Genomic DNA, 72089 nt, shown 5'->3' with positions numbered 1-72089 from the left:
AGGAATTGGCTCATGAGAATATGGAGGCTGAGAAGTCCCACAATCTACTATTTGCAAGCTGGAGACCCAGTAAAGGTGGTGGTGTAAATTTAGTCTGAGTCTAAAGGCCTGAGAACCAGAACTGACAGTGTAAGTTCTAGCTCAACCCCAAAGGCCTGAGAATTGGAGGTGCCGCTGGTGTATGTACCAATGTGAGGGCACAAGAAGACCTATGTCCCAGTCCAAGCGGTCAGGCAGAGACAGAGGATTCTTCCTTCCTGCATCTTTTTGTTCTATTCAGGCCCCCAACAGACTGGATGATGCTCACCCACACTGGGGAGGGCAATTTGTTTTCCTCAGTCTACTGATTCAAATCTCTTCTGGGAACACCTTCACAGACACACCCAGACATAATGTGTAAGCAGATAGCTGGGGTTCCTATGGCCCAGTCAAGAGGACACACTGGATCATGGATATATGCAGAGAATTTCCCAATAAAAAAAAAGGCTTGGAGAAAGAAAACCAGGAACTTCTGGGCTATGGGGAGAAGTGAGTAGAACACAGGGAAAAAATGTGAAGGATAAAGATACTGTAGTAATAAAATTACAGAGAACTATGTTCTCTGTGACTAGAACACAGGGAAAAAATATAGACGATAAAGATACTGTAGTAATAAAACTGAGCATCAAATCCATTCTTAACCAATTTTCAATTAAAAATCTTAGTGTTGCAAATGTTTTCAGCTCCCAATTCTTTCATTTGTATTTGTTCTCATTCATTCACTCACAAATGACCCCTGATAATCTATACCAAAAATACAGCTATGTGTACAAGGAGGGGTTGTAGCAAAAGGACAGAAATAGGGAAAGGAAAATAGTCTGGACAGAAAAATAGGAAGTAACTACTGTAAATTATAATATCAAGCAGATAGGAGTATCTATCTGTATCAGCACAGAGACCATGACATCAGCAATTTGATTATTCTGATTTTTTTAAACGCTGTCATTTCTTACTACATTTACTTCTATTACACACCCATGCCAACAAACTTAGGATGCAGAGACAGAGATCTCTGGGGGCAACCAATGTCATTTTAGAGAGGAAACCTTTGACCCACAGGCTTTGAACTGCACTAATAAGCTACTGGCATCACTAACAAGTCAGTGATATCTGGGGTACAGTGCATCACAGTAGAACAGAAAGTACCCAACTATTTCACTCATTGCACTCCCGGTTTTAGCAATGAGTCAATGTTTAACTGTACACGTTAGTTATAAGAAAGACACTGTTCTTAGCACAGAAAGGGATACCTGGCAAGATCCAGGTCTTCTAAGATCACAGAGTTAATGAGCCAAAGGTATACATGGTAATACATTTCAAAGGGTGATGAATGTATGAATAATGTCTCATGGAAGGAAAAAAGGAGGCATTCATTAGCCTTAACAAGAGAAATGGGAAAAGGTTTCATGGCAGGGTCAACAAGGACTTCCAAGAAAAATTTTCACTGAGTTTCTTAGTTTGTATAATTTTTTCAATCACAAAGGTAATAAATGTTCATTATAGAAAAATCAAAAAAACACAGATAAGCAAAAAAATCACAAACTACCATTTGTGTATTTCCCATTTATTTCTTCATTTATAAAAATGAGACCATATTGTACATAGTTTTCAGTAAACTGGTTTTTAAGCAACAATATATTATGACCATCTTTCCATGTTATTTAATATACTTCCACAACTATTTTTTTTTTATTTTTGCAGTTTTTGGCTGGGGCCAGGTTTGAACCCACCACCTCAGATATATGGGGCCAGCACACTACTCCTTTGAGCCACAGGCACCACTCTCCACAACTGACTTTATATTTATTTAAGTAGGTTCACATCAAAAGAATATACAGTAAAAGAATGTCTCTCTCTCATCTAATCCCCTATTACTTTATAGCTTTGACTAGAAGCAGCCACCATTACCAGTTTTTGTGATTCTTTGAGTTTCCCCCTACCCTTCCACAAATATTCTGAGTATATGAGTATATGTACACGTATTTCTCTTTTTAAATAAGTGGTAGCTGTGCACACACAGTTTTGTACCTTGCTTTTCTCTCTCCAGTGCACTTGGCACTCTCTTATTCCTCTTAGTGGCTGCAGACTGTCCCACTGTACAGATATACATTATTTATTCAGTCCCCTATGACATTCAGAATGTTTCCAATCTTTTACTATTACAGTATTGCTAGGTATGTCCTTAAAATGCAAATAAGCATATATATGTGAATATATCTGTAGGGAAATTTTCTGCAAGTGGAATTTTGAGATAAAACATAGATAATAAAATTTTATAGATATCACCCCAGTGCCTTCATTCAGATGGCCCTAATCTCCACTCCTGCTAACTACAAAAAGAATATCTATTTCCATAGCTGTGGCTACCTAGCCAGATAATGTTTCCCATTCCTTCCCCCAACACATAAACACCTTGGAGATATGTGAGACAACTTGTCTAATTCTGGTCAATGGAATATGGGAATGTGAACAGAAATAATGTGTGTCACATCCAAGCCATGGCAACTGAGAAGAAAGTACATTCTCCACCCTATCTCTGCAATTCCATCAGCTGAAAACAGAAGCATTCAAGGCCTTAGGAAATGGGAGAGCATATAACGGAAGGGACCTAAGTTCCTGAATCACCATACTGCCTACTAACTAGAAACATGCATAATGGAGAGAAAACAAAAATAAATTTCTATAGTATTAAGCCACTTTATAACATCTTGCTTTACTCTAATACAAACAGATATCCTCTTTTATATAAAATACCAGATCCATGGTTCTGAGGACACATTTAAGACAGGTTGCTCAAGTATTTCAATGTTAACTATGATACTGGCTATTAAGAAAACATCCTTCTTTTCCTGGATTACCAAGAGCTGTTTTTTACCAAGAATGGGTATAGATTTATCACAAACCTTTGCAATTATCTGTGGAAATGATACGAGGATTTTTTTTCCTTTCATTTATTAAAGTGATATATTACATTAATATTTCCTAATGTTGAAATAGCATTGCATTTCTAAGATAAATCATATTTACTTATATATTTTTTCACATGGTATTGAATGCAAAGGAATAACAAGAACAAAATAATACAGTAGAGAATTATTTAAATATGGTTTATAAATTTTAAATTTCAATTGAGAAAGTAAAAAATACAACAGACCCTCCAAAGAACAAATTTGTTATCTGAAGAGAAGATGAAAGTATCACACTATCCAAGGCAAAAATAAAAGGAAATAGAATTCCTAAATGGAAATATAAGAGAACAAGAGGGCAGATCTGGGAGATCTAATTGAAAATAAAAGGAGTTCCAAAGGGAAAACAAGGACCATATTAGAAAAAGCCATAAGCAAAACACAGTACAGGAAAATGTCCCTCAGAAGGAAACTATCCCAGATATATACTAGCAAGATTTCTGCTTTAAGACTAAAGAAAAGAGCCAGGCCTGGTAGTGTGCACCTGTAGTCCCAGCTACTTGGTAGGCCAAGGAATGAAGATCACTGGAGCCCAGGAGTTCAAGGTTGCAGTGATCTATGATCACAGCACTCCTGGGCAACAGTGAGACCCGGTCTCTAAAAATTAGAAAAGAAAGATAAAAGAGAAAGAAAAGGGAGGGAAAAAGGGAAGGGGAAAAGAGAAGATAAAAGGGAGAAAGAAAAAAGTAGAAAAAAATTAAGGAAAGAGAGAACAGAAAGAAAAAACAAAGAGAATACAGAAAAGGGATAAACTTTCATAAAGAAGACAAGGTTACTTACAAACAAATGAGCATGAGGCTGTCACTGGGCATGGTTAAGAACATGGTTTCTGAAGTGAGACTACCTGGGTTCAAATTTTGGTGTGAACCTGGGCAATTTACTTAACTTCTTTGTGCTTCTGTAAAATAGGAACAATGTTACTTCTACTTAGCTTCTAAGGTTGGCTAGAAGCAACATCTGAAATAATATATGCAAAAGCTGGCACATAGTTAAGAGTCAATAGAGTTCTGCTGTTAAATTCAAAACCTGTATCAGTGAGTCAAAACTCCACAGACTGGGGCGGCGCCTGTGGCTCAGTGAGCAGGGCGCCGGCCCCACATACTGAGGGTGGTGGGTTCAAACCCAGCCCTGGCCAAACTGCAACAAAAAAATAGCCGGGCGTTGTGGCAGGTTCCTGTAGTCCCAGCTACTCAGGAGGCTGAGGCAAGAGAATCGCCTAAGCCCAGGAGTTGGAGGTTGCTGTGAGCTGTGTGACACCACGGCACTCTACGGAGGGCAATAAATTGAAACTCTGTCTCTACAAAAAAAAAAAAAAAAAAAAACTCTACAGACTGGAGAGAGCAAAAGACCCTCCCCTGAGCACAGAGCACAGAGCATAGTGCATAGGACTAACAGCAGCACATCCTAACGTCTCCTAATGGCAGCTCAGCCCCAAGCTCGTGAGAAGTGAACTGACAGGCAGAACAAATCTCATCGACTATTTCAATTAACGTGAAGATGGCAAGGAAAATAGTTTTTTGGCCTGGAGCTCAAGATTACTGGAGATGAAAACGTTGCAGGCTCTATCAGAGTAACTGTCAGTGGGGCCACTCCTACAATGAATAGATCTTACAACCCTTCAAAAAGGGAAATGGTATAGGACTTATGTCTGATTTGGGTGTCATAAAAGGTGATTTCACTCATACAGCAAATGTTATTTGAATACATCTACCATGTGTCATGAACTAGACTGGGGATCTAACTATATGTAAGACAAGCCAAGTCCCCTGACTCAAAGAGTTTATAAACATGGAGCATCTTAATTTATCTGACCCCAAAATGCCCAAAGGATGCAAGAAACGGATCATACAGACTAACACCATTAACAAAAGGCCTCTCTCTCTCTCTCTCTCTTTTAGCCCAATTATTCAAAAAATGAAATAGTCAATTTCAAATATTGTTAGTGATAAAAAGTAATGATTTAATTTAGTCCCACTTTTATAGTTTGTAAATGTAAACGCTTGCACAACAACTTGGTGGAACTCCTAGGTAATTATTTCAATTCTTATTTCTGCCAAGGCATTGTCAGTGACTACCTTTTGGAGAATATATTATATTTTTCACCTTACTCTGATTTACTCTTTCTCTAGCAAATATCTATCCAAGACATTTGACCTCTGAAAGTTTAACAAACACTTACTAATCACTTAGCAACAACCAGAAATATTTTCAAAGTTCTTCTCTACCTAACAGCTAAAAATTCCCTAGTCCACCTGTCTATCTTCAGATGGAAACTTATTTCTTCAATTCAAAGGAAGATACAGAATTAAATGGCATTTAATGAATGTAGTAGGTTGAATAGTGGCTCCTGAGAAGATAGCTCCATACCTAACCCCCAAAACCTGTGAATGTTACCTTGTTTGGAGAAGAGATCTTTGTAGACATAATGAAATTAAGGATCTTGAGATGAGGTCATCCTGGATTATCTAGGTGGACTCTAAATTCAATGACTAGTAAATTCTCTTAAAGTCAGTCCTTGTAAGAGAAAAGCAGAGAGAGATTTGAGACAGAAAAGACACACAAAAAAGGAGGCTATATGACCCCAGAGGCAAAAAATGGAATGAGGCATGCTGACAGCCACCAGCACCTAGACAAGCAAACGACAGATCACTCCCCTAGACCCCCCAGAGGGAATGTGGCCCTATCAAACATCTTGACTGTGAACTTCTGGCCTCCAGAACTGTGAGAGAATAAAGTTGTGTTATTGTAATCCATCCAGCTTGTAGTGATTTGTTATGGCAACATCAAGAACTAAGGATCTGGGGAGGAACCCTGGGCTCCAGTCCCACTCCTATCATTGCTCTTTAGCAAGTCTGTTAACCTTTCAGAGCCTCCAAGCCTCCACTACTATCACCCAGGGTTCTTTTAATAATCACTGAGATCATGTACATGAAAATACTCAGAATATGGCACAATCCTATGAAATTTGAATTATTATTCTTATACTTTATCTGGAATTTCAAATGAGGTTTAGAGCCTCAGAGTTCCTTATTCAAGGGTTGTGAAGCTACAATCCTTTACACAAATTAATACTTGCCTAATTCAGTGATGCTACTATTATACTCAATTCTTTTTTTTTTTTAGGAGGCAGAATCTCACTCTGTTACCCCAGTCTAGAGAACCTTGGCATCAGCCTGGCTCACAGCAACCTCAAATTCCTGGGTTCAAGTAATCCTATTGCCTCAGTTTTCTGAGTAGCTGGCACTACAGGTGCTCCCCACAATGCACGCTAATTTTTTCTGTTTTCAGTAGAGACAGGGTCTCATTCTCACTCTTGCTCAGGCCAGCCTAGAACTCCTGAGCTCAAGTAATCCTCCCATTTTGGCCTCCCACAGTGCTAGGATTACAGGCATGAGCCACCATACCTGCCCTATGTCAATTCTTAATATGACTTTTATTTATAGAATTAAGCTATCACTAATATACATAGTATATCTTCAGTACTAGGATTTAAGGAAGGTATCATTACCATTAACCTTATCATCTACTTAACTTCTCTCCAGATTACCTAGCCTGTACTATTGTTACATTAATTGAGTAAAGAGACCATCTAATTGGTTTATTGCCCCCAAATATTAACATATTACCAAATCAGTTTTAACCAATTTGCTTTCCACACTATCTGTGAACTTGCTTAACATATAATTCTAACTCACAATTATTTCAAACTGAAATTTTCTCAGGACTGAACTATTAGTAACTTCTTCCTCCTATTTCTGGTTTTTCCCAACAGGTAGATTCTGATTTACTGCCAAACCCAGTTCTTATTTTCTGAAATAAAGTAATCTTTAAGAAGTATAACCATAAACTAAGGATATTGGTTCTGTAAGTTATGTACAATAATTTCATAACCCTACAATCTCACTTCATCCATGTACAAGTTTATAATTTCTAGGGAATTATTCCATTACTATTCCATAAGAAATGTCACCAAACATATTCCACCTTATGAAAAGGCTGGCCTCCTGCAAGCTTCAAATTTCTTTCCTTTAGGGCAAGGAATTTTGGCATTAAAAATTAAAAAAAAAAAATGGCAAGTCGATAATGCAGCCTTATACCAGAATTTGTTTTCTTGGGGCTTTAACCATTCTTTTCTAAACTGGACTTGAATGGCATTCAAATCTTTCTTAGATCTAACAGAATATCATAAAAATGTTATTCACTGAGCTTTTGTCTCTTCAGAAGTCTTTAAGAAGAATCCTTACCAAACAGAAGTTGAAATAGTAAAAATTTAAATGGATTTTGAAATTTATAAATGTAATAATCACTTGCAAAGATTATCATCAACGACATACATTGTTAAGATGAAACGTCCTCCGAGAATGCATGAGGTTCTCATCCTAAGCCACTCAATTATGGGTCTTCAATAATTGAATATGTTATTTTAATATACTTAACTTCACTGCCTTTCTATAGCCACCAACAAATCACTTCCAAGATGTAAGCTAAACATTTGGTTCTCAGGATCACCACTAAAAATTTCAAATCAAAATTCATACTTAGGAAATCCACAACCAATATTCTACATGAAAATAGATGAATACTACTCTATGGCATGCACACTTTACATAGGATTTCTCCTCCTCCGAATGGGATTAGAAAGGTATCTACTATATCAACTCAGACTAATAAGAAGTTTAGAAGTAATGGTCTCCTAATTTTCATGATCTCTAACTGGCCTACATAAAAGTAAATTATAAACCTCTCCTATTAACTAGTAGCTTCAACATTTTTCAAATAATCAATTCCGCATTAGAATACCAAGCTGCTTATCCTGGGAAATGTGTTGTCTCCTGACAAAGCAAGCCTGAACTAAAGACCCTCCTTAACTATTCCAACTCAAGAGCCTCAGAATTATTCTTAAGAAACTTAAACATCCTAAGTATTCCACTCCCATCACCCACCTCAGCAACCGTATAGGCGCTGGCCCCTCGCCACTAGAGGGGGTGTTTCTTCTATTGGTTTCTCCTTCCCCTTATTTGGCTGACCAGAATTTCTGGTTGAACTAGAAATAAGCCTTATGAACAACATCCTGACCTTTATTAATATTGTGTGGATTTTTCCTTTTTTTTTTTCCAGACCTTAGGTTATCATTGAAATATAAATGTCAACCCCATTAGTTTACTGGAAAATAATCAGAAAATCCAACAAAGCTTGGGTATTCCTTTTTTAAAAGAATGTTTTTTTTTCTGATTCACATTATTTCATTTTAATCACAATAATAATAGAGAAAATATCATACAATAGTAGCAAACTTTAAAGAACAATCTCCATTTGTTTAAGTCACTTGCTGAAGATTTCAGGTAGCAAATAGTGAAGCCTTAGTAAGACTCCAGACCATTCATTTCTGGCTGGCCCAAGTGCTGACCTGCTCTTCCTTTCTACCAAACTAGTCTAGAACAAACAGCTGCATGATTACTTATTGAACTCATTATTATTCCTGGCAAATACTAAACTCCCCATCTACACAGAACAATCTCCACTGGCCACAAAGTAAAGTTACAAAGTGAGGAAGGAGTGGATGAGGGAGATAAGGAAGAAAGGAGGCTGAAGGGAGAAGGAAGAGAGGAAAATAAATCTACCAAACAATCTTGAGATCAAGCATAAGACACAAAATATGCAAGAGCAGGAACCAAGATCAAAGCAAGAAATCAGAATCAGGAAAAGAAGGAACGAAAGACAAACAGGAGCAGTCACACCACCAGACAGACAGTCAAACAACCCAAAAGATTCCAGAACAGATGGCGAGTGCCGTTTGGCTCCTTGCTGCTCTCTGTGATGAACCTTGGTCTAAGGTAGGGCCCCTTAAAAAAGACTGAGATGAGACTTGGTAAGTCAGAATCTACATCCACTTAATCAAGCCAAAAGACAGTGGGAGGAGCCCCACTCCTGAAGATTTCAGGTAGCATATAGTGAAGCTATTAGTGTGATTAAAATGAAATAATGTGAATCTGGTGAAAAGAAACTTATCAGAATAAAATCAATTCCACCTGACATGCATCTGACTGGAACAGAGTTGAGTATACCACTCAGGATGTTTTTGGCTGCAAGTGACAAAATCCCACATCCTGCTGGCTTACACAATAAGGAACTGTACTATCTCACAGAACTGGAAGTTCGGAGGTATGGCAGACCAAGTACAACACAATCAGCAGTTCACTAAGGTCATCAACGGCTCAGGTTTCTTCCATCTCTCTGTTCTGCCATCTCTAGATCCATTCCCAAGATGGCTAGAACAGCGCTAGCCATCATACTCAAACATAACATCACAGGGAGAGGAGGCATCGTCTCTTTTCTCTGTTTTTAGGATTAGGAAATCCTTCCCCAGAAGTACTCCAGCACTCCTCCAGACTTTCCTTCACATTGCATTGGGCAGAACAGGTTACAGATCATTCCAAACCCTTCACTGGCAAAGGAAATAGGATTAACCATGACTGCTTAGCCTAATCATCTGGGGTGGAATGAATGCTGGGGAGTCAATCACCATGACCATACCATGGGCAATTTATAATGAGTATTATTATGACATTGTTTTCACTCCATAACAAATCTATAATTTAATTATGCTGCTTCCATGATCTTAACTATGAGGCATGTGCTTTGCCTGAGATCCAGATAATTATTCTCTGCTTGTATCCCATATTTAACATCATAAAGTTGTTTATAAGATAAAAAAAAATTGTATTATAACTTTCTTGGTCAATCTACTATTTAAAAAAACAACATAATGCAAGATTTTAGAGTAAGAATGATAATTAGGTTTATCCCCACTGCAACAGATATAGCTACCTAGAACCTCATTTTGAGAAAGAATGAAAGCTGGTTCTGAGCCAATGGAAAATAGTACCATGACGATTAATCAGTTGACCATGGACTTGGGTTTAGGCACACACATAGCACATATTTGTCAACCCTGTTTTGGAGAAAATCTTTTTTTTTTTTTTGACCATCCTAAATTGTTTAATAGGTCTGAATTTACAAACTTTATTTATATTAGCAGTAACAGTGGGGCAGAAGAATATTTTGCCTTCTCCAAGCTGCACAGCAAGAACTACAAATGGTATGATGGAACTTATGGCCCTTTCCAAGGCCACAGCTCTAGAGCCGTGCAGATGTCAGCCCACACATCTCCTATGCCTGTGAACTGACTTGGTGATCCACTGTAGTGTCAAGATTTCTTCTGATAGCTTCATGGAATGATCAATGAGGATAAACTTCAAAAAACGTATATATAGGGCGGTGCCTGTGGCTCACTGATAGGGTGCTGGCCCCAAATACAGGAGGTGGTGGGTTCAAACCCGACGCCGGCCAAAAAACTGCAAAAAATGTGTATATGGAATCTTCACCAACCCAGTAAGAATTCAGGACTCTGAAAGCCCCACAGCGGCATCCAGCTCACTCCCTGGCAACAGAATGAAGGCTTCTAGCAAACCTTTAGCTGGTTAACACTGTGATGAACGGTCCTGCCATATGTTGCACCCTTAGGAACCGGGCATTTGCAGCCACCATGGTGCACACAAATCCTATATATGATGTAAACTTGCTTAGCTTTATATCCTGGTCTATACGTTTTATCCACCTGGGTGGAGCTGCGATTCCTGTAGAGTGTAGTAGAATTGTCGGCAGTGAACCCTCAGAGGAAAGTGCATTACATCAGACTGCTTCTTCCTCCATAGCTCCTGGATGTACCCATTTGGCCAGACAGAAAGGAAAAAGCCTTTCTCCTGGAGAAAAACTTTTTAAATAATTTCCCCTCAATGATTATGAATTTCTCTGTTGCAATGTCTCTTTATTTCATTTTAATGTAGAACCAATCTAATCTCTCCCCTTCTTCAGTTTCCAAGTAGTTTGCATACATAAAACATAATATATATCAAGCACGAAACAAAAAAAAATTTCTATATAATCAGAGGGTACCATGGGAATTTTGGAACTGGGCCTCTTTAGTAATTCCATAGAAAGGCTTGGCAGAATGGCTTCATTTACAAACTGTCCCACTTAAAACAAGCAGGGGGGGGGCCCTTGGGGACCCAGGCTGGATGCAAGCCGAGGCAGCACTGAGACAGAAGGAAAAGAGAATGGCTATCTATTTGCAATCAAAGGTAGACTAGCCCACAATTGCAAAAGAAACCAAAACCTAACCCTAAACAAAAGCGATGTACCACGAACTGGAGAATGAGTTAATAAATGATGGCAAATTACAAACAGTATGCAGAGTGTATGTGTATAAAATACATTCTAAAGGACTAAGAAGGACAAAGTGGTTATTCCCGGGTAAATTAATTTACGGCTTTTTTTTTCCCTTCTATTACTTATCTAAATTTTTCTGAGTGTCCTGTACTGCACATGCACTGCCTTTATAATAGGGGGTAAAATAATAAAGAAAACATGTTTATCTTATCAACTATATGTTTTGTTTGTTCCAAGTAACCTTATCACTCTTATCCAAGTATATTCCTATTTTGGGGCAGCTGGGTTGCTTCAACTTTTTTTTTGTAGAGACAGAGTCTCATTTTATCGCCCTCAGTAGAGTGCAGTGGCGTCACACAGCTCACAGCAACCTCCAGCTCTTGGACTTAGGTGATTCTCTTGCCTCAGCCTCCTGAGTAGCTGGGACTACAGGCACCCACCACAATGCCTGGCTATTTTTTGTTGCAGTTTGGCCGGGGCCAGGTTTGAACCCACCACCCTTGGTATATGGGGACAGTACCCTACCCACTGAGCCACAGGCACTGCCCTGGTTGCTTCAACTTTTTTATATCACAAGCAACAATGTGCTCTTGTAGCTGAAAATAAAAACTTGAAATTTAAAGGGAAAAAAAAAAAAAAAACAGAAAAATCCCCCCAAAATGGGCCAGAAGTGTTTAATCATCCCATAATACACTAAAATTACTACTGAAAACTAATAACTTAGGATATTTATTTCTGACCAAATCATTATTTTAACCAAATTGACCAGCTGAGCAGTTTGCTTTCAACTAAATTATAAACAGGCAGGCCCCAGGTTATGAATGAGAAAGGTGCTACAGATTTGTTCCTAAGTTGAATTTGTACGTAAGATGGAACAGGTTCATTTCCTATTATCTGTAAGAGTTGTACTCAGGGACTTACTGTAATAGTCTCCATTCATGTGAGTTGTACGTAAGTCGGATGTTTGTAACTCGGGGACTGCCTATAATAACTTTTAAGTCAAACTGGTACACTGGACAAGGAGTGTACTACCAACATCAAGGAAAATCTGAAGGCAGAGATAAGAAATAGGATCAAAAGGTAAGGTTCAATAACAAAAAACTGGCAAGATGAACTGGACAATTTAGAAGGGAAAGATGGCCTAGGGCAATGGTTCAAAATGGAAGGAAGTCTTTTATTAAGAAGCTGTAAAACTAGCCCAAGTAGTTTAGAGAGTGCTAAGTAAGAGTATCAAGGAAAATCATTTTCATCTGCCTGCTTGGACACTCTCTTCTGGTAGAACGAAGCTAGGGTTTTTCCTAGATTTCATAGATGAAAAAACATCATCTGCTTGGGGTTTACATTAAGGAGGCATGTTTGCAAAATCATTCATCCACAATCACTTTCCCAGTAAATGAGGTTCTGGAACTAGCCACTGCGTGACAGGAAATCTAGCAGTACTTTTTTGGTATATTATGGTTCCCATTCCAAATTACAGAAGGTAATATCTCACACTGTCAGACAAGCAGAGGTGCCAGATGATATGAATTTGCATGGAGGAAAGCAACCCAAATTAGACTCCCTCAAGAGAGAAGGACCCAGGTAGTGTACCTTATGTTTTTACAATAGCTGGTGAGCATGACTAGAGAGAGCCAGAAGACATTTCTATTTGAACAGTCTTCTAGGGAACCTGATTCCAGTTAGGATTCCTTTTTAACCAGTTACTGCTCAATGAAAAATCTTGGAGAGCCTTGTGAGCAGCCTGTACTCATTCAGCTAGTCACTGGCTGCCAGGCTGTGGTATTTGCCGAGGAAAGGAAGGAGGCAGCATGAAGAAAGACATCTCTACCACTGAAGAAGGTGTCTCACAGGAAGGAAAGCAGAGAAGTGTATTCATATTCAGTCGCAGCAGAGTTGGTGTGAAAAAAAAAGGAGATGAATCAGTGTTGTTTTGAGTAAGAAGTAAAACAGTGCAGGGGTAGACTTCACAAATGGTGTTGAGGCAACTGAGTAGCCATTTGGAAAAAAATTAAGTTGGACCCATTCTTCACACAATAGACCAAGAAAACTGGATCAAAATTTTAAATGTAAAATAAAATCCATACAAGTAGTAAAGGTCAGTAGGAGAGAATTCTTTCATTACCTTGGAGTGGAGGTTTTTCTAACTTGACTAAACCCAGAAGTCATAAAATACTGACAGATTCAACCACATTTTTTAAAAAATCTACATAGCAAAAACATCATAAGCAAAGTTGAAAGACAAATGACAAACTAGGGGGAAATATGTTGCGACTCATATTAGAAAGGGCAAATCTCCATATCGTAAACAGTAACTACAAAGTGATTTTTAAACCACCCCTGCTTCCCAAAATAAGCAAAGAATGTAAAAGACACTTCACAAAAAAGGAAATATAAATGACTCTTAAAACATGTGAAAAGATGTTCAAACTTACTCATAAGAGAAACAGAAATTAAAATTATACTAAGATAACATTTTTCACCTACCAGATTTTTGTTGACAAGAATACAGATAATCAGACACTTGCCTATGTATTTCTGGTGGACTATAAATTGTACAACCCCTATAAAAGGCAATTTGGCAGTACCTATCAAGCTATTTAGATATACACCCTTTGGTTCAGCAATTCTACTTCTAGGAATTTATCCTACAAATCCTATACTTGCACCAGTGTGAAATAATCTATATAACAAAAGTATTTATTGCAGCATTGCCTGTAACAGCAAAAGATGGAAAATTTCCCAAATGTCCATCAATATGGGGCTGGTTAAATAAACAGTGATGTGGAAGAGATCTCCCAGATACATTAGTTAAGTAAAAAAGGCACAGCAACGTACATAAGCTTCCATGTGCATAAAAAAGGAAAAGGAAACAGAATTTATATGTGTATTGGCTTGGAAATGCATTTTAAAACTCTGGAATAATGGTCATTTAGTAGGTAACAGGAGTGGAAGGGAAACTTCTCATTTCCAAATGTTTTGTTGTTTGAATCATGTGAATATATTATCCTCTCAAAAATTAAATCTTAAAATGTGTAAAAATGTAAAGTAGACATAATTTGAGGTCCTAGTTAATATTCCCCACGTGGGCCTCTTATTCCATGGGTGACTGGTAGTAAACAAGTGACTGTGCACTTGGAAGACTTGAATAGTAGCATCTACAAGTGGAAAGCAAAGTGAGGGTTACAGTTAGAGGCCTGATGACTAGAGGTGAGGAACTCACCAATTAATAGGTTACATATGTTCAGGCAGTAACACTGATGAAAAGAGGGAAGAACGTGATCATGTGAAGTATCACAACAAAGGCAGCACATCAAAATAAAGAGATAAGCAAAAGGATAATTCTGGGAGTGTTTCGGGTCAAAAGATGGTAAAACAATTCCTTAGAATACCTGAATGGTTTCTTAATTCAAACACAAATGTGACACAGTAGCTCAGGCTTACTGCCCTTCAGTTCTCTGTAGATTAGCGCCAATCAAGAGACAAGGCAGTGTAGCACAGTAACACACCACAGGCCTTCTCTGCTCTCCCATTATGCTACCTCCTGAGTACAAACATCCAGGAAAGTTCTAAGGCCGATGCTGGTCAAGATAAAGAAAATAGAATATTTTAAATAAAACTTCAAGAAAACTGGCTCCATTCATTCATCAAATGTTTACAGAGTACCCACTCTATTGAACGCTTGAAGTGCTCAATAATTCATCCCAAAGAATATTCATCCCAGGCTCCGCACCTGTAGTGGCAAGGGTGCCAGCCACAGACATGGTAGCTGGCAGGTTCAAACCCAGCCCAGGCCTGCCAAACAACAATGACAACTACAACAACAACAACAACAAAAAATAGCCCAGTGTTGTGGCAGGCACTCGTAGTCCCAGCTACTTGGGAGGCTGAGGCAAGAGAATCACTTAAGGTCAAGAGTTTGAGGTTGCTGTGAGCTGTGACGCCATAGCACTCTGCTGAGGGAGACATAGTAAGACTCTAAAAAAAAAAAAAGAATATTCATCCCAAAGAACATGCAAGTTTAAGACAATTCAAACACAAAGGCATTTTTAAAAGATCAAGATAATAGAAGCTCTTTTAAAAAAAATTTGAGAAGTATGAAGAAGTCACTAAAAGTCAGTCTGACAAACATGAAACAATGGTAAATGGATTCAAATTTTACTGTTTTTCTGTTTAAAAAATGAAAATAGTGATTTAGCATGTAAATTTAAGAATCATTTTCAGGTATTAGGAAAAATGTGGTAGTTTCTTGCAATTTTACTACAAAAATCAGAAATCCTTAAAATTTAGTTTTCTATTTTCCTCACAACTGATAAAACAAGAAAACATAACTAGAAAAGGGAACTAATTCACAACAGATGTCAGGGAAGAATTTTTCCAGTAGTGAACTATAAACATGTGGAATAAATACTGGAAAACGTATTATGGCAAAAAATCAGAGTAAGTTACTAATTACATGATCTTAGTAGGAAATCAGATACCTAAATATATAGATGGTATTTATATAGGCATTTAAAAAATAACCCTAAATTAATGGATAAACCATGGTTTTACTATCCAAACCTTCAATATAATACATAAACCTGCAATCTGCTAAAGTAAAGACACTTCCCAGTGCCTATAAAGTCCATTCTTATGTATTCATAAAGATGGATCCAATTACAAAACCTAACAAGTTTGCAAACAGAAGTCTATTGTATTCTTTCTGATCACTTTGCCAACACCTTTTTAACTTAACACCTACTTGGAACTTTCCCTAAGACCCACCTTCTTAATATTTCACTTTCTCTATTTACTTACACTCTAAAAGGAGACATAAAGACTTGCAGCCCCACCATCACCAAGCCTTCTCTAGGAAAAAAGAAGTGGATAGTTCTGCCTCAGCCACTACACTTAAGAAACGGTTTATGCCTGGAACACAAGGGAGGATTAGAAAGGAACTGAAGAAGAGCAAACAACAGACTCTCTTCCAATGAAAGTTTGTATGAAGTCAATTTGTGACTCATCCATATTCAAATGGATGCACAAAAACAAATTCCAAAGCTAAATATAAAAATGACTTTTGGACTATCCAGGTTTCTGCTCATTTCTACTTCAAGGACAGGAGAAGGCTACGATACTGGCAGGACATTAACTCTCTTGGGCCGCCAAGATCCCGCTCAAAGGCTATAGTTAATTTCCATACAGGCCAAAGCAGTTTAATATATTACTACTAAAAGCATACGTGTTGTATAAAAAAAAGAGTTAATAAGCCTCCAGACCACGGCAATCATGGAATAACTTAGGAGACCTGGACAGAGATGACTCATGATTCACAGTATTTAACTGGCCTAAAACAGCATTAACTTTAGAACCTGAAAGATACTTCAGTACCTGAAAAATCATAAAGTGAGCTCACCACAGGTCCCTCCAAAATTAACTTACCTAAGGCTGGGAAGCTTCATGGAGGCAAAGCCAGACCCATACCTCTAGAGTCAGTCTCCCACTCTTGTGACATACAGCATCTCGTTCTTGGGGAACGTGTTAAAAGAAACTTGTACATGTGAGCAATTTTTTCTCAAGAATTGGGACAATGCATAAGGGTTATGCAGTTACATGTGGAAAGAGTATTTACTTTGTTAACTCTAGTTAAAAGGATGATCTCCTTCATAGACATAATATCCTGAATTTATTTATCACACAAGGAATAACTTTTCTCCCCCCAATTATTCAGGTTTTCTAGAGTTTACCAGTGATTGGGGATAACATGACTAAGAAATAAACTATCTTTTTAACCAGACTGAAAGCTTGTCCGTTATTACTAATGGATGGAAAAACATTATTTAATTAGATTTTAAAATATTATTGGCCCTATACTATTAACATTTCCATCTCATGTCTTTATTTTTTCCTAAAATTTTCTACACCACAGAAAGTCTTTCCCAACTATTTTATTACCTTTTCCTTGTTAAAGTAAATTTTAATATTCAAAGTCACATAAGTTTCTAATTAAAAATTCTAACAAATAACAATTCCAAACTCTTTTTGCCCAGTTTACCTCTGCGTGTAGTGTCATATGGTCTATCTAAATAAATATATTTTGGAAAAGAAAAAAACTCAAGAATTTTATATGTAACTGATTATACATATATCTTATCAATTTTCTCAATCTTAAGAAATTTTTCCAAACAAGTTGATGTTAACACTTCTAGCCTATTGCACCTAGTTCATCACTAAGAGAAAGTACAAATTGAGAAGGGGGGAAAGGTTAGAAAAAGAGTCAAACCAAAAGTCTACCAGGAAAAAAAATCATAGCAAATCTTCCTACGCAGATATAACACGTACAAGCCAAACTGCCATTTCCTTGTACCACGCAGCTGTCTGGGCTTGTGGCGGGCACCTTGACAAGGTGTGTTCAATCAGGAAAATCAAAGCTGAAGTAAAGAAAACAACTAATGTATGATCTCATATATGTCCATTCATGCTAAGAAAATCTGAACCTATATAATTTGTAACTTATATGCTGGTTGCTCTCTGTATTCACATTAGATGAGGCAATATTTTATGCTGAACATTCTTAGGTGCCATAGAGATTTCAAGTTGCGTGAGGTGTGCCTTTGAAGCTCATAGTTTTACAAGAGAATAGACTACCACACACGAAAAGAAGGCAGTAAAATGAGAACTTTGTGACAGACTAAAGCACAATCTGAGTTCACTTCTTGAGCTAGTTTTAGAGGAAGGGTAAAATTTCAATTAGTAGAAAAGAAGGGGGAGGAGGGAATGTCATAAAAAGGAAAACTATAAAAAATGTGGGAGGTTAAAAGGATCTTTGAAGAACAGTAAGAATACCAGTTTGACTAGAATAGGGAAATTTTGTGAAAATAAAGGAGCTCTTTAGGTTTGATGTCAGAGATAATATACAGCTGCTGAAGACTTTTTAAGTCCCAGAGTAAAATAACAAAAGCTATATTTTAGGAAGACTACTCTGGCAATGATAGAATTCCTAAAAAAAAAAAGGGGTGGTATGCAGGTACGTCAGATAGAAAATTACTACAATAATCCCAGGTACATCTTAAATGTATAAATGTCAGCTAAAGTTTCTACATTTTATAAATGTATATTTAATATAGTAAAGAATGTCTACACTGATTCTAGAAAACTCGAATTTACACACTTTTTTTTTACTTTTCTTATTATCACCTTAGGTAACAACTTCTGGCTCAGAATTTTCATTTCACTTTTCCTCACCTAATCTTTGCATTAATAAGAATCATCATCTTTAGGTATTAGAAAAATTCACAAGACTGCTTCATCAGAAGAGCATTTAAAGCAATTTGTAAATCCCACTTTGTTAAAACAATTGTTTTATATCGCATACAAGGAATTTTCCCCAAATTTCATTTTTATTTACCAAGAAAGAGCACTTTCTTTCAGGAGATTAGGCCTACAAATCCAAAACAAAATGAAGGGTAATTATCTAGTGACTCCGTAATAGTTACTTTATAGAAAGAGTTTTTAACTGACTGTGCTAAGAATTATGAAAGCAGAAACTAACTGCTTTCTTTACTTTGTTGTGTAAACTAGACCACACATGATCATCCCTCTTCTAGAAAAAGGACTGAATCGGAAAAGTTAATATTTAACAGATTATGGTGATCTTATTCTATCTGATTTCCAAAAAAGAAAAGAGAGAGAGATTTAACTACAACGCATTGTTTCACTCAATAATTGTTTTCAACTTTAAAAAGTAACTTAGATTGCTGAAAATCACACTACATATGCCTTACAGAATAGTATGCCTGATTTTTTAATAAATCAGACTTTTGAAAAGATACAGAGCCAATAAAAGGAACAGAGAAAAATTAATTCCGTTTAGGTCACCTGAAGAATTGTATATGTGTAGAGACCTTAGACTAAGCAGAGGATGTTATCCTGGTATGTCAGACAGCTGTGGTGTCTCTGCTTCCATGACTGCCTTTGTGTAAAAAAGCTGCCCCTTAATGACCACTGGAACCTCTCCAGATTCCTACCATAGAAGCTCTGAGACAGGAACAGCCGATTGGCTCAGCCAGGTCAGACAACGGCCCTTAGTTTAACAGAGCAGTAGAGGAACAGAGGTCGGTGGGTGACCTGGTAGAGAGGAAAGGATGAAAAGAAGGCACAAGGCGGAAGAAAAGGGAAGGGGGAGAACAGAATTAACTACCAAGATACTAATAGAGAGAAAATGCTTTACCTAGAGATTCTTAGCCAAGGATGGATTTTTTTTTTAATTTAAAGTAAACAAGAATACTGGTTTAAAACGGTCTGAAGGAGCCCAATTCACATGAACAAACTTGGTTTGTAGCTTTATAACGACACTGAGTGGGCAAGTCTTACCTTTTATATATTAACATTTCGAAAACGTAGTTTATTCAATAAATGTGTTGAAAGATGTCATGTTTCCTAAAAATTGTACCTAATTTTAGGGTTCCTGCTTACGGTGATTCCAATTCTGCATGAGAGTTTTAAATTGGAGGAGGAATAGCAGGGTGCAGAACACAGATGAAATTTTACAGCATGGAAATAAAAGTATTTTTAAACCTTCTTGGGGGTGAAGAGTTAGGCAAGAAGTAATACGTGGAAACTGTCAAGTGCTTCTCTACACACCCACCCACCAGATACCATCGCAGCCGGCTGGGGGAGTCTCCCTCTTCTTGCCTGACAGCTTCACTTTCTTTGAGGTCTGGAGCTGGTGATCACACTGGCCCGTCATGGTATTTTCAGTTAACAAAGCAGTTACTCAACAGGGGAAAAAGCCACAAAGGAGCAGAGCAGCTGCTGCACCCGTGATGCAAGTGCAGGATGAGCCCCGGGCCGCCACCGCCGCCTCGGCTCCTGCGTGACGTCCGGGAGGGGTATCCCCGGCTCTCAGGAAGTGGTGGCCGCGGGCAGCTCCGCCCCCACGCGACTCCAGGCTGGCCAGGCTGCCGGGTGGCAGGACGGCTGGGCGGGCGGGGATCACCGTCCCTCCACCCCCTACATACACACACGCACGCACGCGAGGACCGCGCGCCCCACTCGGTCGTCCGCGCCACTGCTCAGAGCGTACCCCGCGCTTCTTCCTGCTCCGTCCTCACAGCGCGCACGGGACGGAGAGTTGCCCGCGCCCCCCTCTCTCCCCGAGTTCACCTCCACTCACCCCGACCCCAGGCGCCGAGCCTGGCCCAGCGTCGCCGGTCACTAGACAGGGTCGAGCCGAGTCAAAGATGGCGACTCCGCCCCCGCCCCCTCTGCACTCCCGGCGGGGTCAGGGCGCCCCCTCGCGCGGCGCGCTCGCGCCCGAGGCCCGGCTAAAAATAGCCAGGCCCGACTATATTTGGTTCGACCGGATCCCCGCGCGCCCGCGCGCTCACCGCCCCGCCCCGTGCGCCCTGCCCCGCCCCGCCCCGCCCCGCCCCGTGCGTAGCTGAATGGAGAAGGGGCGGGGGTGACCGAAGGGAACCTACTCCGCTATCTGCGGCGCGCGCCGGCGGCGGGGCCCGGCCAACCGCCGAATTTAGAAACATCTCCTGCGTCAATCACGCGCCTCGCGTGCGTCAGCGGCGCGCGGCTCCAGGTCCTGCTCCCCCCCTTCAGCTTTTGAATGGATACAATGTAGCAGCGCCCTCCTTCCTTCCGAGACTGGATTGGAACCCGCGGCAGGGCAGAAGCTCGGTTCCTCTCTCCGCCGGGTCCACTTTCAGAGCCTCCTCCCACGGTCTTCTCCACATCACCCTGTCTGAAATGGAAGTGGAGGCGAAGAAAGATCTTATACATGCTGTATATATCTATATGTAGTCTCGTTTTCAAGTTTCTAGTCCTAGCTCGAACCTTCTTCATTTCTTAAACGTCTACAATTCTGGGCTATCTACCATGGGATCCTTTCTTCTCCCTCCTTACCCTAACATGCAGATTAGGACAAGTCAAAGAAATAAAATGTCACAACCGATTCAAATACACTATGTGGGGTCCGTCTGTATTACTTCACTCATATATATTTTCTCCTAAAAAATTCTTTCCCAAAGTGATTACTTTCACACATCAGCCAACCTTTGAACTAGAAGTCTTTACTCTGATAAGTCTTTGTTTTTGTTTTCAGCAAGAAATTTACTCTTAAATTTACCATTGTCAGGAAGAACTTGCTTTCTCTCTCCTACATGCGGTTGCCCAGGCTTTTGGCACACCCTTTTTGTGACAAATGTGTCCCAGGAGACCAGAGCAAATCCCCTAGCGAGGGACTGACTAATAAATCCTGTTGATTGGTTTCGAAATGTTTAATTTGGGCAATGAGAGGGGCCCCAACTACAATCGTCAAAAAGTGAAAGTGCGAGCTGAGAGTTCCATTTCTGACCCGGTGCTGGGGAGGAGGAAAGATTTGCAACAGTCAGAACCGCTCAGCTGTTCAACACGTGTGCGTTTGTTTTATACACATCAAGTAGTTTCTGCTGCAGCGCGCTTGTGGATGATGGACGTCCACTTCTTTAGGTTATAATGCGTTCACTTAGGAAACTCACACCGTAAGTGCAATGAAATAAAACCCGTAGCCATCGCATCCGTGTGCGAAATACGCACCCAGTAAACGATGGGGAGCGGGGCCCGAGTTAGGCAGAGGACCCGAGAGAAGTAAATAGCTTTATAATGCAAGAGGAAAGCACAGCTGCACCTCGGGGAGTCTTCGGGCTGGGGCCAGACTTCTGCACCGGCTGCCAGGTCACTCGGAGAAGGTGGCTGGAAGAGCCTTCTCTTTCGGAAGAGCTGTCCTCTCCCTTACCCACTCGCCCGGGCTGGGTGCCTTGGGACAGCCTCGGAGGCGCGCCAGCAGCACTCCTCCAACTCTACTCCACCCGAGCCTGACAGCTGGGCGGTGCCGCCTGACCCGCAGGAGGTTGCTGCACCCTCCCGCAGACGCGCGCCCAGGCTAGCAGCGCAGCTGCAAACGAGTTGGCAGGCAAGGCTCCGAAAAGCCCCAGGGCCGGGGCGGGAAGTGCGGAGCAGTTTCCATTGTGCGGCAGTGCGACTGGCCTGGGAGCGCGCGCGCGCACACACGAGCACACACACACCCTCCCTCGCACACGCGGAACCGGCTGGGCCAGGGGAGGGAGGAGGAGGGTGACGTAGCGTCCCATGGCGTCACATTGACGTCTCGCATTCCAGGCACTCTATGGAGAGGCCACTAGGGCTCCTGTGGCATAAATGACGTGCCGAGAGAACAAGCGAACGCGCAGCCGGGAGAGCGGAGTCTCCTGCCTCCCGCCCCCCACTCCTCCAGCTCCTGCTCCTCCTCCGCTCCCCATACACAGACGCGCTCACACCCGCTCCCTCACTCGCACACAGACACACGCGCGCACACACGCTCCACACACACACTCCACTCTCTCCCGCGCGCTCACACCCCTCTTGCCCTGTGCCCTTGCTGGTGCAGCGCGGCGCCGCAGCCGGACGCCCCTCCCGGGCTCACTTTGCAACGCTGACGGCGCTGGCGGTGGCCGTGGAGGTGGATACAGCGGCGGCATCCTCCCCCCTGGTCGCAGCCCAAGCCAGGACGCCCGTGGAACCTCTCGGCGGCGCTCTCTCATGAGTCGGGATCGCAGCATCCCCCACCAGCCGCTTACCGCCTCTGGGAGCTGCTGGGCTTGTATACCTCAGCCCTTCCAGGACAGCAGCTGTGACTCGCCCCCCAGTGCAGATTTCGGGACAGCTCTCTAGAAACTCGCTCTAAAGACGGAACCGCCACAGCATTCAAGTACGTATGAGATTCGCCCAGTTAATAGGGGACTCGCTAAAAAAGTTGGCTTGCTGGGAAGCGTCGCTCCTGAAATTGACAACTTTGAGCGTGAGGTTCCCTCCCCCTACCTCACCTCCCCGCTTCGCCTTTGCTGGCGGAGCAGCCTGTAGGTTCTGATCTGAAACTTTTCCCCTGTAGCTGGCCCGCGGGGATCTCTAGAGCTCGTGGGATTCCTCCCCCCATTCGAAGAGGCGAAAAGCTTCTAACAAAGAGGAGAACTGGGATTTGTGCTGTAGCGGCTCTAGCGATGTAATTCAGGGTATTTCGGCTCTAGTTGTCATGGTAATGATGCTCTCGGCGGCGGCTGCGGCGGCAACGGCAGGGAGTTGCAGCTCCGGTGATGAACGCAGTAATTTTCCTACCTTTTAAGTAGGATTGAAAATAGGGGCTCTGGTGGGTCCAAGTTAATGTACCTAATTGGTGGCACCGAGCAGGTTCACTGGAAGGAAGCTCTGGAGGGGCCTGGGCAGTGGCAGGCAGAGTTTGCAGAGGCACTCGGAGGACCTCAGGAAAGAGAGCGTAATTGTAGGAATGTGGCTTATTGTATTGAAATGAGCCCGGGGCTCCACTAGGCACGTCTGCCCGGCGTCGCGGACTTGCCGGTTTACACTTTTCCCTTCGGAGGTAAATGGGGTGTAATTGCCGACTCCTGCGCCCCGACACGCGTGGGTACGTCGTCCCTCTCCGGCAGACCTTGGCTCGGTGTGAGACAGGCATGGTTTACTTTTCTCTGACAGAACTCGCGCTTTTTGGAGAACTTTGTCCGAATGTTTTACTGTTAGTAGAAATGAAAGTTCCCGGTGGTGAAAGGAAAGCGGTCAGGCGAGCGCACGCTGCGGAGATTGACTTGCAAAGGCACCTCTTGAACCTGTTGGCAGCTTCGGGGCAGTCGTGGGGGGTGGGGGGGAGCACTTGTCTCTTAATTTCCAAGAACGTTCTTGGAGATTGCCTTTTATGTGTGCCTCCAGAGGGAAATGCTGCAAGGAGTTTAGTAATCAGAAATCTCGGGCTGTTATCCCAGGGCCTTAGAGTGCTGGGAGAAAGGTACAGGACGCCGTTCACTCCATCCTGAATCTAATCCCGGATCTCTTTTTCCCACGACGGGGAAGTATTTTTTAGAACCGAGTTGGGGAAATAAAGAGCGGCCCAACGCCGTTCCTGGGCACAATTAAGTTACTTTATTTGAGTAATCTCCCCTGAACAAGATGCTTGTAATATGACCATCAGACTCCTCAGGCCAAGGCAATCTCCACGCCCGCTCCCTCCCCATGAGCCCACCCGCCCCCATCACGGGGCCCGCGCGCTCGCAAATATTCTCCCCCGCAGTTTGTCTAGTCTTCCTCGGACTTTCTGAGAATGTCTGTCTTTCCCTCTCTGTCTGTCTCTCCTCCCTCCTCTTGCCCCCGCCCCACCTCCGCCCCCGCACCCCAGGGTTGGAAACTCCGCGGAGGAGCCCGGGTCACAATGGTGCGTTTCACGGTTTCCTCCACACACTTCACCACCGGGAGGGGAACACGGGGGTGTTCCTTTCGTCTGCCCACGAGAAAGAAAGGAGCTTTGACAGAGCTAGTTATTTCTTCCTAATTTACAACCCCAAGGCTCTATGCTGCCGGCCCTGGAGGCCGTGAGCGGGAGCGGCGGAACGTGTTTCCAGGCGCGGAGGCTTCGCCTAGGTAACCGGCCGTTTGAGGGACCAAGAGAGCTGTGGGGCGCTCGGCTGGGCTGTAGGAAGGGCGGCGGGGCTCTCTCCTGCAAACTCTGGGCGCTCCAGGGGAACCCTTCCTTGGAAAGATGCGGTCCCCGCCCACCCGAGTTCAGAGGCCGCCACTCGGAAAAGATTCCTCTTGCAAGGCCGCTGGGGTGGAACGGGAATGAGGACACCCACTGGAGGAGGGGGGAGTTGCTGGACACCCACCTTGAAGATGCGGGGGGACGGGAAGCACACGCTACCGCTATGGGAAGACCCGCGTGTGCCTGCGCTACAGCGAGCACATGCTTTCCGCCGGAGCAGCTCGGACTGGAGCTGGGGGTGGCAAGGGAATCCCCCATTTGATAGCTGTCGAGGGTTTCCCGGACCTGGGGACTCCAAGAGCCTTTCTCTCTTCCTGCAAGCAAGCCCGGGGCAGGAAGACCAACCCCGCGGCCTGCGCACCCAACAGGTTTTTGAATTGTTTTGATCTGGGGGGTTTCGGTCCAAGTTCCCACTCTGGAGCTGTGCCCACCCTGGGCAAAGGGGGCGCTATAGGCCGGAGTTTGGGGCACCCAGATCCTTCCCCTAAGCCTGACCAGCGGCGCTTTCAGCTACAAAGTTTCTTGCGGGTTGTGCGCTGATGTTCACCCCAGAGCCGCACTCGGTGCCCTCCACACCGTGCCCCCTGCAACGTGCCCCCTCCGGGCAGCTGGGTGGCTCGTAGGCTTGCAGCCGCTAACCCTCAGGGACACCCCCGCTGGGTGCACGGGACCTGCCTCTGCCTGGCCCACCCGCGGAGAACGCCTTCTGCCTCCTAGTCTTGCTTCCAGCGCCGGCCGTCTTTCCACTGTGCCCTTTTGTTTGCTTGACCCCTGGCCCCCGAAACTCGCGATTAATGGAAGCGAAGCTTCATTAGCATTTAGAATGAAAAGCACAGACTTTCTTAATTCCGCCGGGCATTCATCCATTCGTTCCGGACCTCGTGCATTTCCTATGCAACATGTAAAATTTGTATTTGAGGGGTGGGGGCAGCGAAGTTGGAAAATGGCTGTTTTCTGCTTGCGCACACTCACTGACCTCTCAATGCGGGCGGAACTCGTTCCTCAAGTGTTCTCCTTTATTCGGTTTTCCTGACTTCCCGGGCTAGGAATCAATTGTTGGGGCAGAGAGATCAATTTCTGGGCGACGACTGGCTACTCGGTTTTTAGCCTCGATTCGGGTGCCACAAAACCGCGGTGGGTGTGAACAACCTTCCCTCAGCTTCCCCAGCGCTGTTTGAAGCTTTTTGCCCAGGGGGACTATGGTACCCTTAAGCATCCTTACCCTTATGATAATTCTTTGTAATTAACGTAGTATTTATAAAGGCTTCCCAGCAGTGTGTGTATCTCTCTCTCTGACACACACACACACACACACTCACGCGCGCGCGCCCAGCCCAGGCTGCAGTGACCCAACATGGTCTTGCTGTGACCTCTGTCCTCTCTCCCGGTGCCTGCAGAGCCCACTGTGGAAGAACGCAGCCCGGCAAGCCCGGGCCCTGAGCCTGGACCCTCAGCGGAGCCAGGCAGCACTGCCGCCGCTTCGCCTCGCCAGACACCCCCGCCTCTCACGCTCTCAGCCTCCGGTGGAGAGACCCCCAGCCCCACCATTCAGCGCACAAGATACCCTCCAGGTAGGTCTGAAAGCACATCTCTCTGCTTCCTGGGCTGGGAGAAGCGGGTAGGGGAACCACACACCCAACCGGCGGCTTGGTGGACTTCCCAGTGCCAGGACAGTGGCTGCGGGCCGGGAATTTCACAGCACAGGTGGCTTCCTTGCACGAAGCCCCTCTGTATACCACGCCCTGTTGCTAGTGAGTAGAGCAGCCAGATTAAATTAAGCATACACTTCTCAAAATTACTTTTCCTAAAATGCAAATACACCAATAGATCGGGGTCTTTTATACATTTTGTGTCTTCATTTGGGCTGTATTTTGTAGCTAGTGTATGCCTGTAAGAGCCATGGAATCACTTAGAGCAGTACTGAGTATTTTTGCTTGTAGGGTTCAGAAGTTTAGATTACTGAAGCTCAGAAGGAAAGAGAAAAGCATTTGAGCTGAAAACAAGGTGTAAATTTGAGTTTGGCAAGAATGGATTGCAGGTTTGGTTTGTACCACCTCTTTATGAATTTGCTAAAGCAATAATCGGTGCCAGGCCTGAGTAGGCACCAGAGATAGCACAGAATAATAAAATGCTGCCCTAGCAAGCTCATCTTCTAGCTGGAAACCTCAGAAAGACACAAAGAAGAGCAATAGGTAGGGATTGGCAGGGAACAATGACAGAAAAGACTGAGGGAGAAATTCTAGAGGTGCTGAAGAGAGAAGAGAGATCAAGCAGTGTTCTTTCTTTTAAATGATGAGTCTTTCATTTCACCCCCTAGATAGCAAGATAAGTAAACCTTTAACTTTAAACTACTGAGTGTGTTTTTAAGGCCCTACTTGGGAAAACAAAAGGGCTTGAACTGGCCCCTCATTACTGCTTCTCCTAACAGGCCCTCCTCACCTTTTTTCAAGTCAAGATTTCATCCTATACATGCATGACTCAATCCGATTTGGAAATGTGGGTAAGAGAAAGATGTCAAAGGAAATACAGGAAGCACTCTTGTCTCTATTAGTCACACCTTTTACACCATAGACTCCAAACAGGCATTAAATACCTGGTTTTCCTTTGGCTCAGAAAAACCAACCACCAGAAACTGTGCATTTTACCATTTATATTTAGCCATAAAGAAAGGAAAATAACTGGGTAAATCAATACTACATTTAGTAATTCTCAGGGCCTTCTCACCCAGTTCTCACCCAGTTACTCTGAAGAATAGTAAGGACTCTAAGTACCACACTTTGGGGGCTCAATATATTTAAATTGTCAGGAAACCAAATTCAGAAACTGCTTTCTTCTTTTCCAGGGGTGCTAATTCTTTTCTCATAAGGAAGTACCTACACGAACTTGCCTGTTATGATACCTGTAAACTGTTGTCATTAAACAGCCACTGATCTATTTTAATAGTCAGAATTAGGAAATATGTATATGTATATATTAGAGCAGAGAGCAGGTTTGGTGGGTGTTTTGCTGCAGCTGCTGATCTTTTTCTTTGCAGATGGTACAAACTCCCCCGAGTCCATTTCCTGGGCCTACGTCCCCATCTCGCCACCTAGCTGGCTGAAGCCATCAACAGGGGTCCACTTTGTGCAGGCTGCTAGTCCTCTCTGGGGGAGTTGGGAAGGGGGTGGGAAGCAACATGTGTGGGCAGCCGCAGTTGGCACTCATGAAATGTTAGAATGTCACTGTCTCCCTTGGCCAGTAAGTCTCTCATAGGGTGCCTTTTCTGACTAATAGGTGTACAAATAAATGTGTGTGGCTTTGGAGACCAATGGCCTCTTTCCCTCCAGAATAAACCAACTGGCTTTCTCTTTGTCCTCTCAGGTTGTGGCTGAGGATGCCACCCCAATTAGTTTATAGGATTCAAAACCACTTTTTAAAAAATCTCTGCGCTCATGAGGAAAGACATCAAGTTTCCCAGATCTGGTGGAGGACAGGACAGGGGAGGAAGAGAAGATGGGTACAGAGGTCCCCCAGTAGGCCTGAGTCTTGACAGCCCCTTTTGTCTGTCAAGGATTCAGCTTTTCTTCCCTGGGAGGAAGAAAGTCTGGTGTGGGGCTTTGTGTCTATGCTCCCAGAAGGAGGAGAGGATGTCATTTCCTCTTTTTTCCCAAATTAAGTAGCAATGAATCCAATGCTGTCTGTTAGCTAGGAAATAAATGTCAAATTGCTTCTTTTTTTTTAATTTTTATTATTATTTTTTTATTGTTGGGGATTCATTGAGGGTACAATAAGCCAGGTCAAATTGCTTCTAAGAGACCCTTTTCCCTGTCCCTGCAGATATGCCCTGCGTGCAAGCCCAATATAGCCCTTCGCCTCCAGGTTCCAGTTATGCAGTGCAGACATACGGCTCGGAATACACCACAGAGATCATGAACCCCTCAGACTACACCAAGCTGACCATGGACCTTGGCAGCACAGAGATCACAGCCACCGCCACCACATCCCTGCCCAGCTTCAGTACCTTCATGGAGGGCTACTCGAGCAGCTATGAACTCAAGCCCTCCTGCCTGTACCAAATGCAGCCGTCTGGGCCGCGACCCTTGATCAAGGTGGAGGATGGGCGCGCACATGGCTACCACCACCACCACCACCACCACCACCATCACCACCATCATCACCAGCAGCAGCAGCAGCCATCCATCCCCACCCCCTCCGGCCCGGAGGACGAAGTGCTCCCCAGCACCTCCATGTACTTCAAGCCGTCCCCGCCGTCCACGCCCACCACGCCGGGCTTCCCCCCGCAGGCGGGTGCGCTGTGGGACGACACGCTGCCCTCAGCGCCCGGCTGCATCGCGCCCGGCCCGCTGCTGGACCCACCGATGAAGGCGGTGCCCCCGGTGGCCGGAGCACGCTTCCCGCTCTTCCACTTCAAGCCCTCATCACCACATCCGCCTGGGCCCAGCCCCGCCGGCGGCCACCACCTCGGCTACGACCCGACGGCCGCCGCCGCACTCAGCCTGCCGCTGGGAGCCGCCGCCGCTGCGGGCCAGGCTGCCGCGCTGGAGGGCCACCCGTATGGGCTGCAGCTGGCCAAGAGGGCGCCCCCGCTGCCCTTTCCGCCGCTGGGCCTCAAGCCCTCCCCTACTGCGTCCGGCCTATTGGGAGAGAGCCCCACCCTGCCGTCGCCACCTAACAGGAGCTCGTCGTCCGGGGAGGGCACGTGCGCTGTGTGCGGGGACAACGCAGCCTGCCAGCACTATGGCGTGCGCACCTGCGAGGGCTGCAAGGGCTTCTTCAAGGTGAGCACATGCCTGCCTCCTCCTGGAGGTCCCTCTCCTCCCCAGCCAGCCCCCTAGCTGAAGGGAGCTTCAGAGGGGGTTAGGGGCGAGCCTGTGCTTCCTGGTTTGAGAGGTGTAATCTACACTATGCGCTCCTGTAGCCCTTCCTAGCAACCTCGCACCCATTTTCTCCAGGGCGCTTCACTTGAGGCACATGTGCAGGAAACCACCCCAGTAGGACTAGAGGGGTCTGGGAACCTCCTTCCCTGACATTGCCTTAGGAGCATTTTCTGGAGAGCTTTCAGCAGATTCCTAAAAGGATCTGTGACTTCAAAAATGGAAACACCTGATTGCATTCCTTGTCTGTCCATCCAGGGTGTCTGAAGGAATAGGGTCTGCACACCAAGGCCCTGGGCATTTGTGTCTCATTTAACCCTTACAGTAAGAGCTGGGGCTCTAGGATCAGACCTGAGGCTGAATTCTGGCCACTCACTAGCTATTTTTATTAACAGTGTCTTAGAGGTAGATATTTTCTTTGTTTCATAGAAACATTAAAGTTTGGGTAGGTTGTTCAGCTGTCCCAGGACACACAGTTATAGAATGAGATAGAGGCAGGATGCCAACTCATGTTTGTGTGACCCCAAAGTGCACACCCTTTTCCTCACTCTGCAGCATTGGAACAGACAGATGGGCAAATGACTTGACCCAGTTTAGGGTAGTTCTCTTCATAGAAGATAGAAGTTGGGGTCTCACCAATCCACTCTGTCCTCTAGGAATACTGCCCCACCTGTGTACCACACAGAGTGCCAAGGGTAGACATTGTTCTTTCTCTCATAAGTATATAAAGGAGAATTTTACAGCGGGAGAGCCATCAGCCCCCTTCTAGACAAGAGAAGTCTTATACATGCTGTAAGCAATGATTTAGCTGCACTTGGGGTTTCCAGCTGGTTTCTCCTGATTCCCAAGTTCAAGGTTCTTTCCAACACTCAGGAGGAAAAGACCTTGTTCTCTTGCTGCTCTCCCTTTTGGTACTGACTCCCAGGCTTCTTCAGATACTTACTTCTGTACCATTCTCCTCATTCCCCACCCACCTTGGCCCTTATTTCAGGCATTTGCACAGCCACACAAGTCACTTCCTATCCTCCAGACAGGACAGAGAGAGAGGGCAAGTGGGATGCTGATTGGGTAACCAGGATTTAGGAGGCCAATAGGACGTATCCGGGAGCATGCTGAAATGGTAGTAAGAAGACTCAAGGAGTCTGATCTGTCACTTACCAATTGTGTGATGTTGGGCATGACAGTTCTTTGTAGGCCTCAGTTTCCCTAATAGTGAATAAAAGGAAAGGGCTGTACATTAAATGAGCTAAAAACATATATGAAAGCACTTTCTAATTTTTAAAGAGCCCTAAAATAATAGTTCCTTATTAAATGAAAACTATAGAGTATTTGTAAAAAGGCACATATTTGTGGATGGGTGTACATAGCAACAAGCAATAGTTATTCTTGATCTACTGATAGTAATCATGTCATTAATTAAATTCTTCAGATAAATGAGGAAACGCTTAGGAAAGACTTTACAATATGTTAAGTGCCCTGCAGGTATTCAGGATGATGATGTTTTAAATACAGAATCTTAGCCTTTTTTTTTTTTAGCCAGTCACTTTAGCCACTTTTCCCCTCTTTCTTAAGTACTAAAGCTTTACCAGGGCTACTTTCAAGTAACTGCATTCTTTTAGCAGATTTGATTTTTACAGGATTGCCGTGGAAATGCTGAAGGGCAGTGAAACTGGCAGCAGAAAGGGGTAAAAGAAAGAAAAACAATTAAGAGAATTATGAATAATCCACGAATATAATCAACCCTAAATAATTGAGAGTTGACAAGAATACGAGAGTGGTAATACATTCTGAGTCTAGAAATGTCAATTAAGTTTTCCCCAACAGCTTCCCTTTTCTGCAGCAATCCCTTGAAAACAAATCTATACTTGAAAGGGTGGGGGCAGGATGGGGGAGAACTACCCCACAGATCTGTTAATTAAGGGAACCAGAGCAGGTTTTACCCAGTGGCTTTCTACCATTAAATTGAATTCTTTAAAAATGTGACATGAAGTGCAGTTAATGATGGGAATTCGGTGATTGAACCATAACGATCTCTCCCTGTTCTTAAACTGTATGGGCACACAAAAATGTGGGAAAGGCCTCAGGTTATTGGGAAAATGTATACCTGAAGCAAAATGCCACCAGCACTCAAATTGGCATATAGCCTTGAGGATAATGGCAAGAAATAGAGTGTTAGAAATTACTGCATGTTCAATGAAAGAGAGCTTTATTCAGGAAACACACATTTCCTAACCTTACAGACTGCTAAGAATCGAAATGCTGGAAACTCATAAGTATGTTTGTGTTTTAGAATTTTGTATTTTAAACTAAAATCACCTACTAACGCAGAGGAAATATGTCTTAGACTTGAGATAGATTGGTTTTGTTATATGGGTACTGCTTAAGTTTTATGTAAGCAGTTTAGAAACTGTCCCCTAAAATGAAATTAAAAGATGATAGGCTGAAACTGAAACATGCAGTTAGGATGACTGAAAGTAAAGAAGAGGTTGAAAGCAAATCTAGACTTTTGGATACAAAATAGATCAAAAAGCCCAAGTTACCTGAATTTTCTTTTTTAATGCAGCCCAGAATTCCCATATAAATTTCAATTCTCTGCTCTATTTGAGGTTGTATAGATACAGGCAATCTCTGAACAAATTCACCGTAAGTGGTAGAAGATCCATTTGTACAAATCTTTTCCATTTTTTACAAAAACAAGCATTCTTTTAAATTTAGAACATAAAATATGTTTAATCTTTCCATGTGTCATTTCAAAATTATATGGATTCTGAAAAATACAACCTTGTTTTTATATCCAGGCCCAAGTTTCATGATGTGTCTTTTATAGTATGGTTATTTTGGTGTCTATGTCAATAATAATTTATGAAATAAACTATTAATGGGAATTTTTACTGAAAATATATGGCTCTCATATTTCTTTCTATCATTCTTTTTTGTCCTTTGGATTTTTTTTTCTTTCCTTCTTGGATGTGATAGTGATTTTTTGAGTCCAATTTTATGGTAGTGCCTTCAAAGATATTCTTTAAAGATGAAATTAAACTACAGAGGCTGATTCAGTGTATTTCTTGTTCGCATTAAAACCCTGTTTCCTGTATATTTTAACCAGACAACTCCTGATTTTACTTTTTATGATTTCATCTCTATTGGGTAGCAAAGCTAGTTACTGTGGTATTTGACTTACAATACTGATAGCAAACAAAGTACATCCCAGATAATTTTGATTTTATTTTAATAAGGTCAGCAATAATCAGGGGAGTGGAACAAGTAGAAAATTGTTCCCAAAGGGATATTAAAAGTGGAGATAATCTAATTCTCCAAGGTATGATATGTTGACCTGGTAATTTCAGATATGATTTTATCATTCAGAGTTGGGTGTCTCCTGAGACTTGCTTCAGAACAATCCAAGATGATTTTCATTGTCAGCAGCTAACACTAATAAAATTGTTTTTCCTGCAGGCTAGCGTGTTAGGAAATTAAATTTATCGAATTATACGAATTGCACTGTCGCCTTTCACGTTGTAATTAAAATACATCTTGTCAGGTTCTACCTCTTTCCAGAAACTATTAGTTGACTATCTCTGTATTGTATTTTATCAGAGAACAGTGCAGAAAAATGCAAAATATGTTTGCCTGGCAAATAAAAACTGCCCCGTAGACAAGAGACGTCGAAACCGGTGTCAGTACTGTCGATTCCAGAAGTGTCTCAGTGTCGGAATGGTTAAAGAAGGTATGGATCTACTGCTTTTTACTGATTTGTTTATACATATTTTCAGAAATCACTGCAAAAGAATGTTAATATTTACATTGGGATAGTGAATTTTTCCAGTTCCTCTTTCCTTTCAACATTTTATTTTTATGGCATGTATTTGCATTTAAAAATAACTGAGGACTATTTATTCTAATTTATCAAAATTGATAAGAGAGCTTATATGCATACATCTGTGTTCTATTTAAGGAAGAGATTTTTAGGGCTAATCCATTACCAAATGTGAGTATGGGGTGGCTTTTATGCTGCTTGTTTCAACTCTCATTAAATCATTATGTGAATATTCCAAACTATTACCACTTTTAAATGGTTGTTCTCATTAGTGATTGCTCAACTGTAATGTGTTTTGATTCTTTTTTTGCAATTTATGGCTATTCATAACATAAACTTTGAAGATTGTTTTCTTTCTGTTTTGGCATCAGTTGTCCGTACAGACAGTCTGAAAGGGAGGAGAGGTCGTCTGCCTTCCAAACCAAAGAGCCCATTACAACAGGAACCTTCTCAGCCCTCTCCACCTTCTCCTCCCATCTGTATGATGAATGCCCTGGTACGAGCTTTAACAGACTCAACACCCAGAGATCTTGATTATTCCAGAGTAAGTTTTATGATTTTCCTGCTTCCAAACGAATGTTCATTGTCTGTATTCATGATACTAATAATAAGAGTTGATTGAATGACTTTGTGCCTGGCACTGTGCTAGACAGTTTTTATGCCTCTTCTATATTTGTTGCTTCATTTAGCAATTCAGTGCATCTGTTGCACCAAATGATTTTTGCCTTATTGCAATTCAGTGCATCCATTGCACCAAATGATTTTTGCCTTATTGAATCTCTTAGCCTTAACAAATGACCCTGACAGTGCTGCACCTGTCATACCCATTGTTGTAGGATTCCTGTTGTGCCAATGAAAATCTGCACAGGTGAACTATAATTTGTAGATTTCTCTCATGGTCTAGACAAAGTGACTACTGTTTTTTTCTTATTGTGATTAAACTATCTGGGTGAACCTCAAGTTATCCTTCAGTAGTTTACCCAAAACATTGGCATTGATTGACCTGCTGTTTATTCAGAGGGATTATACCATTATGGAGAGGAGTTAGCTCTGGCCTTGACATCAGGAGATGTCAGGAGGACGGAGATGGAAGGCCACCTCTGTGTCATCTTACCTGTGTCACCTGGCTCCCGCTCTCCACTCATCCCTGCAGTGGAGAAGATTATTTAACCTCAGAGCATGTTTTGAACATCAGTCACACAAGAGTGACGATTGTGAATATGTTTTGAAAACCATAAATGATTACTGATTGATTAAGTCAACCAAAAACATGTCAGTATTTTTACTTCATATGGGATATAGTAAAATCTCAACCATTTGAACTCTGAAAATTCCTTCAAAATTTAGGTAATACCGAGAAGATCCATGAGAAAGGATTTTGTGAGCAAATGTGTAAACAGAACTGGAAGGCAGATTTTTAAAAGGACTTAGTAAAGCAACTGCTAGTAAAACAGGGTCTCACTGAAGAGGGAAGGGATGGGGAAAGGATTGTAATTTGAGCAATTTTTACATGCTAGATATTGTGGTACATTGTCTCATTTAATCCTTTAAACCACTGCAAACTGCAATCCTTTAAACCCCACTCAAACATAAGAAAACTTAGAAATACAGCTTGCACACAGATGAAGCGGTACCAGTCCAGGGGTCCCCAGTTGGTTGATCTGACTTGGCAGCTACTACCAACTTGCCTTCCCCAGGTCTAATCAGCTTCTGGTTAAATGACTAGCAAAGTGTGAGTGTGTCTCTGCTAGTCCCCTCCTTTTAGGTTGCATTGTTGACAGAAGTGATTGGTGTACCTGCTGTGATCCTCTTCCCCTCATCCCCAGCCCTCATTATAGGCTGTGAAGCCTCCTCTCTGCGCCTGATCACGAGACATCAAATGAGAAGCATGGTAGATCCTTAGCACCAAAGGTTGAGGACTCTTATTCTGATTACAAGTAGAGTCTCTTGACTAAAGTCAAGTCTCAAATAATAGTATAAGGCATAGAATGATGTCAGTGGGTAAGAGCTTAGGCTTTGGAATCATGCAGGCATAGACGAAAATCCCAGCCCCATCATTTTACTAGCTGGGTGACCGTAAGCAACTGATTAAACCATTTAATGCCTCAGTGTCCTCATCTGTATTATGGGATAATAATAATAATATCTACTTCCTGGGGTTGTTTGTGAAGATTAAATATTGTGATACTTGTCAAAACTTTAGCACAGTGCACTGTACTCATATGTTATCTCTTCAACCAAATTTTCTTACTCTGCCATTTGTTGAACGTACTAATGAGTGTGAACATTACACAGTCAGGTACCTGCAGTAACACTAATTGAGGTAAGTGTTATGCTCTCAGTTTCATAAATGAGGAAATTAGAACTGGGAGAGGCTAAAGAGCTGACTTACCCCAAGGTCATGTGCATCAGAGATAGAATTAGGAGTCACATGTATTGGACTTAAAGTCTGTCCTCCTCAATACCAAACTTCACTGCCTCTCTGGTTTTAGTGAGAGAGGGTACTAGAAAAGCATTTAGGAACAAAGGCTTCTTTCTCCCTGAGGCACCCCCGCCCCCTCCTTATGTGATTTATCTGAATTAATGAAGCTTCTAGACAGGGCCTAGAGCGCACAATCTGACATTGCTCTAGGGCAGTGGTTCTCAACCTGTGGGTTGCGACCCTTTTGGGGGTCAAAGGACTCTTTCACAGGGGTCACCTAAGATCATCCTGCATGTCAGCTATTTACATAACGATTCATAACAGTAGCAAAATTACAGTTATGAAGTAGCAGCGAAAATAATTTTATGGTTGGGGGTCACCACAACATGAGGAACAATATTAAAGAGTCATGTCATTAGGAAGGTTGAGAACCTCTGTTCTAGGGCATTAGAAAGCACTATCAATGGCCAGTTCAGAGAGTTTTAGGCCCCCAAAGTGATTTTTGGCCCCAAATTATTTCATTATCATTCTACACAGCCTAATTAGTCATTCAGTGGCAAACCCTCCCCAGCACTTTGAGTTGTCCCAGCTGGGAACTGTCTCCACACTGAAAAATCAATCCAGTGTGTTTGCTTGCCTCTGCTCCATCCAGTCTGTTAGTCTAGTGTCGTCATCCTCATCAACAAACATTTATCCAATTTAATTGTTAGCTTTGTTCAAAATAGCAGATTGACCATGCCAGAGTCTGGGTCACATTGATACCACCTTTGGGGCCTGGCTCACTTTTGCAAAGCATATTTCTTTTAATTGCATTGTTTGGAATCAGGTTGAATCTCATAGCTTGGATTTTCCTGCTTTTAGATAGCTTTACAAAATTATCAAAAATTGGACCCAAATCAACTAAATTAAAAGACTTTTAAAAAAATACAGTGAGTTTTCATCAAAAACTTGGATGAAGACATAGGAGCATGCTGATCACATTTGCAGATGACAGAAAGCTGGGAGGGATCGCTAATATGATGGATGTCAGTATCAACATTCAGAGTGATCTCGACAGGTTGGAACAGGAAGGGCTAAAACCATCACGAAGAAAGCTAACAAAAATAAATGTGAAGCTCAGCATTTAGAATTTTAAAAAAATGGGAGAGCCTTGGCTTGTCAGTGGTTCATGTTAAGAAGATCTCAGGCGTTTGTTCCATACACACTCAATACGAACCAACAAAGTATGTGTGTTGTGGAAGAAAGAGATGCAGAATTACCTTAGGCTGCAATAGTAGAAGTATAGGACCAAGTTGGTGATGACCCCATGGACTCTGTCCTGTCAGACCACACTTCAAGGATTGAGTCCAGTTCCAAGCTGGGATTTAAGAGGTATATGGATACACTGTTTCTGGAAACCTGTAAGGGATAGTTGGGGGAAATGGAAATATGTAGACAAGAAGGAAGAAGATTTGGTAGGATTAAGTCACTCTTTTGCCCTGGGGCAAAAGAATTGTTGCTCCCAAGGACAGATCCAGAGGGAGAAAGAGGAGGACCTCTTCCAGTTCACTCTGATGACAGGTCTTGGCCATACTAACTCCTGTGGGAGTGTGGGTCCATCGACACAAGAAGTAATTAAGGAGAACACATAACAGGATTCCTCACAAGGGGGAAAGTTATTTGGGATGACAATAAGTCCCTTCCAACTCTAAGATTTTATGATTCTGAGATTTACTTTATTGCCCCTAAATGCAAGTGCTTACGTACATATACGTATAAGAATATGTGCTTTTAAGTAACTTTCTATTTTAACAAGATTGAACTTGCTTTGTTCTGTATCAGAATATTAGCACATAAAATGAATGAGACAAAATACATTTATAGAATGCCTACTTTAAGCCAGGTACCATCACATACAGTATATTCTTTTTTTGTTGTTTTTTTTACTGATATATCATAGTTGTACACATTTTGGGGGCACATGTGATATTTTGATACATGTATACAATTTGTAATGATCAAATTAGGATAATTAGTGTGTGATCACCTCAAACATTTATCTTTCCTTTGTGTGGAAAACATTACAATTCTTCTAGCTACTTTTGAATATACAATAAATTATTGTTAGCTATACTTTCCCTACTATACTGTCAAATACTAGAACTTAATCTTTCTAACCGTATTTTGTACCTATTAACCAACTTCTCTTCACCCACCTGTCCTCCCTTTCCTTCCCAGCCTCTGGCAACTATCTACTTTCTATCTTCATGAGACCCACTCTTTGGCTGTCATATACTAGTGAGAACATGTGATATTGTCTTTCTCTGCCTGGCTAATTTTGTTTAACATAATGCCCATGGATGTTGCTGGAATGACAGTATTTCTTTCATTTAATGGCTGAATAATATTCCATTGTGGATATACCACATTTTTTATTTATTCATCTATTTATGAATACTTAAGATGAGTTCATATCTTGGCCATTGTGAATAGTGCTGCAATAAACAGGGGAGTGCAGATTATCTTCTTCGATAGACTGATTTCCTTTCTTTTGTTCATATACCCAGCAGTGGGATTGCTGGGTCATATGGTAGTTTTAGTTTAGTTTTCTCAGACATCCCCATACTGTTCTCCACAGTACCCATGCTACGTTACGTTCCCACCAACAGTGTACAAGGGTTCCCCTTTCTCTGCATCCTTGCCAGCATTTGTTTTTTGTTTGTTTTTTTTTTGTCTTTTTGATAATAGCCACTCTAACTGGAATGACATCTCATTGTGGTCTGTTTACATTTTCCTGATAATTAATAATGTGCATTTTTAAATATACATGTTGGCCATTTGTATGTCTTCTCTAGAGAAATATTTATTTAGGGCTTTTGCGCTCTTTAAAAATGGATTATTTGGGTTTTGCTATTGAGTCGAGCTCCTTATGTATTTTGGTTTTTAATCCCTTGTTGGATTGACAGTTTGCAAATATTTTTTCCCATTCTGTAGGTTGTCTCTTCACTTTAATTGTTTCCTTTGGGTACCATCACATATATTCTTACATAATTTCACTTAAGTCTCCAGCTTTGTGTGATATAATTGATGGTTTATTTTTTAAGATTGCCATTTGTTAAAATTCAATTTTCATAATGCCTTCCCCCTTTAAGTTTTATATTTACAAATTCATAGAACTGAAGGTGACCTTGGGATCACCTAATTTAACCCTGTATTTTCAGAGGAGTAAAGTTAAGGCTTAGAAGGGTTAATTGGCTTGCCTGAGGTCAGGAGCTAGGCTAGGACAAGATCCAAATCTCATCACTCTAAGTAATATGTTTCTATTCCATCATATTGCCACTTCTATTTAAGGGCAATTTACTAGGTTTTTTAAAAAATAGAAGCTTGGTTAGATTTTTTAAATTACAATAATAGTAATATGTAGCCATTGTTTTTTTAAAAAGTAAACTATTTGGAAGTACATAAAATGAAAAACAGAAGTCTCCTCTTCATCTATATCTGTCTGATCCCACTCTTTAGCAGTAACCAATGTTAACATTTAGTGAGAATCCATATTTATTACATTCTAAATAAGAATTTGCCCTGTCAGGTTTGAGTCTGAAAGTTGTTTTCACTTATACAATTTATTAAACATGCCTACTTCCCCAGCAAGTAAGGTCAATAGAAAATGGAGACAATGGGGCAGCACCTGTGGCTCAGTCGTAGGGCGCTGGCCCCATATACCGAGGGTGGCGGGTTCAAACCCGGCCCTGGCTGAACTGCAACCAAAAAATAGCTGGGCGTTGTGGCGGGCGCCTGTAGTCCCAGCTACTCGGGAGGCTGAGGCAAGAAAATTGCTTAAGCCCAGGAGTTGGAGGTTGCTGTGAGCTGTGTGATGCCATGGCACTCTACTGAGGGCCATAAAGTGAGACTCTGTCTCTACTAAAAAAAAAAGAAAAGAAAATGGAGACAATATGTTGCCAGCCCAGTATGTTTTAATTTTCGTGTATTAGCCTATGTGCCTTTAAGGTAGTAAATGAACAGTTTTCTCCCTGTTTGTAGAAAGTGGAGGTGGAGGGGTTTTGGTTCCAAGTCACTGAAGGAATGAATATTTGAGAAGCCAGAAAAAGAGCTCCTGGGCTGTGTGAGATGTTCCTGGCTCTGGGACGTTCACCTCTCCTTTGGCCCAAACTTCTCTCCCTCATAAGTGAACTCAGATCATTGCAGAGTATAGTCAAAACATGTCACGTTTGATTTGTCTCTCCTCAAATTGTTGCTATTCTCTGCCCTCCAGTTGCTTTGAATTTAGCAATACAAGTATATATAGATACTGGACTTGGCTTCAGAACCTGCATAATTACTAATGAGAAAATACACTTAATGTCCTCATTAGTTGATCATTTCAAGTAGTTTCTGAATGTGTTCTGGTAGTCAGTGCCACTTAGTGTAGTAATAGTCTGCAAACACAAGAGATACTACTCAGATAAAATCAAGCAGCAGCAAATGGCATTTAAATATGTTAACAAAGATAGCCTAAGAAACAATGTGGCTAACACATGTTGGACCTGCAAAGTAGGCAGCATGAAGACTGTAAAAAGAGTTGTTTCATGAAGCTTCTTAGAAGACCATCCAAATTGTTGTCAGTTCACTCGGTGATTTCAGGCCAGTTCCTGCCCCTCTGTGGGCCACAGTTTCCTCATCTGAATATTGGAGAGATTGGACTAAATGTGTTCCCAGGATCCCTTTCTGCCTTCTCATTCTCAGACTTTCTGTTTTATCTAACCTAATTTCAGTAGGGGTATGGATCAGCATCTCCCAAAGCATGTGCCCAAATTGCCACTACCAGAAAGAATTATGAGTTTAAAATGCAGGTTCGTAGCTCACATCCAGACCACAGTAAGATTTGGGAACTAGCAATATAGTTTAATAACAACAATTCCACTTTAACGTGAATTTTCCATCTTTGCTTGGGGCTGGGAAAGGATGAGCAATGAGATATAAATTTTCCAGAAAGTAATTAACAAATATTTATTGAATGGCTGGTGGATGTCAGGTGCTGTTCTAGGGCAGTGGACAAACTGTTGAACAAGACGAGTTTCTGTCCTCATGGAATTTACACTCCAGTGAAGGAGAAATAAAGTAAACATACACTATAGTGTACAATTTTAAATTGCACATGAACTTTCTGGCCACCCTCTATATATGTAAACATATATATCAAGTAAAATATGTATTTGCAGTGATGCCACTAGTAGGAGGAGAAGAGTTTTCTGGTTTAGGTTTTTTATTTTGGGGGGGAGCAGAGTACATGGAGTTAGACTAGAAAAGAAAAAATTGGGGGGGGTAAATATATTCACTGCCAATTTTTTTAAATGTCACTTTTTAAAGTGTAAGAACCTAAGAATATGTATACATAGTTTGACTCATAGAATGATCATATTTATAATTTTTAGAGATATGTATACCCAGAGAAATGGGGAGAAAAACATGTCCTTAGGATATGTTTCAGCCAGGGCTGAAAGTGAGATAGAGATAATACAGCTTCCAGTCTGTTATTAAAGCCTTACATTGATAATTTTTTAGGATCGGTGTTCTCCGAGGGTCTCACCTCCTTAATTCCTATACAAATACCTAACTTGCATTAGACCTAGGCTGTTGCTGAAGCCTGACTGGTATGGCTATGCTGTTGCCATAAGGGATGTGCAGACTCTTTTTAGTTTAAATAATATCCATTACTGTTTTTTGTAGCTCTGTATCTTTATTCTAATTGATTAAAAGAAATCTTCATTAGGTATTGGCTCTTAGAATATAATATTGTGTCTTTGACTAGTGGGAAAGCCAGAGTTTTGACGGATCAATAATCCGTATAGGCTGAAAAGAAAATTAGCATAAACAGGAAAAAAGTTATTTTAAAAAATAGCCGGGCATTGTGGCGGGTGCCTGTAGTCCCAGCTACTTGGGAGGCTGAGGCAAGAGAATCGCCTAAGCCCAGGAGTTGGAGGTTGCTGTGAGCTGTGTGACGCCACAGCACTCTACCAAGGGTGACAAAGTGAGACTCTGTCTCTAAAAAAAATAATAATAATATTTTATATTTGGCCTATGTCCAATTGGCATGGTTGATTTTGAAAACGTCCAGGTTTTCCTCTGTTGAACCCCAAACCTATCTAGCAATGTAAGGGAGGGAGCATAGTAATAGAACTGGGGGTCCATTTCTTCCAATTTCAGTATTCTAACCTGCTAAGCAAGGGAGAGAAGGAATCTAAATGTTGTGTTCCGTTTCGTTAAATCTTATGTCCAATAGAGGAGTTTTTCTTTTCCCCCAGAATTGGATGCTGACCCTCCAGTCACCCCCAAGATACTGGTGGCTCAGGCTGAATCCAGTTTGGCTCCAGAATTCTGGGACTTGGACCAGAATCATTGCAGGTGAAGCCCAGAGGATCTGGCTGGAGTCTGGCAGGCCGGGCTGGCTGGCTTTCCTCCTTACTGGGCTCCATCAGAGAAAAGTACACATACAGGGTAGGCTGGGACTTCACTTTCCAGTGTGCAGGAGGCATGAAATGTGAGCCCAGCAGGGGCAGAGGCCCCTCGGTGAAAGCTGTGCGCTCTGGTGGATTCTGAACAAATATCGGAAGAGAGATTGTTGAGTTGTGAGGCCTGGTTTCAGGGAGGTCCCTGAAGGGAGCAGTTAGATCCCATTCTCATGTTCTCTCCATTTAACCCACTGTTTTAAAACAAAATAATGGGCAGCGCCTGTGGCTCAAAGGGGTAGGGCACCAGCCCCATATGCCGGAGGTGGCGGGTTCAAACCCAGCCCTGGCCAAAAACTACAAAAAAAAAAAAAAAAGAAAGAAAGAAAAGAAAAGAATGCTGGATCAGTGTCAAGTGTAGGTAGCAACATTGTACCTGGTGTGGTTTAGCAACGTTTAAAATCACTGACTGCCGGTGGCACCTGTGGCTCAGTGAGTAGGGCACTGGCCCCATATACTGAGGGTGGCAGGTTCAAAGCCAGGTTCAAACTGCAACAAAAAATAGCCAGGCGTTGTGGCAGATGCCTGTAGTCCCAGCTACTTGAGAGGCTGAGGCAAGAGAATTGCCTAAGCCCAAGAGCTGGAAGTTGCTGTGAGCTGTGACGCCACAGCACTTTTCTTTTAAAAAAAAAAAAAATCACTTACTGCAAGAGTCAGAAGGGATTTAAGGACCCAGCAAGTGTATGTGATTGCTGTTTCAGAGATAGACCCAGGATAAGTGACTTGTCTCAAGCTGTACAGCAAGTCAGTGCTAGAGCCCATGACGGGGACGAGGACCCCATGACCTGCTGCCGGGCCTAACCCACTTTCCTCTACTCCATATTACCACTTGCTTGGGAGTTTCACATGAAGTGCTATCAAAGAGAAATCTGTTAAATCTATAGAATTAGATTCATAATTAAGGAGAAAGTAAAAAAAAAAATCTTTTTTTCTACTTTTCTCCCATTAAGAGCGTATGTATAGCATAGTAGAAAGTATCTTTGACCCAGGATCATGCCACCATCCTTGAATAGCCTTGGGAAGGAGAACTGCTTTCCTTGTCCTGGATTTTGCTCCCATGATCCATTACATCACTGAGTATTCAGGGCTTAGAAAATGAGGGCTGGAAAGTAGAAACCTTCAGTGTCAACCGATTTCCTCATTTTGTAAATACAGAAGCTGGGAGATGGAGAGAGTTGCAGGTATTGTTACCGTTATCAGTATTATCACTGTCATCATTCTTTAACCGTGTTCTATTTCACATGTTATCAAATTTAATCATCACAACAAAATCTTGAAGAAAATATTATTACCCCCATTTTACAGAGGAGAAACTGAGGCTCAGAAAATTGAAATAACACTACAGCATTTCACAAATTAAGGGCCAGAGCAAAACTGGAATTAGAAGTAGGTGGGCTCTTTGATGCTTCTTTAATTACTTCATACTGCTTCTTGGGAAAACACAAAACCAAAAAAAGACCAAATTAAAACAAGTGCTTCGTGTCCTCTCACCTACATAGCTCTGCAGTAAACACCTAGCTGCTTACTGGCTGTTTCTTTCCAGCCAGTTAGGGTATGTGGCAAACCTAAACACTCCCCTGACTATTCTTCCATTAAAAAATATTCAACATTTATTTCTTGAGGGCCAATTATGTGCCGGTCACTGTGCTCTTGACAGAAACATAGGGCCAATGAATACATCCCTAGAGTGCTCCAATCAGAAAAAAGCAAAATGCTTTTTAAAGATTTCAAAAACTATCCCATAGGCTACCAAGTGGTCACATCAGACCCACTCAGAACCAGGAGGAATAGGACTTGAAATCACAGGGCCGGTTTAAGTCCTGGCTGTACCACTGCTGGTTAGGTAAATGGGAAAAGTCTCTTGGCTTCTCTGAGCTTCCGTTTTTTCATTTGTAAAATAAGGATTAAAATCCCTGCTCCATGAGGATCAATTGAGAGGAGGGATGCAGACTCACACACTGTGTTAATGTGAAGGAGATGGTGTGCATATTTACATGAGTGTTTCTGCATATCTCTTAAATCTCTGTGTTGTTGGTTATACCTTGGTAATTATCTCACTGTATCAGTCTTCCTGCCTGAAGCAGAAAAGTTTTTTCTCCAGTGGTTAAAAAGAAAAAATCCCTGGTTCTACCAGAATATTCAAAAGCCAGGTAGAGACTCTATTCCCACATGTGCCCTTCTTCTCTTACGACTTCTCTTGGGTCTAGATCAATCCTGTCCAGTAGCTCTTTCTTCGGTGATTCAAACGTTCTGCACCACGGTCAGCTATTGAGCACCTGATATATGGCTAGTATGACAAAAGACTGAATCTTAAATTTTATTTATTTTTCATTAATTGAAGTATCCGTAAGTCTTGAGTCTAATAACACACAGCTTCCTCGGTTCTGCTAAAGAGACCTCCTGTTCTGCCACTTCCTGGTCTGTTTTATCTCACCGAAATCCCTCAACAGCAAGCAAAAATCATTCTTTTTCCTGTTGGCTGATCCTATGAGTCTCTAATTGTAGTGTGTATGAGAATCACCGGATAGTCCTGAAGTCTGGCAGGCCTAGCCCCAGATTTTCCCAGGTTTTCCCTAGCCCCAGATTGGGTTTAGCCCCAGTTTAGTAGGTCTAGGGTGGGGCCTGAGATGGTCATTTCTAGCTTATTCCTGGGTATTGCTGATGCTGGTAGTCTGGAAACCACACTATGAGAACCACTGGGTTAATTTATCATCTTGTTGGGAGACAGCTGTGCTATGGTGGAACCAGCAGACCCTGAAAACCCACAAGGACACAAACCTTTGGGGCAGGAGTTCTCAGTTGGGCTACCCTTTGGAATCACTGGAGAAGCTTTTAAAATTTCTGGCTCCTAGGCCCCACCTCAGATCAATTAAATTAGAATCTCTGGGGGTAGAACTCTGCAATCATATGGGGCGTGGTTTTTAACTCCCCATATGATTGCAGTGCATAGTCAAAACTGAACACCACAGCACTATTAACTGATAAAATTTGATCTAGATATATCACAGGCCCATCATGAGAGTCAGGTAAGATTGTGCATGGGAAAGGGTTTTGGCAACTGTAGGACCTAAAAGCAAAAACTTAGATATTGATAGGCTTGTAAGAGACAGTTTACAATGGTATTATCCTAATGTCTCTGGTTTGCTTCCTAGTACTGTCCCACTGACCAGGCCAGTGCAGGCACAGACGCTGAGCATGTGCAACAGTTCTACAACCTTCTGACAGCATCCATTGATGTATCCAGAAGCTGGGCAGAAAAGATTCCAGGATTTACTGATCTCCCCAAAGAAGATCAGACATTACTTATAGAATCAGCCTTTTTGGAGCTGTTTGTCCTCAGACTTTCCATCAGGTAATTGACTATTATTTTTTCTTCCCTCAGTGTACTCCTTCCAGAAGTTTGAAACCTTCTGTCTTTGTAACTGAGTCATCAGTGAAAGATTTGCTCAAGAAACAAATATGAAATATGATCAGAAATATTAAAAACTGAGCAGTGCAAAATGGAACCCAGGCCCGGGTTCAATATAGACTTGCTGGAAGGCAGGTTACTTGCCTCACCACAGACTCAACTCCCTCCTTTTTTTTTTTTTTTTTAATTCCCTCCTTTTTAAAATGAAGAGATTGGGATTGGGTTGATCTCCGAAGTCCCTTGCAACTCCAGTGTTCTATGATTTTTAGAAAGACTCTCATAGCATGTAAGTATTTCCTGGGAGTAAAGACAGTAGAACCTCTGCAAGTTGACCATCCCAGGGACTGTAGCAAACTGGTCAACATAAGGAGCTAGGCTTCCTGTACTGATCATACAGCGGTGCATGTCCAGTCTCTAAAACTCAGGTCAACTATGGAGGTTCTACTGTACTTGCTGTGGAACGTTGCATTTAACTCGCAGGTTTCTGTCTAACAAATTACTGTTCTAGAACACCTGATGGGGCGCTACCGCGTCCCCACAGCTTCTTCACCCCCAGTGTTTACTCCAAGAGAACAGCTGCTGGATCGAAAGATTTGGTCCAATATACTCAGTGATATTAAACACAGAAAGGAAGTGATTTTTCAAAAAGCTAGAATCTGAGATCTAAGCTCTTCTCATAAATTCCACATGTAGCTTTTGAAGAAAACTGTATTTATTACTGTTTTCGTTTTCACACATAGCATGTTTAATTTCATCTTCCTTGCTTCCTTTCCGTTATATATTTTTAGGAGATGGTACTGACATTGCACCAAATATTATAGGAAAACTCATCGTCTTTCCCCTCTTTCTCTTCTTACCACTCCCTTCCCAGTTTCATACTGTGTTAGCAGAAACTCCTATTCCAAGTGCAGGTTCTTATGCCTCATTGCCAGCTATTTTGATTTGCTAGGCCTTGGGAAAAGTCCAGAAGTCTGCATTTTAAACTCATAAGTTTTGGTGAATCTGATGCGGTGGTCAGAGGTCCACCTTTTTTTCTCTTTCTTTCTTTCTTTTTTTTTTTTTTTTTGAGACAGAATCTCATGCAATTGCCCCCAGAGTTCAGTGCTATGATGTCATAGCTCACAGCAACCTCAAACTCTTTGGCTCAGGTGATTCTGTTGCCTCAGCCTCTCAAGTAGCTGGGACTCCAGGCACCCGCCACAACACCCAGCTAGTTTTAGAGACTGAGTCTCACTCTGGCTTAGGTGGTTAAAGATTGAATCATTCTGTCCTGTGTGTGCTCTCTGGGTGGGGGGGGATCTGTGGGAAAGACAGGGGTGGACTACAACTAGGGGACCAATGATTAGCTTAACTTACAGCCAATCCAGTGTACACCAGAGACGAGCCAGTGATGTGACTGTCATCTCTTAGGCACGCAGCACAGGAATAAGTAGACCATATACTCCATATAGGTCAGCACTTACATGTCTTATTCACCAAGTTTCCTCCAGTGCCTGTGTCCAAGGATGATACATGCTTGTTGCTCAGTAAATACTTGCTGAACGAAGGAATGAATAAACCTGTTTATCTGAGAAGCACAGTTACAGAGATATTGCCTTGTGAATACAGTAGGCCAAGATAGATAAATATGTGGTACAAGATTTGAAAGTTAAAGGAAAGCTAATATTAAAGTAAGGAGCGCACAGAATTCAGAATTAGTCCCACCTAATAACTTGTTGAATCCTCCTGTGTACTGGCCACCATGCATGGGCTTTCTAATCCTTTATGTATGTATGTATGCATGTATTTATTTTTTTATTTTTGAGACAGAGTCTCACTTTGTCACCTTTGGTAGTGTCCCCTAGCTCATAGCAACCTCAAATTCTTGGGCTTGAGTGATTCTCTTGCCTCAGCCTCCCAAGTAGCTGGGACTACAGGTGCCCACCACAATGCCTGGCTATTTTTAGAGACAGGGTTTCCCTTTTGCCGAGGCTGGTCTCAGACTCAGGCCATTCACCTGGCTTGGCCTCCCAGAGTGCTAGGAACTAATCCTTTATTTAATTCTCTCAATCTTCAGAGGTGCAATTTTCCGAGGCAGCAATTAAAATTCCTGGTTTATAGATAAGGAATAGGAAGTCCAGTGAGATTAAAAGAGTGCCCAGGGCCACACCACTAATTGGTGGCATCTAGCTAGAAGTTCCAGGGTGCCTTTCATGAACAAAGAATGGGATGATTATGTATATAATATAAACAATCAGCAAAGTTTTAGATATAGGCCTCTGCAGCTCTACTGAAGGAGCTAGGTACAATGGCTCGAGGCTACAATTGTAGCTACTCTGAAGGCTGAGTTTAGAGGATCTCTAAAAACCAGGAATTTGAGTTTGAGGCTAGCCTCGGCAACATAGTGAGACCCTATGTCTTTAAAAAAAAAAAAGGTAATACAAAATAAAAACTTGTTTTACATTAGGCCACATTTTACTTTGTAATTAACTTTTGGCACTTATAAGGACTTCAGGTTTTAAGAGTCTATACCAGGCATCCTCAAACTTTTTAAACAGGGGGCCAATTCACTGTCCCTCAGACTGCTGGAGGGCCAGACTATAGTTTAAAAACAAAAAAACTATGAACAAATTCCTATGCACACTGCACATATCTTATTTTGAAGTAAAAAAACAAAACAGGAACAAATACAATCACACCGCCTCATGTGGCCCACAGGCGGTAGTTGGAGGACCCCTGGTCTACACAATGGAAAAGCACTGTCTAGCCTCAGGCCTTAGTGGTTTTTAACACTTAATAAAATGAAGGACAAGAACCCTTCAAGAACCCTGAAAAACAGTCTCATGTTCATTGCAAAGTAAGGCAGTGCTCTGGGTTCCTTTCACTGCTGTAGTCAGTGAGTACCTGCTCCTCCATGTCTTGTCCTGGGCAAGCCAGCAACTGAATTTCAATCTAGTCAAAGACAGCAGGTGCCACAGCCCCCATCTTCCTCTGGGTTGATCCTTACCAAGGATGTTAGCATAGACAGATGGTGCTGATTGTTTATCCCCAAGAACATAGTCTTATTCATTGTGCGTGTCTGAACATGCTTCACAGAACTGTGCTGGGTCCTACCACCACCCTGTGGCTGTCCAGGTACCTGTGTGTCATGATTTTACCACACTGGACAGACTGAACAGACCTATTTAATGTATCTTTTCTCCTCACCCCTCGCCCCCAGGTCAAACACTGCTGAAGATAAGTTTGTGTTCTGCAATGGACTTGTCCTGCATCGACTTCAGTGCCTTCGTGGATTTGGGGAGTGGCTCGACTCTATTAAAGACTTTTCCTTAAATTTGCAGAGCCTGAACCTTGATATCCAAGCCTTAGCCTGCCTGTCAGCACTGAGCATGATCACAGGTAAGCACCACCTTACCAAAACCACATCCTCCAGTCTCTCCTTTCCTTTGTTAAGGGGATGCTGGCCCAGTCACCACTTTCCTGAAATCTGCTAAGTTTAACCCAGTTTAAACAAAGAAATATGCATCTATAATTTGTCATGAACTTATAGGAAAGAGGATCCCTAGTCTATTTGGTTACCATTGTCAACAAACTCAAGGTATAAAAATCTAACTTTTCGCTGGAGCTCTGTTGACAGTTGGACTGGCTGTTTCGGGGTTATTTTACAAAGGGTTTGCAAAGATGATTACCTTAACCAGCCCATTCCTATGGGGCAGAGGTGATGAGTTGTCCCCTCTCCCCAGTCATCGGCTAGTGATCCAATAAAACCAAAGAACTACAGACATACAAAATACAACTTGATTTAATAACTTTGATTAGCAAAGGACAGAGAAAAAGAAATACTTGTAAAAAGCCAAAATGGCTCAACTGAACAGCTTTTGAAAGTTAAGAAATAGAGCATAAAACATAATAACATATTCAATTTCTATATTATGCCTCTCTCTCTCTCTCTGTCTCTGCCTTTCTGTCTTTTGGGAGCTAAAAGATCCCAAGGCAGGATGATCAGAAGGCATGATGAGCAAGAAAAGGAATACATCTCCCTGTGACTTCAGAGGCCCCAGCCCAGCTCCGTTTGCTGCTTCATACTTTCTGAGTTTCTTGTTAGAGCCTGTCATTTTCAGTCAGACTGGGGTTAGGGGAGGCAGTGACGAAAGCAGGGGTTCCAGAAGAGACTAGCCAGGTGGGGGGCTCATCCCTATCCTTTTGATCAGATGCAAGTGCAAGACTTGCTGCAAGACCAAAAGATGGACTGAGGGCTGAAGTTCCCATGTGATAGATGCTTGGCTGATGGTAAGTTTCCAGAAGACCAAATGCCTCCTCTAGTACAGATGCCCCCCTTCCTTCTGTTTCATCAGACATATGCATTGGTTTGCCCAAGCATCGTTTTCTTGCATTTTCTTGGGCCATCTCCCATAACTAAAGCGAGATGTGTCTGTATACCGTGGAGGCTAAGCTGGTTTATCATTTGACAGTCTGCATGAAGGCAAAGAAAAGGAAATGGCATGGGCGCGGTTAGGAATCAGACACCAGTTTGTTTCCTCAGCATTCCAATAAGTACCTGACTTCCTCCTGATCTTTGGTCCTGGATGAGAAACTCACTTCTTTAGGGGAGGCTGCCAGAGATTTCCAAGAGAGCAATTACAAAAAACCAAGTCAGTCTCAAAGAGTATGGATTCCATTTGGAGGATTTCCAAATGGCGTACAGGAGCACCTGAAGAAAATAAGCACATTTATGGCACAAGCATATCACTCCAGCAGGACTGTGATGAAACTGATTCAAAGCCTTCCTTGCAACTTAAGCTCTGCAGCTCAATTTCAGAGCCATTTAGCTCTTCCTAGACCCTTAACCATTCAAAACTAGGAAGTATGGAGTTAGTTCATCTTAAAATTACAAACAATAAAATCTAGAACCAGCGTTGGCTTTCTATAAAAATAAAAAACCACTATGTTGCCACATCCTATAGACATAGTCTATTTCTATGTTATCAGCAAATGTTCACTTACCCAGGCACTATACTCCATGTCTCTGGGTTTTCAGAGAAGATAATACGTATCCCTGGTGAAGACAGACATGCATGTAATGTAAGGCGATAAGGTGTTGAGTGGAAATACGGAAATAGTGGATTCAAAGTGTCCAAAGACAGCAAGACAGCAGGTGGGAGTGGTCTTCCCACAAGAAATCACAGGAGCTGGGCCTTCATAAAACTAGAGCATACCCCCAGGCTAAAATGGAAGGAGTGAGAGTCTAGGCATAGATAAAAATTTGTCAAAGCCATGAAAATATGACTATCATAAGTTTCAAGGAAATGACAAAAAAAACATACAGTGATGAGAATTGCAACTAGTCTGATAGGTAAGAGTAGGGCAGGGCCTGAGGAGCCTTCCAGACCTGGGTGAGGGGGTAGAGTTTATCTTGAGAGCAGTGGGTATCCACAGACAGTTCTGCTCCACGAAGCACAACGGCCAGGCTTCCATTCTAGAAAGATCTACACTGCCAGCTGTTTTGAGCACAAATTAGAGTGGGAAAGAAACTAAGAGGAATGAGGTGTGAGGGCTGTGGTTCAGAGGAGGGCCTGCCCCCATACGCTACATCTTTATTTGTTTTACCCTTAAGTAGAAATTAATAGACAACTAGGAGACCAGGACATGTGCCTAGCAGGCCCAACCTAGAGAGACTGGGAACTTCAGTGCAAAGAACAGAGCAGGATTTAAGAGGAGGGTGGTGGCAATCCTCTCTCTAAGCCCTATTCATTCTGTGCCCTGTAGTTATAGCTGTTCAGCCTGTTGCCCATTTATGTGGATATGTGCTGGGGAAGGAAGCAGTCTGGCATGACAGAAATAGCATAAAGTTTAAAACCTAGCATCCCAATATTCTAATGTTAAGTCCTATATTTAATAAGTATGTGCTACTGAGTAATGTGTTTCATCTCTATGAACCTCAGTTTCCCCATCTGTAAAATGGGTATAAGCACTTCTGTTTCATGGGGTAGCAGTGAGGATTATTGGAAATGAGGTTGGTGATGTAGCCAAACATAGACACTAAATTCACCTACATTACTTTATTATCATTGTCCTCCCTTAATCCTCTCTCTCAGGTGTCCAAGGAGATATTCACTAAACATTCTGCCTTCTGAAGCCACCACCTGTTTCTTCATGCTACTGAGTTTGATTTTAGACTATCCAGGCTTCCCGGGGGAAAGGGCAAGCATATGCCTAATTTGAGGGAGTTTCTATCATCGTTATCCAAGAACGAGGATTAAGCCACACTTACCTGGCATTTAAAATGTGCCAAGAGCTTTATGGTGGTGGTGTCTTGGGGCCACCCTCGTTCAGTTCCTGCCCTCATTCCTGCCAGCCTGTGCAGAGCAGGTTGTTAGAGGTGCTGTGGTTATAACCCACAACAGAGATGAGCCTCCTCTCGTTGTTGGACTTCACAGCACTTTCCTTGTGATTTGCTAGTTGAAAGGGGGTTTGAAATGTGTGAAAACATCAGGAAATGGCAAAAAAAGTTGATGGCTGGGAAACAGGGTGCACTGTTTTAGATACTAATTTTCATTTGAATATGGGCTGTTATAGATCTTGGCTTCTGAATAAGCTCCATTGCTCATAAAAGGTGATTGTGGAATATCAGCTGGACTATTTACCTTAGAAGATTTATTACAAAATTGTGTGTTCTTAAACCACAGAGAGGAACTCATAAAATGTAAATGGGATCTTAGAAGTTTAAACAGTTTTGCTTGCTGGAAAAGTATTAAGAATCTGAACAATATTGGTGGTTTGCACAAACATAAGTTTTTCTTTTTTTTTTTTTCCTAATTCTTCTTTCTTCTTTCCTTTCTCTGTGTCCCATCATAAAAAACTAGGTGATGAAGTTGGGCAAGAAATGGTTTCTTTCAGATCACTCCCCTTTCCTACAGTAAATAGGGAGATCCCCCGCAGTAGTGGTTTTGAATGTTTTTAGATCTCCAATTTATCTACCCTAACAAGTGCATTTTGCTGATGCCACATCTCTGAAAATGCTTTGCTTCTGATGGGACACCAATCAGCTGATATCTGGTCACAGTTAATTGTATTTAATGAGAAAGTCCATCAAACAGAGAGCTGGCTTGGAATTGCTACTTTATAAATATCCATTCATTAAGTAATGAGGACCTACTATGTGTCAGGCATTGCGACAGTCTCTGGGGATTCGAAGATGAGCCAGGCATGAATTCCGCTGTCAGAAAGTACATAGGAAGTCATGTATTATTATGATATGATGAACTTGATAAATGGTGGTTAATGCTTAGGTCCTTAAAAGGGACTGATTTGATGTGAGATAAGTGCAGATTACTGCTAACTTTGAGGGGATGAAGAAAGGTGGAAGTGTTGGTCATGAATGACTTCCCAAAGAGGTGGCATCTGGACATAGGAAGATGTCTGGACAAAGGACATTCCACGTCAAGGAAACAGAATAGCAAGGACATGGCAATGCAACATCTCAGCATATTTTGGAGGAGACGTGTATTTGTTCACATATATGATCCACATAGAAGAAGAGAAAAACTAAGCACACAGGCTATTACAGTCAATGACTGTATGTCCTGACCTATGCGTGAGAGAGATGATCAGAGGAATCCACTGGGGGTCATGGTTTCTCTACCTCTGGTGAGTGCTAAGAGCATGTCCTGTTCTCTGGGGGAATGTAAAGGCTTTTCAGGGATAAAACTGATTCTATATGCTATTTACTTTATGGGCTGATACTGTGATTTAACCTCAGCACAAAATGCATTTCCCATATAGTAATAGGGAAAAGAAGATTGCAAAGGTAGTTTTGAACCAGATGATGGAGGGAATCTTGAGTGACCAGATGCCATTTTGTGAGTCACTATGTTAAAAGAATGTTCCCCATAGCTTTCCTTTTCCTACTCATGTCTTCTGTCAGATGAGAAAAATAACTCTTTTTTTCTTCTGTGTCTAGTCTTTTTCCAAGTCTTAAAACATGTGCTTTAGTAAGACTGAGGAGAAAGGAGGGTGGAACCAGCAGGGCAAGAAAGCAGTGAAACTGGCATGGCACAGCCAGACAGGTGGCTGACCTTGCTACGTCCTCCACCACCTGTCTTTCCAGAGTTCCCCTGCTCAGGCTGAATGGGTTACCTGGTTATCCTGTTTTTGTATTAAATATAGCCATTTGGCTGTGTTTCAAGGAAAACTAACTATAAATCCTGGCAGGGAAAAGTAGTTAGAAACAAAAGGGAGGGAAGTGTCATAGGATTTGGAGACTGGAGATCTGAGTTCAAGTCTTCACCCAGCAATTTGCTATGTGTGCCATCTGAGCAAGTTCTTTGCCTTCTCTGAATCTCAGTTTTCTCATTTATTACAGGGATAATGATGTCTATTTGCAGGTTTCTTACAAAGATTGAATTAGCTAATGTGTACTTTGCAGAAAAAAAGTCAAACAAATCTTTATTATTATCCTAAATATTATTTGTTTTACACACTTCTAGAAAGAGCCAGATGTTCTAAGAAACCATACAATCTTTCATACATCCCTACAATTGCATATATATCTATATTAAGGAATTTCTTTGTATCTTTCTTTGCCATCTAGGCTATGGATTTCTTGAGGGAGAATCTTATTTATCTTTCACTTTAGCATTTACAAGTGTCTGGCACATGGCAAAGATTCATGAATAGGTTAACTGTGAGAATCAGAAAGTCTTCCAAACTAGACAAAAACGAATTATTGTTAGCCTACCATCATTATTAGACAATAGTCTGAATTCTTGATAGTTCCCTTATTTCAATTCACATTAATTCAGTACACATTTATTGAACATCTACTGTGTGTAAGGGACAATAATCCCTTACCTTCAAAGAGTCTGTGATCTCATTGGAGAGAGAGACAGACACATACTCTAAAAATCAAAGGCAATCAGACTGAAAAGCTTATTGCAGTCTCAACACGGGCTGCTAGCTGGCTTGTGGCTTCCTGACCAGTGTAGGCACAATGTCTCTGGAAGTGCCCATCGGGAAGGGAAGTTATACATGACCTAAGAGACAGCAGAAAAAGAAGTGGCGTGCAGAGCAGGATGTCCTGTTAGTTTGTTGGTGGTTGATTTACACACACATCTCTCTCCAAGAGCCTGTGTCTCCTTCCCCATTGGCTGAAACTATACTGTTGTCATTGAGTTAGTCTGTGACCTAAAACCTGCTCAAAAAGAGGAGTTGCTTTTCCTTGGTAGAGCTCCTGACCACTACTGTCATCCCTTTCTTCCTCCCTTGCTCCCTGGCATGGGAAGAAAATTTGACATTTCTTGTATGGACCCAAGAGAGAGGACTGAAAAACTATATATTGAACAGCAAAATTTAGCTCCATCAAGAAAAACTTTCTCATAGACAGAATGATTTGAAATTGGAATAAGCTGCCATGGGGCATGAGGTTTTCAAACAGAGACTACATGTCTCTGGGTTAAGCATTTTATGGGCACTAGGATTGATTAGAACAAAGCTTTCACGTGCACACACATCTCTGAGCATCTGGTTAAACTGCAGATCCTGATTAGGTAGCACTGAGGCAGCGACTGAGATTCTGCATGTCTTCATTTCTTTTTTGCTTTTCTTTCTTAAGACAGAGTCTCACTCTGTTGCTGTGGCATCATCCTAGCTCACAGCAACATCCTTCTCCTGGGTTCAAGCGATCCTCCTGCTTCAGCCTCCTGAGTAGCTGAGATTACAAGCATGTGCCACTGTGTCCATCTAATTTTTCTGTTTATAGTAGAGACAGGGTCTCACCTTTACTTAGGTTAGTCTCAAACTCCTGGAGATTCTGCAGTTCTTGTAGGCTTCCAGGTGATGTTGATGCTGCAGATCCAGGGCCCACACCTTAAGTAGCAAGGGGAGAAGGAACCTATTAGTAATCAGGATTCTCTGAAATTAAGAACTACCAATTTTGAATACTTGGTGCTAGGCACTGTGCCAAGGGCTTTACACATGTTATTTTGTTTAACATTGTTTAATAAGAAATTTGAAAATACCAGGAATGGATTACAACAGATATGGGAAGCAGGGAGATCTGTCAAGAGCTATTAAAACAATCTAGGCAGCAGATACTGAAGATCTGGTCCAGAGGCAGTGAGTATCAAGAGAAGGAGATAGATGTAGGGAACTTCAGAATCTGAATCTTGAATCTGTTCTTGCAACAGATTCAATGTGATGGGCTGGGGGAAGGAACTGTTAAGAGATGTTTATGAGAGTGATAGAGAAGATTGATACCATTAACAAAAAAACTCAGACAAGTGTCTTATTTGAAGGGGAAGGTAATGAGTTGAGTTTTAGATATAGAGGATACTTGCAAATATTTATTAAGTGCTTATTATATGCTAGGCATTGTTCATAATACTTTACACACATTAACTCATTTAATTCTCATAACAACCTATAAGACAGATACCATTGTTAGCACTATTTTACAAATGTGGACATAGGCCCCAAAATCACCCTACTCATATATGGTAGGGTTGTTGTTAGCTTCTTAATAACTCCCTTAGTATAAATACTAAGAATCTATACTCTTAGTATTTATTTAATCATATTTTACAGGAATATGATTTATATATTTATGTATTTATTTAACAGGTATTTGTTGGGTGTCTCCTATGTACTAGGGTTGGTGCTGGAGATCCAATATTGAGCAAATATAGTCCCTACCCGCATGGAGCTCACATTTAATTGGAAAGGCAGGCAAGCATCCCATAAATATCTGATTTCAAACTGTTATGTCCTGTGAAAGGACAGAATAGAGTGCCATAGGAAGAACGTGATCTAGCCTGTGGCTAAAAAGGGAAGCTTCCTTGAAGAAATATTTGATCTGAGATCTAAAGGATGAGTAGATCTTAACCAGACAGGGATGGAAAAACATGAATACAGACGTAAATATCACTCTTATTTCATTCCATCAGTTTCTCCCTTTTCCCACATCCCCTCTGCTCCTCCCCTCTATCTCCCTGCCTCTTGCCTTCAGCAGAGGTCTATGACACGGGTAGCCAAAATACACAAGAATCCAACAGCATCTTTAGATGTTAACACCACACACGGGTTAGAGGTATGATCTGTTATCTGTTGGCTTTGTTCACTACTCTAACCCCAGTGCTGCAGAATGGGTACTCAATAAATATTTGTTGAAAGATGTGATTGATCAGTTAGATAATTAGGTACATACAAAGTAGGAGGGAGTTACAGGAAGTCTAGTTCATCTTAGGATGAGGAGATGCTTTCTAACAATTAGAGACATTCAGATTTGGAAGGCAGCCTGGTTTAATAGCAATATCTCTGAACTTAAGGTGAAAGAAATTAGCCACTTGCTAATTTTGACTGTGGGCAAGTTAATTAACCCTCTCAGTCTTCACCTTCTTATCTATTAATTGAAGATCATCTTTGTTCTGTCTAATTTACAGGGTTGTTGTGACAGTGAGATAAAATAATCTAAGTAAAAGAGCATAATAGAAAATGCTATTTACCCTGTTTCCCCGAAAGGTGTGCTCCCAAAGATGCGCTAGATCTTATTTTCAAGGGACGTCTTATCTTTCCTGTAAGTAGGTCTTATTTTCGGGGAAACAGGGTAATATGTTTTTTATTATCGGAGTAAAATAGTTAACTCCCACTCTAGCTGGTGCCTGACACATTTTCTGTAGTAACTTGTGGAGATTCTTTTCTCAGGTGGAAATTTGAACTAAATGACTCGAGTCTCTTCCAATTTATATATTCAGTGATTATGATGTATAAATCTTTTACTTAACTCTTTCTGTAAATTGTATTTTAAAGTCTTGAATATTATAATGCCTGACTTAAAATACTGAAGTATTGGGTAAAAATTATGTAGATTGACATGCAAGAAATACCGAGAAGCTTATTTTGTTTAATGGTGGACAAAGACCTTCAACTAAAACCTCCTGTGTATAATTCTCTAGGAAGGGAGGTAACCCAAATGTCTGCTTCTCCCCAGAATTTATGAACTCTCTGTATATCAGCTCTGCAGCCATGTTTACCAAAGCTGCGAGAAGAAAGGAGATCCCTTTAACGAAAATGTCAGTGATTGGGTTTTAAGGAATTTCAAATTACCAGAAAGGTCCCAGACACTTAGTGACTCCCTAGTGACTTAAAAATCGTGCCGGCTGCTGGCAGTAGTTTGCATGGAGACTGAATTTTATCTCCTTCTCTTTTGAAAAAGTAAAGAAGCTACAAATCCAGTGGCTGTTGAAAACAACAAAGAAGGGTTGAGGTGCCTTTGGCTTCTAACCGGAGCGTCTCTGAATTCCTCAAGGAATTCCAGGCCTAGAGTTGATCCAGCTGGCAGGAGGGATCGATCGCCACTTGAATTCACTGAATAAATAATGGTTGCCATAGTTATTGAGCGGTCACAACTGGTTGGAGAGCAGGGAAAACTCCACGGCACCTTCTGTGAGTTTGGCCATGAGAAACCTCTTGTACGAGGTTCTGCAATCAGCCCCCTCCCAAAATCCAGCCAACACACTGTTCACTTTCTTTATCCTAATAATGAATATGAAGTCTTGAATATTATGTAAGATATGAGACACTGAAAGGAAGGGAAAGCTTAAATCAATGGATTGGTATTCTATTCTGAGGAAAGCATTTCTCCCTAGGTTATAACTCTAATTGATACATCTCAGTAGTAATAAATTTAGTATTAGCAAGTTGATGTTTGGTCATGTTAAACTAGTAGAGGGCTTCACAAAGGACCCAATCTACCTTGTGCTATTTTCACCTTATTATATAAACAGCACTAACCTGGAAGTTTTAAAAGAAAGGACAAAATTTATCCAACAACCCCATAAGCATTTTCACCTTTTGTTTCCTTTAACCCTTCTTTATATGCAGAAATAATTTTTGAATAGGTGTAATCACATCTCAGATATGATTTAATATTCTCCTCCTTATTTAAGGTTGTAAATATTTTCCATGTTGCTTCACAGTCTTTATATTTGTCCTTTTTGATATGTAAGAACCTTCCACTATATAGCTGTACCATCACTTACTTAAATGTTGCCCTAGTCTTCAACTCTTTACCTTTGTCCAATTTTCATTTATTTGCTTTTGTTTTGAGTGGATATTTGGGGGGGAGGAAGTAATATGTTTCCATGCATACAGTTTTATTCTTCTGTTAAATTTTTCCTTTGGATAAATTCCCAAGAGTGGGATTACTTGTCAGAGGCTATGAATGTTTTATAGCTCTTGTAATTTACTGCCAAATTTGCAGCCTGCTTTTTTGCTTTGAGGGGGGAAATAAAACTTTAGGTGGAACACCAGTGCAGGCAGAATTTCTCTTAAAGTTCACTCTTGGGTGCATCATTCTGAGACTAAAGCACAGGGACTATGTATTTAGTAAAGATAAGCCCTAGGAGACAGGTTTGCACCTGGGCTGATTAGCTAATAGTTTCCTGGGGAAAGCAAAAACATACACTGCAAAGCTTGGGAATTAGGAGCCTTTCCTGCTTTAGTTAGACATGGTAGTTACCAACCACTACCAGGTATCAGGCATTGTCCTCAGCCTGACCATCCCATGAGTGCAGTTCTCTACAGGTGGCAGAACATTCTTCATAACATCGTCTTGGTTTAGCCTCGCAACGTCCCATGGAAATGGGCTTTATTATAATCATGTTTTTTATATTAATTTGTTGTATAATATTGAAGATACTCAGGAAGAATACAACAAAGAAGTGTGTATCTGCCCCCCAGTAATCTGCATTTTCCCATGACAACACTGAACCTTAGAGATATTAGAGTACCTGGCTAGTAAGTGACAGAACCAGAATTGGAACTCAGGTCTAACTCCAAGTCCAGTGCCCTTTTCCCTAAAGACTGTTAACATTGAGATGAGACGCCTGCAAGTTGCAATCCACTGAGATGCTGTTGGCAATTTTCATGGTTGCACTATAATATAATTATAACACATCTGAGCCAAATGGGACCTTAGAGGTCATTAGATCCAACCTTCTCTTTTACAGAGCCCTAGAGATAACTTGCTGAAGTTCTTATACAATAAGCTGAACTGAAGACAATATAGATTTCCTGGATCCCAGGCCTCTTTTATTTGGGACAAGAAAAGAGAAAAATGTCTGGATAATTATTTTGCTTCCTTGATTGTCTTTTGCTTCAAGGAAATAACCTTTCTAACAAAAAATATCCCCAACTAAAAAGATTTTAATAAAAATTAGAAACAAGCACTTGATTTCTCATTAGAAGGATGTCTTCCATCTCTCAAGTGTCATGATTTTTGCACATAAATGTACTGAGAGGGAAAAACTGAAATAACCCAGGCCAACCTTTTCCCTTAGAAAAGAGGTTCGAATATCTAAATGCTGAGGAAAAGCAAAGTGATTTGTATGGGAGGTCAGGGTCCTTTCTCCTTATGGGGAGATGCAATGTTGCTCTGAAACAAGAGGCCAGAATCTGCCTCAGACAACTGGATTCAATTCCAGCTCTATTTTGGAGACAAGGTCTCCCTCTGTTGCCCAGACAAGAGTGTAATAGTACAGTCATAGGTCACTGTAAACTTGAACTCCCAAGTTTAAGTGATCTTCCCTCCTCAGCCTCCAAAGTAGCATGATCACAGGCATGTGGCACTATGCCTGGCTAATTTTAAATTTTTTTATAGAGATGGGGTCTCTCTATGTTGCCCAGGATGGTCTTGAACTCCTGGCCTCAAGCAGTACCTCCTGCCTTGGTCTCCCAAAGTGCTGGAATTATAGACATGAGCCACTGTACCAGCCCAAATACCAGCTTTCAGCAGCTGTGTGACTTTGGGAAAAATCATTTATCCTTACACATAACATAGATCATAATATTTAACATGGGGATCATTTTATATATTGTTTTATAAAATACAAGCTACTGGTATTCATTCCTTCATATGTTATAAACTGCCTGCTCCATGTCTTCTGGGCCTCCTCCCCTTCTCTTTGGCTTTTCCATCTCCACAGCAGGAGGACCTGGAGTTTGTACAGAGTGCCAGGTGTAGTCAATAGGTGTTTCAAAGGGGAGGGGGAACAGGGAAAAGAAAAGCTGGAGTCTTCTCAATGCTGGTTAGCATGACAACACAAGAATGCACTTTGTACTGGGTCTTGCTGGGCAGCCCTTGCATTAGCAAATAGAACTTCCAGCCTCCCCATCTCCCTCAAGTGAGTCTATCAAGACAGGAACCTTAATTCAGTTGCTTGAATGTGTTTCCATGTCATTCTGAAAATGAGTTGTCTTCTGACAGGGCTTTGGTGAGGGCTTAGTAGGATAATGGGCACAAAATAATAACCACCCTACCATTCGTTCAGTGCAGCTAGGTGCCAGGAACTGTGCTTTCACTTGTGTTATCTACCTAAGTTGGTCCTCCCAGAAACTGAACAAGGTATGATCATTCTCTTCATTGCAAAGGAAATTGGGGCTCAGAGGTTAAGAGACTTAACTCAGGGGCATATAGCAAGTAAGTGGCAGAACTGGGATCTAAACCCTGATGTTGTTTGATTCGGGCAGCTGTGAACTGCCTCTAAGAGGGAGAGCACTTTGTTGTTGTTGTTGTTGTTTTGAGACAGGGTCTCACTTTTGTCACCCTTGGTAGGGTGTCATGGCATCATAGCTCATAGCAACCTCAAACTCTTGGGCTCAAGTAATCCTCAGCCTCCTGACTAGCTGAGACTACAGGCACCTACCACAACACCCAGCTAGTTTAGAGACAGAGTATCACTCTGGCTGAGGCTGGTCTTAAACTCTTGTCTCAAGCAATCCACCCACCTCAGCCTCCCAGAGTGCTAGGATTACAGGTGTAAGCCACTGCACCCAGCCTAGGGAGGGCACTTTGATTATAAAATGCCATCCCAACTGGCAAAACAGGACATAAACCTCAATTAGGGGTTCGAAGTGTCTTGAAGTGTGTATGCCTCCTAAAGCTGCCCTTTTCTATCCCTCTGCAGAACGACATGGGTTAAAAGAACCAAAGAGAGTGGAGGAGCTATGCAACAAGATCACAAGCAGCTTAAAAGACCATCAGAATAAGGGACAAGCTCTGGAGCCCACCGAGCCCAAGGTCCTGGGTGCCCTGGTGGAACTGAGGAAGATCTGCACCCTGGGCCTCCAGCGCATCTTCTACCTGAAGCTGGAAGACTTGGTGTCTCCGCCTTCCATCATTGACAAGCTCTTCCTAGACACCCTACCCTTCTAAACAGGAGCAGCCCAGACAGGGAGCCCCTCATCTGCTAGCACCTGCTTGCCAAGCAGCTAAAGGAGGGGTCTGGACACCTAGCATTTCCTGTCCTTCCTTAAGAGAAAAAACAGCTCCTGTAGAAAGTGAAGACTTTTTTTCTGGCTCTTTTCCTTACAACCTAAAGCCAGAAATCTTTGCGGAGTATTGTGTTGGGGTTGTGTTTTATATTTAGCTTCTGGGGTGTGGGGTGGTAGGGAGGTATAGTTCATGAGGGTTTTCTAATAAATTGCTAACAAAGCACTTTTGGACAATGCTATCCCAGCAGGAAAAAAAGAAAAAAAAAAAAGGATAATTTAACTGTTTTAAAAGTCTTTCTGGGGAATACAATTATAGTTGCTTTGTATTTAAAAACAAGAACAGCCAAGGGTTGTTCGCCAGGGTGGGATGTGTCTTAAGATTGATCCCCTTAAAATATGCTTCCTGTATCAAAGGTACATATGTGGTGCAAACAAGGCAGAAATTCCCTTTTCTTAATTTCTCTCTTCCTTTATTTTAATAAATGGCGAAAGATGGAGGATTACCTACAAATCAGACATAGCAAAACAATAATGGCCGTTCGCTTCCATATACAAGTGCAATTTTTAAAAGTGTTGTCTTAGTCTTGTTTATTAACTCTCCTTTATTTTATATGGAAATAAAAAGGAGGCAGTCATGTTAGCATATGGACACATGCTGATTTTCCTAGCAGAAGCTTGGATCACCTGCCCTGTAGAATCCTTCTGAGCTATGGCCTATCCAAGACTTTTAGGTCATTCTTGATGGAACCAGATCTCTGCCTTGACTGTCCAGCTGTCCTGAAGGGGGATCAGATTAATAAATGGATTAAATATTACCGTTTTGGTTGTATTCTATCAACCCCACCAAGAGTCCCCTAAACTTGCTTCAGTTGTAGCAACTGACTGATAAATTCTTTCAGAAGCCCCAGGAATGTTTGGTAAGTCAGTCAAGTATTTGATTCCAAGATCAGAACATGCAAATACATAGGAACTGGGTCATACAGGGTAAGCACCAGGGATAGTAAGGATTTTTCTATATATAATTTTAATTTTTGTTATTGGTTAAAGAGACAATTCTGGAAAGCAAGTCTTTTAAAAAATAGTATGAATGTGAGTACTAGAAAGGATTAGTGGGCTGCGTTTCAACATTCCGTGTTCGTACTCCCTTTTGTATGTTTATACTGTTGATGCCATAATATGATGAAATGATTTGTGGCATAGTGTCCTTATTTGTATAAACATTTGTATGCACGTTATATTGTAATAGCTTTGCCTGTATTTATTGCAAGACCACCAGCTCCTGGAAGCTGAATTACAGAGTAATTAAATGGGGTGTTCACAGTGACTTGGGTACACCAATTAGAAATTAAATAAACATATATATATAAATATAGCAGGTTACATATATATTTATAAGGTGTCTTTTTATTAACCATTTGTACAATAAATGTCACTTCCCATGCCGTTATTTTATGGTTCATTTGCAGTGACTTTTAAGGCAGTACTGTTTAGCACTTTGATATTAAAATTTTGCTTATGTTTTGCTAAATTCGAATAATGTTTGAAGATTTTTAGGTCTAAAAGTCTTTATATTATATACTCTGTATCAAGTCAAAATATCTTTGGACATTTTGCTAAGAAACAAACTTTGAATGTCAAACTGATGCCACAGTAGTTTTTGTTAGCTTTAAATCATCTTTGCTTTAGTCTTTTTAAAGGAAAAATAACAAAATATGCTGTTTATATTGTCATTAAATTATACAATCAAACAAATGCCAAATGAATTGCCTAATTGCTGCAAAGTATAATCCAGATAGAAAATCATATACTTTTTTTTCCAGGAGTCATTCTGATATTTGATCATGTATTATGTTTGTGTGAGCTTTTATGAAAGATGACTATTTTTGTATCAAGATGATAGGACCTGGAATGTTAGGATTTTGAAATGTTAGACTTGGAAGGGGCCTGACTTGTCAAGTATTCAGACCTCTTGAAATTCATAAAGGAGAAAAGTAGGACCTATTGAAGGGTAAAGAGTTACTCAAGGAGAAACATCTAGAAACAGAATCAAGACTATGACCTAATTCACCTTTCTATAGTCTTTTTTTCCCCTCAACTTACTGCATCTGTAGGAAATCAGGCTTTTAACCATAACCACTAATATTTACATTTTACCTGAAGATAACCATGAGTAAAGTAGTACTCTTGCATTAATTTTTTGAGCTTATATGCAAACATAATAAACATTATTAAATATCAGGAAAGCTAACATTTCATGCAAGATAGCTTCAGACCAGATTCAAATTGAATTTGAATAAATTAGAGATACTACGCATACATAACCTTCTTGTGCACCATTAGTATTTGGAAAGTTAATCTTTGTTTTTGTCATGTCTGTAAAGGAAGAATAAAACAAAACAAAAGAAAACAAAAAAAGCAGAGCCCTAGAGAAATGCTGTTACTTTTCATCTTTACATTCCTAAGATTTAAGGAAAAGACTTTTTAGCCATCATATCTATTGGTTGGAAGAAAGGAAGAAGCTTTTTTAGTAACAGATCCAGACACTAGTCCTGAATATAAAGATTATAGTATGTTCTTCTGTCTTCCATAGTTATTACAACTATGAGAGCCTTCCAAGTCATTTATCAATTCAACTCTTGTTTTTGTCTTAATGTTGCACATAAGTTTAAACCGAGTGGATGACCACACTAGTTCGGAAGAGGACAACAAGTATATTAAAGCAGGTAATTCTTCCCCTTGCAGGAGAGCTCTCTCAGTGTGAGCATGCCTTCTGTGGGCAGAAATCAGGAATCCACCAGCTGTTAATGGAGAGTGCCTTGCTTTTATTTCAGACAGCAGAGTTCTCCCAAGTTTCTCTGCTCCTCTAACAGCATTGCTCTTTAGTGTGTGTTAACTTGTGGTTTGAAAGAAATGCTCTTGTACATTAACAATGTAAATTTAAATGATTAAATTAAATTACATTTTATCAGTGGCTATTTGTGTGTTGAATAAGCATGCTTCATTTCACAATTTCCTCTTAATTATTACATAGTAGTATTTGTTGTGAACGGCTTAAACACATCCCAAAATTGATTTTTTTGAAGGCTTAGTAATGCTGAAAAATTAATAGGCATTCTGAATTGGAAATATATTAAACCTCACTGATTGGAAAGGACATTCTAAATTCAATAATCATTTATTGACTACTTCCTGGGGGCAGAACGCTGCTGGGTGCTTTGAGGATGCAATCATGCACGTTGTATAAAACTCCGTTTTGTTTTTTTTTTTCAACTGTATATAATGTAAATGAAGCTAACAATTTGGTTCCTGACAGTATTCTTTAGAGGTATGAAGGATTCATTTTTATATCAAGATGATAGGTTACTGGTTGTTTGTGAACCAGAATTTCCAAATGTCAGAGGTAGAGTTCTCAAAGATTGATCAGTGTTCTCTGCCTTTTTGTGTAAGCCATTACTACCACATTGCTTAGAAACCCCTTCTTCACAAGTAATGCAAATGCACCTAGTACTCAAGTCACATTTGACTTCTGCAATTAGGAGATAGACAAGATACACTATGTAAAATAATAAATGTGACCAGTATATGTTGGGTATCACAATTTTAATACAGTTTTTTTTTTCCTTTTCTTACAATGGGTACACATTTTGGGGGCACCTTCTGTGTATATAGGTGCTTGGCCAAAAAGAAAAAATAAGAGGAGAGGATTAATGCCCTTCTCTAAGGATAATAGGTACTACCATCTGTTTTGAATGGGGAGGGAGCAGGGAGCTCAGGGCTAAATAAGGGGCACTTGTCTGTAGTTAAATTTCTACAATTTTGTGCAAGGAAGTGCAAAGATAAATACAAGAAGCTAGTCATTCCACTGTGGGCAGTACAGTGATAATTTTTTATCTCTACAAAAAAAATAAGAAAACCCTTATTCTGGGCATGGTGGCACAGATGTAGTCCCAGCTGCTCAGAAGGCTAAGGAGAGAGGGTTGCTTGAGCCCAGGAGTTGGAGGCTGCAGTGAACCCTGATCATGCCACGGCACACAGCCTGGGCAATAGAGTGAAATCTTGTTTTGTTTTTTTTTAAAGGGGGAGGAGAGAGGGCTAATCGTTGACTTTTTAAATTGTGGTGAAATACACATAACATAAAATTCACCATCTTAACCATTTTCAAATGTGCATGTCAGAAGCGTTGTGTGAAACCAATCTCCAGAACTCTTTTCCATCCTGTAAAACTGAAACTCCGTATCCGTTCAACAAGTTTCCATCCCCGCCTTCACCTGGCAACCATCATTCCACCTTCTGTCTCTATGAATTTGACTCTTCATAAAAGTGAAATCACAGAGTATTTGTATTTTTGTGACTGGCTTATTCCACTTAGCATAATGTTCTCAGGTCCATCCATGGCACAACATATGTTAGAATCTCCTTCCTTTTTAAGGCTGAAAATGGTCCATCACATGTATATTCTACATTTTTGTAATCCATCCATCCATCGGTGAATATTTCGGTTGCTTCCACCTCTTGCCTATTGTGAGTAATACTCCCATGCGTATATCCCTTTGAGACTCTGCTTTGCATTCATTTAGCTAATTGTTGACTTTTCAGTTTAAGTATGATTTAAGTGATTTTCAAAGATAATCTTGATGATACATGTTTTTGTTTTTTTGCCTTACGCACTGATTTCAGAACCTCCCCATTTCTTTCTCTTCTGGAGGCACCTGAGATTGCTCCATGAGCAAGGCTGTTTGTTCCAGGGCTAGGCTAAAGAGTGAAAGGACTAAAATCTAAGAGGCTTAAATGGCCCATCATTCTCAACCAAACACTCTTCTTTGAGAAGACTCATCTTTTGCCCAACCAGTTGAAAATTCTACCTTGTTTCAAAGAGGGCTTTTGCACCTCCTGTTAGGTAACATCCCTCACCATGAACAAAATTCTTCAGGAAATCCTTCAGAAAATTCTTCCTCAGAGCTGTACTTTGACATTGACTAAGCGATGCTTTTGTTTGTGTATTCTGTTTGGCTTGTGTTGCAAGCACACTGTCCTTCCTATTCTGTTCTTTTCTGTCTCTCTCAGATGCATTTCATGGCTTCATCAGTGAGCCGGGGGATCATCAGCCCCCTTCTCTCACTACTGGCTGTGATGCTGGCCATCCGGCATATTGAGCCTCTAAGGATACTTGACTCAAGAGGAAAAGAAGAGAGATCTAACATTTATTAAGTATCTGTGATGTGTGCCAGATACTCTAGTAAACCCTTTCATCCATAATCTCACTTTCTGTTTACTCTTTCTAAGAACACATTGATATGCCCAGTCTGAAAATGGGGAAAGAGATAGGGAGAGGATAAATACCCAGCAGCAGGACCCCACAGCTAGTAAGTGGGATTTGAACAAAGTTAATATGGTTCTACTACCTTCAACTGCCTTCATGAAGCTATCATGAAGCCCCTTCCCAGAACACAGGGGTCATTTAACCTCAGTTCCTTGCTCATGAATTTGCTCATATATTACGTGTGTATTTCTAAACAATTTATTGTTGCCCTGGGAGTGGCCGGACGCATGGAAATTTCAACTTGGAAAGAATCAAGGGTAGTATCATGAGAGGTAATATTTGAGGATAGCTTATGCATGTAGGCTTACTCTTGTAATATGTCTAATTTGTATTGTAACTTATATTATCTGGGGTCTCTTGTCCTTAGTACCTAGAAGGGATTATTTTGAACTCTCTGTTTCATAGAGAAGTCCAAAGACCAACACAAAATACCCGTAAATTCTCCCAATCATTACATGATCTCTCACTTTAGGCTCCTACTATTGTCTGATTAGCTGTTAGTGATCTTCTTGCTCTACTGCTAGTCATTTCTGCTTCTAGTGTTACTCTAGAACAGTGGTTCTCAACCTTCCTGATACCACGAGCCATTAATACAGTTCCTGTGAGTCATGACCCACAGGTTGAGAACCGCTGTTCTAGAAGTAGAACTCAGATCTTTCCCATAATTTCCACCCCCAAATCATGAATATATAAGACTCTTCTAGATTTTAGAAATCTATCTTAAGTTACAGCTTGTGACTTTTGCCCCTTCTTCTTCACCTGTCTCCATCCTTCCTTCTGGAATGTGGATACCATCTTAGACTATGAAGATAAGGGTACCTCCTAAGAATTATAACAAAGGAAATTGGAAGGAATTAGGTTTCTGAGGGTTCTGCAGAGCAGAACTACCCTATCAGTCCTGAATTGCTCAGAATTAGGCTTTTCATGAGAGAGAAACAAACCTTTTGCTGAACCACTATTTTGATTTTTTTCAATACTCAAAGCTAAGCTATATCCCAACTAAGACTCACAGGATGAAAGAAGGATGGCTCATCTGCAGCTCAGGTAGAAAGAGTCAGGAATATTAAGGATAATGTCTTTCTGTGAATCATTTATGTTTTGGGGCTACCAAACAAAAAGCCAAAGACACCTTAGCTCACAATTATTTGTTTCTTTATTCATTCCTTGATCCATTTAACATTGAACTAGGCCTTCTGTTTTTGCCTCTTCATAACCTCATAGATCTGAAGATGCCTGCCTCTTTAAGGTTATTTTCTAATTTTTCTCTTACTATCTTCTAATTTCACTGTTATCCCTAACTACCCCATCCAAAATTTTCCAGTTACTATTCCTAAGAAAGGAAATCTGATTAATCTATCAATAGCTCAACTTTTCATGTCAGCCACATTATAGACTCCTGAACAATCTGTAGTTTAGGTGTCTTTTTTTTGTTTTTGAGACAGAGTCTCACTAAGTCATCCTCAGTAGAGTGCTGTGACGTCACAGCTCACAGCAACCTCAAACTCTTGAGCTTAAGCAATTCTCTTGCCTCAGCCTCCCAGCAGCTGGACTACAGGCACAAAAATCCACAACATCTGGATTTTTTTTTGTTATTGTTGTCATTGTTGTTTAGCAGGCCCTGGACAGGTTCGAACTCACCAGCCCCAGTGCATGAGGCTGGCGCCCTAACCACTGAGCGAGCTATGGGCGCTGAGCCTAGTTTAGGTGTCTTTCGGTAGTCTCTGATCCAGTCAGCTAAGGTTGAGGAGGAACACATGCTGACCCTTCATAAAACATTGTGGCTTGAATGGTTTTACTGGGGAGGGGCTGTGAATATAAGGGGACTGTGACTATTATGTCTAGCATAGTAGGAAGCTTGAAACTTGCCTCATGGGGCCAGTTGTGAAGGGCATGTTGGATAGCATCTTTTCTTCTTGATTGCCTTAGTGCCTAGCACACCTGGTTCACTAAAACTCTTAGAAAACACTTAGAGGAAATTTAAGTTAGATAGTCATTGCTGGGGTAGAAGCTGGTTAAACATGTCAAATTCCCAGAAGATAGACTATGTCATGATTTCCAAAGTTGGTATCCAGAGCCAAAGTGTCTGGTTTCATCTTTTCTTAACTTTAATGAGAGACAGAGAGAGAGAGAGAGAAACACAACCCCAAGGAAGGTTTGTTTTTTTCTTTCCTTTAGAAAGCAGCTGTCAGTTTAACTTATCCCAAAATACTGTCAGTGATGAGCATGACTGAAAATGCGTTTTATCTGTAATTAGAGAGATTACATTAAACACTATTATTTGCAGACACACATTGAATTAACCCTAATCAAGGCTAGCAAATAGTAGAGCCTGCCTATTTTTCGCCTCAAAATTTTTAGAAAATTGTGACAGTTGACACACAAGGGACAATGCTGACGAGATTTCTTTCCATCAAATGCCAGACAGTAATTGTAATTGCCTTTAAAAATGTTTTAAGCAGTTTCGTTCGTAAATCAGAAGTTGCCCCAAATCATGCTGATAGTTTCTAAACATGGGGGTTGTTGACTGTGCATTCTGATATGAGTTTAATGAATTGATTTTCTAAGGAATTTAACATTGCATCTGTTTTCAGGTGTAATTAATTCACTCTGATTAATGTGATTAGCATGGAGATCAGTGGATTACACTTGATGCCCTTTATTTATTCACTTATTTTTAATCTGCCATACTGTCCACTGGGAAATGATATAAGTGATTTTGGGGGGAAACATCTTGCTGTTGGTTCTGATCATTTTGGATTTTTCCAAAGCAGAATCCTGGTAGGAATTCACTGATTATTCACAGCCTGCAGCAATGTACTTTTGTTTGAGGGACTTGTTAAAGTTTACACAGTCCCTGCCTTGAAGGATCTTATAATGCAGAGGAAAAGATGAAACAAACATTCCAGTGCCAAGTTGCTTGCATGAAAGAGTGACTGTCCCAGGATTCTTCATTCTCTGAGTATTCCTCCCCCACTCAAATAATGCTAGTAGGGAATATCTATTGCCCTTCTCTCCAATAATGCTTCCCACCATCCTGAGCAGTCTTATTCATGGCTTCAACTACCACCCCCACAATTCCATCTCCAATTCAGTTCTTTCTCCTGAGCTCCAGACCTGGAGGCTCCAGATGCCTCCAGACATCTTCATCTGAATACCCAACCTAAAGGTACTTCAAGTTCAACACACCAGACCCAAATTACTTATTCCCACTGGTCCTCAAACTTTAATGTTCATCTTTAATTTTCATTGGAACCATCTGGAAAGCTTATTAAAACAATTCTTGATACTAATGTCAAGAGATTCTGATTTATTGCTCTGGGTGGGTTCAGGGTGGGATGCATGAATTTGCATTTCTAACAAGCTCATGGGTGAAAATCATACTGTTGGGCCAGGGATCACATTTTAAGAAGCATCTGCCCTAGAGAATGAAAAGAGTGCAGACACCTTTCCGTGAGCCACCGAATCATTACTGTGTGAATAATCATTGCTGGAGAAGGAAGGCTCAGGAAGCAAATTTCTGAGTAGGGCATCTCTGCATCAGCCAGAGACAACATGAATTAATGAAACAGCATGTGATTTAATTAGTCCTTCATTCATCACCTGAGTCCTGAATACCTACCCTCTCCTAGACACAATGCAAAGCACTGAGCTATACTATGAGATACATAGCTGAATAAAACCCTGATACAATCCATGTTTGCAAGCTGGTTTTAACAGGTAAGCTCAGGCAATTGATTCACCGAGCCTCTGCTGTCTCATTTGTAAAATCAGGACAATAATGCTACTGTATATAGGCCTTCTGAGAGATATCAAATAAAAGACTATATTAAAGGCCTAGTTCAGTGCCTGGCACATTGATTCACAATAAGGAAAGGTAATAAATGACAATTAGTTTCTATAATTTTCATGTTAGGATTTCCTCTCTAAAGTGCTATGCAAATGCTAGTTGTTGTTATTTTTAGCATTGTAACATAGACTCCCTGGCAAGGTTAGCCAGGGAGTTAGCTAGGTTTAAGTAATGTGATAAGGAAGACTTCCAACAACTGAAGACATGCTAGAACTTTGTAGAACCCAGAGTTTCTTTCGTTCTCTAAGATTATTGGGACTTGGGTGTTAATAACAGTTTCCAAACTTCCCTCCAAAAAGATTTTTCCCAAATTGGTGTACTGTTTGATTAACTGTAAATCTTCCAGATAAACTGGATTTGGCTCAGAAGCCAAGAGGATTGACAAAATCTGATCCCCCCCCCTTACTGGATTCTAAGATTTCAAGTGTCTCCTCTGAAAAGAAATGGATATGGACATAAAAAGAAAATCCTATTTGTTACTACAAGTGAATGAGGTACAGGCATACAAGGGAATATTACGAAGTCTTTGAAAATGATATTAATTTGAATGTATTGATGTAGAAACTGACAGGGAGTATATTATACAGAAGTATGTATAACATTTTTGATTAAAGAAAGAGTATGGGATGATTTATTTATGTACATATGTAGAAAAAAATCAGGATATCCACCAATTGTTAACAGTATTTCTCTGTGAAATAATTATGATTACTCTCCAAAGATTGATCTGTATTTTCTAGATTTTAATGACTATATATAATTGATACAATACGAATTCAGAAAAGAGAACGATAGAATTCACAAAACCTATGATAGTTTGGATATTTGTCACTTCCAGATCTCAGGCTGAAATTTGATCCCAGTGT

At 41.3% G+C, this 72089-nt stretch overlaps 1 protein-coding gene across 1 annotated transcript; it reads left to right on the top strand.

Moving 5' to 3' along the window:
* Nucleotides 1-22449: 22449 nt before the first annotated feature.
* Nucleotides 22450-65029, top strand: NR4A3 (nuclear receptor subfamily 4 group A member 3). The gene is made up of 8 exons (XM_053575836.1): nucleotides 22450-22971; nucleotides 26202-26375; nucleotides 28621-29582; nucleotides 33276-33405; nucleotides 33867-34039; nucleotides 45555-45754; nucleotides 49011-49189; nucleotides 61750-65029. The coding sequence occupies exons 3-8, from the start codon at nucleotides 28623-28625 to the stop codon at nucleotides 61995-61997; spliced, it is 1890 nt and encodes a 629-aa protein (XP_053431811.1). The 5' UTR covers nucleotides 22450-22971; nucleotides 26202-26375; nucleotides 28621-28622; the 3' UTR covers nucleotides 61998-65029.
* The last annotated feature ends 7060 nt before the right edge of the window (nucleotides 65030-72089 follow it).

Source organism: Nycticebus coucang, chromosome 2 (assembly GCF_027406575.1).
Source record: "Nycticebus coucang isolate mNycCou1 chromosome 2, mNycCou1.pri, whole genome shotgun sequence".
In the NCBI taxonomy this organism is placed as follows: domain Eukaryota; kingdom Metazoa; phylum Chordata; class Mammalia; order Primates; family Lorisidae; genus Nycticebus; species Nycticebus coucang.
Note: the sequence above shows the minus strand (reverse complement) of the source record. Positions and strands in the feature narration are given on the sequence as shown.

Coding starts and splice junctions, on each gene's coding strand:
- NR4A3 (XM_053575836.1), top strand. CDS start 28,623: ATGCCCTGCGTGCAAGCCCAATATAGCCCTTCGCCTCCAGGTTCCAGT. Junction 33,406..33,866: donor TGTCGGAATGGTTAAAGAAG/GTATGGATCTAC, acceptor TTTTGGCATCAG/TTGTCCGTACAGACAGTCTG. Junction 45,755..49,010: donor GTCCTCAGACTTTCCATCAG/GTAATTGACTAT, acceptor CCTCGCCCCCAG/GTCAAACACTGCTGAAGATA.